The sequence below is a fragment of the Delphinus delphis genome, chromosome 3 (genome assembly GCF_949987515.2).
Source record: "Delphinus delphis chromosome 3, mDelDel1.2, whole genome shotgun sequence".
Classification (NCBI taxonomy): Eukaryota; Metazoa; Chordata; class Mammalia; order Artiodactyla; family Delphinidae; genus Delphinus; species Delphinus delphis.
This window is the reverse complement of record NC_082685.1, coordinates 37728331-37800419: the sequence shown is the minus strand read 5'-3', so window position 1 is coordinate 37800419 and position 72089 is coordinate 37728331.

Below are 72089 nucleotides of genomic sequence, written 5' to 3'. Positions count from 1 at the left end.
AACCATGTGATCGGGAGACGTGTTCAAATATGTCTCACTTTTCCTCCCCTGGTACTCGGGTGCAACATTCCAGACGCTTTACTAACACTCTCCCCACTTGGAGAGTCAGTCCCTTTAACCTCCTGTTTGGCCCAGTTTGTAATTTCTGCGGAAGATGAACAGGAATAGCGAGAACCAATGAGAGACTAGCTGGAGGTTTCTGGACGGGCAAATTGAACTCTCATTTCCCACCAGGAAGAGGAATTAATCAAAGGCTCAGCGTGCCCTGCCGGAACCAGATTAGGGCCTGAAGCCATCCTGCGGTGTTGCGGCCAGCTCAAAAGAAAGCGAGTTCAAGAAAGGAGCTCAGGGGCACTGTAATTCACAAACCTGCAGAGTTATAAATGACAGCTATCGTCCAAAAATATACTGAAGTAAGGCTGCCAAGAGGACTTGAAAGCGGGGCAGAATTGCAGGAAACCGATTTCAGGAGGTAGACTGGAATTGCATTGAAAGCATAGGAAAAGAGGCAGAACGTCCACAATGATGCACGTGGCCAAAAAGGGCGTATGCGTTTTTTCCTGAATATATTCAGGAAAAAACGCATACGCCCTTTTTGGCCAACCAAGCAAACTTGCAAAGGAAATCTGCACTACAATGAAGTCTCACTTCCCCCCGGTAAAAAGGGCCATCTGAAAAAAGTGTAAAATCCAGAAAGGCAGGACAGGCCATGGAGAACTGGGAGCCTTGTTATGCTGATTGGCGGGATGTAAATTGCCAACAGACACTCGGGAGAAGTGTATGGTGTTTCCTGAAACATCTAAAAAACAAAGCAACAGAGCCTAGGGCACTTCCACTTATGGTCCTATAGCTTAGGGAAATTAAAATCAAAAAGACACAGCCACCCCAAAGTTTGGGACGCCTCTGTTTACAAGAACCTCGTTTGCGGTACAAGTTTAATATCGCAGAAAGTGAAAAATGGATAAAGAAGTTGTGGTACTTACGTACAATGCAATATCACTCAGCCATGAAATCAATGTCATCAGGTCCGTAGCAGCATAATGAGTGGATTCAGGTACGACGATTCTAACTGAAATAAGTCACACAGAAAAAGAAACATCATAAGATATCACTAATACACGGAATGTAAACTTGGCTACACAGGAACTGAATTCCAAAACAGAACAGGGTCTCAAATTTAGAAAACCAACTTATGCTTGCTTAAGGGGAAAGGTGAGTTGGGGTGCTGCATAAAACCAGAGATTGAAATGAGCACAGATAAAGTTCCTTAAGCCAAATATGGAATAGACAAGAGCTACTCCTTGCTCAACGAAATGGACTCAACACCGCATAGTAAACGCCTAAGAATGTACCTGACTAGTAAGTATCTTAAAACCTATGGATTGCTATGGCTCCGAAAGAGAATCAAGCATGTGTACAGGGGCATAAACGCAGCAGTGATAGGATTGGAGAGGTTCGGTGAGCAAATGAAGACCCTTTGAAGTCATATTGCATGGTACCCATTCCACGGGTTTCAACTACCCAGGTTTAAGGTATTCTTCCTTCAGCTAAAACATGCATGTGGAACCCAGAGTATGATCAACCGTGTGAACGGGAGACGTGTTCAAATATGTCTCAGTTTTCCTCCCCTGGTACTCGGGTGCAACATTCCAGACTCTTTACTAACACTCTCCCCACTTGGAGAGTCAGCGCCTTTAACCTCCTGTTTGGCCCAGTTTGCAATTTCTGCGGAAGATGAACAGGAATGGGGAGAACAAATGAGAGACTAGCTGGAGGTGTCTGGACGGGCAAATTTAACTCTCATTTCCCACCAGGAAGAGGAATTAACCAAAGGCTCAGCGTGCCGTGCCGGAACCAGATTAGGGCCTGAAGCCATCCTGCGGTGTTGCGGCCAGCTCAAAAGAAAGCGAGTTGAAGAAAGGAGCTCAGGGGCACTGTAATTCACAAACCTGCAGAGTTATAAATGACAGCTATCGTCCAAAAATATACTGAAGTAAGGCTGCCAAGAGGACTTGAAAGCGGGGCAGAATTGCAGGAAACCGGTTTCAGGAGGTAGACTGGAATTGCATTGAAAGCATAGGAAAAGAGGCAGAACGTCCACCATGATGCACTTGGCCAAAAAGGGCGTATGCGTTTTTTCCTGAATATATTCAGGAAAAAACGCATACGCCCTTTTTGGCCAACCAAGCATGCTTGCAAAGGAAATCTGCACTACAATGAAGTCTCACTTCCCCCCGGTCAAAAGGGCCATCTGAAAAAAGTGTAAAATCCAGAAAGGCAGGACAGGCCATGGAGAACTGGGAGCCTTGTTATGCTGATGGGCAGGATGTAAATTGCCAACAGACACTCGGGAGAAGTGTATGGTGTTTCCTGAAACATCTAAAAAACAAAGTAACAGAGCCTAGGGCATTTCCACTTATGGTCCTATAGCTTAGGGAAATTAAAATCAAAGAGACACAACCACCCTAAAGTTTGGGACGCCTCTGTTTACAAGAACCTCGTTTACAATACAAGTTCAACATCACAGAATGTGAAAAATGGATAAAGAACTTGTGGTATTTACTTACAAAGCAATATCACTCAGCAATGAAATCTATGTCATCAGGCCCTTAGCAGCACAATGAGTGGATTCAGGTATGATGATTCTAACTGAAATAAGTCACACAGAAAAAGAAACATCATAAGATATCAGTAATACATGGAATGTAAACTTGGCTACACAGGAACTGAATTCCAAAACAGAACAGGGTCTCAAATTTAGAAAACCAACTTATGCTTGCTTAAGGGGAAAGGTGAGTTGGGGTGCTGCATAAAACCAGAGATTGAAATGAGCACAGATAAAGTTCCTTAAGCCAAATATGGAATAGACAAGAGCTACTCCTTGCTCAACGAAATGGACTCAACACCGCATATTAAACGCCTAAAAATGTACCTGACTAGTAAGTATCTTAAAACCTATGGATTGCTATGTCTCCGAAAGAGAATCAAGCATGTGTACAGGGGCATAAACGCAGCAGTGGTAGGATTGGAGAGGTTCGGTGAGCAAATGAAGACCCTTTGAAGTCATATTGCATGGTACCCATTCCTCGCGTTTCAACTACGCAGGTTTAAGGTATTCTTCCTTCAGCTAAAACATGCATGTGGAACCCAGAGTATGATCAACCATGTGATCGGGAGACGTGTTCAAATATGTCTCAGTTTTCGTACACTGGTACTCGGGTGTAACATTCCAGACGCTTTACTAACACTCTCCCCACTTGGAAAGTCAGCGCCTTTAACCTCCTGTTTGGCCCAGTTTGCAATTTCTGCGGAAGATGAACAGGAATAGGGAGAACCAATGAGAGACTAGCTGGAGGTGTCTGGACGGGCAAATTTAACTCTCATTTCCCACCAGGAAGAGGAATTAACCAAAGGCTCAGCGTGCCGTGCCTGAACCAGATTAGGGCCTGAAACCATCCTGCGGTGTTGCGGCCAGCTCAAAAGAAAGCGAGTTGAAGAAAGGAGCTCAGGGGCACTGTAATTCACAAACCTGCAGAGTTATAAATGACAGCTATCGTCCAAAAATATACTGAAGTAAGGCTGCCAAGTGGACTTAAAAGCGGGGCAGAATTGCAGGAAACCGATTTCAGGAGGTAGACTGGAATTGCATTGAAAGCATAGGAAAAGAGGCAGAACGTCCACAATGATGCACTTGGCCAAAAAGGGCGTATGCGTTTTTTCCTGAATATATTCAGGAAAAAACGCATACGCCCTTTTTGGCCAACCAAGCAAGCTTGCAAAGGAAATCTGCACTACAATGAAGTCTCACTTCCCCCCGGTCAAAAGGGCCATCTGAAAAAAGTGTAAAATCCAGAAAGGCAGGACAGGCCATGGAGAACTGGGAGCCTTGTTATGCTGATGGGCGGGATGTAAATTGCCAACAGACACTCGGGAGAAGTGTATGGTGTTTCCTGAAACATCGAAAAAACAAAGCAACAGAGCCTAGGGCACTTCCACTTATGGTCCTATAGCTTAGGGAAATTAAAATCAAAAAGACACAGCCACCCCAAAGTTTGGGACGCCTCTGTTTACAAGAACCTCGTTTACAGTACAAGTTCAATATCACAGAAAGTGAAAAATGGATAAAGAACTTGTGGTACTTACGTACAATGCAGTATCACTCAGCAATGAAATCTATGTCATCAGGCCCATAGCAGCATAATGAGTGGATTCAGGTACGATGATTCTAACTGAAATAAGTCACACAGAAAAAGAAACATCATAAGATATCACTAATACACGGAATGTAAACTTGGCTACACAGGAACTGAATTACAGAACAGAACAGGGTCTCAAATTTAGAAAACCAACTTATGCTTGCTTAAGGGGAAAGGTGAGTTGGGGTGCTGCATAAAAACAGAGATTGAAATGAGCACAGATAAAGTTCCTTAAGCCAAATATGGAATAGACAAGAGCTACTCCTTGCTCAACGAAATGGACTCAACACCCCATATTAAACGCCTAAGAATGTACCTGACTAGTAAGTATCTTAAAACCTATGGATTGCTATGTCTCCGAAAGAGAATCAAGCGTGTGTACAGGGGCATAAACGCAGCAGTGATAGGATTGGAGAGGTTCGGTGAGCAAATGAAGACCCTTTGCAGTCATATTGCATGGTACCCATTCCACGGGTCTCAACTCTCCAGGTTTAAGGTATTCTTCCTTCAGCTAAAACATGCATGTGGAACCCAGAGTATGATCAACCATGTGAACGGGAGACGTGTTCAAATATGTCTCAGTTTTCCTCCCCTGGTACTCGGGTGCAACATTCCAGACGGTTTACTAACACTCTCCCCACTTGGAGAGTCAGCGCCTTTAACCTCCTGTTTGGCCCAGTTTGCAATTTCTGCGGAAGATGAACAGGAATAGGGAGAACCAATGAGAGACTAGCTGGAGGTGTCTGGACGGGCAAATTTAACTCTCATTTCCCACCAGGAAGAGGAATTAAGCAAAGGCTCAGCGTGCCGTGCCGGAACAAGATTAGGGCCTGAAGCCATCCTGCGGTGTTGCGGCCAGATCAAAAGAAAGTGAGTTGAAGAAAGGAGCTCAGGGGCACTGTAATTCACAAACCTGCAGAGTTATAAATGACAGCTATCGTCCAAAAATATACTGAAGTAAGGCTGCCAAGAGGACTTGAAAGCGGGGCAGAATTGCAGGAAACCGATTTCAGGAGGTAGACTGGAATTGCATTGAAAGCATAGGAAAAGAGGCAGAACGTCCACAATGATGCACTTGGCCAAAAAGGGCGTATGCGTTTTTTCCTGAATATATTCAGGAAAAAACGCATACGCCCTTTTTGGCCAACCAAGCAAGCTTGCAAAGGAAATCTGCACTACAATGAAGTCTCACTTCCCCCCGGTCAAAAGGGCCATCTGAAAAAAGTGTAAAATCCAGAAAGGCAGGACAGGCCATGGAGAACTGGGAGCCTTGTTATGCTGATGGGCGGGATGTAAATTGCCAACAAACACTCGGGAGAAGTGTATGGTGTTTCCTGAAACATCTAAAAAACAAAGCAACAGAGCCTAGGGCACTTCCACTTATGGTCCTATAGCTTAGGGAAATTAAAATCAAAAAGACACAGCCACCTCAAAATTTGGGAAGGCTCTTTTTACAGGAATCTCTTCTGCGGCACAAGTTATATATCCCAGAGAGCAAATAATGGATAAAGAAGTTGCAGTACTTATGTACAACAGAATACCACTCAGCAATGAAATCTATGTCACCAGGCCCGTACCAGCATAATGAGTGGATTGAGGCACGATGATTCTAAGTAAAATAAGTCACACAGAAAAAGAAACATCATAAGGTATCACTAATACACGGAATGTGAACTTGGCTACACATGAACTGAATTACAAAACAGAACAGGGTGTCAAATTTAGAAAACCAACTTATGCTTGCTTAAGGGGGAAGGTGAGTTGGGGTGCTGCATAAAAGCAGAGTTTGAAATTAGCACAGATACCGTTCCATAAGCCAAATATGTAATAGACAAGACCTACTCCTTGCTCAACGAAATGGATTCAACAATGAGGTATCACCTCACACCTGGTAGAATAGGCATCATTGAAAATCTACAAACAAAAAATGCTGGAAAGGGTGTGGAGAAAAGGAACCCTCTTCCACTATTGTTGGGAATATAAATTGATACAGTCATTATGGAGAACAATATGGAATTTCTTAAGAAACTAACAGTAGAATTACCATATGATACAGCAATCCCAGTACTGGACATATACCCAGACAAAACCATAAATCAAAAAGAGTCATTCACCGCAATGTTCATTGCATCACTATTTACAATATCGAGGTAATGGAAGCAACCTAAATGCCCACAGACAGACGAATGCATAAAGCTGTGGTACATATATAAAATGGAATATTACTAAGCCATGAAAAGGAATGAAATTGGGTTATTTGTAGAGACGTCGATGGATCTAGAGACTGTCATACAGAGTGAAGTAAGTCAGAAAGAGAAAAACAAATCTTGTATATTCATGCATATATGTGGAACCTAGAAAAGCTGTACAGATTAACCATTTTGCAAGGCATAAATAGAGCAACAGATGTAGACAACAAACGTATGGACAACAAGGGGGGAAAGCTGTTGGGGGGGTGGTGGTGGGAGGAGTTGAGAGACTGGGATTGGCATGTATACATTTATATGTATAAAATAGATAACCAATAAGAACCTGCTGTATAAAAATATAAAATAAAATTCAAAATTAAAAAGAAATAAAATTTAAAAAATAAAACAGAAAAAACAATTATTCCCTGCACATACATGTATTCATATGAATAAATTATTTCCATGCTTATATCTGTAAATACAAAAAAGAGGAATAAAATCTACCTTGAACCAAAAACGAAAAAGAGAAAAAAACACAGAACCCACCAGTTCCACAGAGGAAAACCGTATCAGGGCACTTGCTCCAGTTGTAAACAATTCTGAAGTTGGTCAGTGGTGGGGAATCGTCTCCCATTCAGCCAGCAGCCCCCACGCAACAAGCGTCCTCATTGCAAAGCTGGGGCACCGTGCCGAGGCATCTGTGAGTAAACGTGAGCTGAGCCCCAGGCCAGTTGCTGCTGAACTATTCCCACCCGTCCCAGGTAAAACACCTGAATATATACAAGGACTTGAAAGCCTAGAGGAAGGGCCATAGAGCCACACGAGTGACAGCATGCCGGCCGACTTGGTGCCTGCAGGCCAGCCAGGATGGTCCTGGCCCTGGGTGCTCTTCTGGAAGATTTCCATTTCCCTGCCTGAGATACCCGTCCTGTCCCTGCCCCCACTGCTTTTTTCCTTCCTCACCTCTGCCCAGGGAGAAATTCCAGCAGCAGGTATGGGTGACACATCCTCTTCTTTAGCAGGTGGCAGCCTGGCAACTGCTGCAGAAAGTCCAGCAGAGCCCCACTCACACTGGGCCACCCACAAAGCCGTGGCCTCTCACTCCCTCCCACCAGCCCAGCCCCGAGACTGCTGACAGGGCAGAGAAAATGGTGTCAGGCACGGCTGCAGGGGCTCTTGCTGCCTGGAGTGGTATTTATATTGATCTCAACCCAGGCACACCTGGGGAGGGCTGGCCGGCATGGTAAGGCTACCCAGGTCAGCCAATCATCACCCCTCAGGGACTCACAGTTGCAGAAAATGGAACTTGCTGAACCGGCCAGGTCCAAGGAACAGGTGTGGGCTCCTGAGAGTCAGGATAGACAAGGGGCTGCAGCTTTGGCTTGTTTTCTAATCATTTTATCTGGCCCATGAGTGGGAGACAACTTCAAGAAAACCCTCTCCTAATGAGAGGAACCCAGGAGTCAGGGAGAGGAGGGGTGGGTGGTGGTTGGAGACAGAGGCCTGGTGCCCCGGGTGCAGTGGAAGTCTCTGGAAGACCAGGTGGAGGGAGGCCTCACGGAGTGATGCCCAGGGTCACAGACCTGTCACAGCTGCTGTTTGTTAGATCAAGTCCTGCTCTGAGGTGCTCTGTGTCAGCTCTGAGCGACAGGTGAGCTGGGGGTGTTCTGCAATGAGGGCTATGTGCACGGTTCCTGTGTGCCCAGCCCTGCCACGGTACCTGCAAGGGTAGCTCTGTATCCTGGGAGGGGCCTGACCACGAGAGCCCCGTGGGCTGGGGTGGGGGTGGGGTACCTGCCCAGGTGAGCTCCATATTCTGGGATTGGTCTGACCACGAGAGCCCCATGGGCTGCTGGGGACCTGGTAAAGGATGTCAGGACAGTCAGTGAAGCCACCGAGGATATACCTCCAGTTGCTCCTAATTCCTACACCCTGCTGGTCATTCTACCAACCACCAGGACATGGTATTCTGTATTAGTCTTCAATGATGCCTTCTTTTGTATTCCATTAGTCCCAGAGTCACAAGAAATTTTGGCTTGTGAGTGGCAGGACTCAACATACAACTAAAACAATACTTCCGGGCCGTCTGGCCCCAAGGGTGCAAAAATTCCCACACCATCTTTGGGGAAAGCTTAGCTAAAGACCTAAAAGTTCTACCTCTGGAAAAGGAAACCCTCCTTCAGTACGCAGACGACATTCTGATCGCCAGCCCTACTAAGGAGGCCTCTGAACTACCAAGCCAATAAAGGATAGAAGTTGTCCAAGAAAAAGCTCAAATATCACAGACTGCGGTGACCTGCCTGGGCTTCGTTCTCACAGAAGGTCGGAGAAGCCCATCCCAGGAAAGGGAAGAAACCATTTTCAGCCTTACCCCTTTCTAAAACTAGAAGACAGCTTAGGGGTTCCTGGGGAGGCCAGGGTTTGCTGCTTCTGGATCCCTAACTACAGTCTACTAGCTGGGCCGCTATATGAAACACTGAAAGGAAAAGATGATGATCCTTTTGAATAGAATCCAGAAGTGGCCTTTCAAGAATGGAAAGAGCAGTCAATTCAGACCCTTGCCCTGGAACTCCCTAATTTAGCTAAACCCTTTGACCTTTACATTCCCGGTGAAAGGTGAATCGCCATTGGAGAATTAGTGCAAAAACTGGGACCACTTGAAATGGAACAATGCAAGAATGCCATCCAGGTAGGATAAACTACGGTCACTATGGGGCTTGGCCCACTGCCACATCTGGCCAAGATACTGGCGGTATCTAAAAACCTGGAAATCAGCAGCCCAAAAGGCCACCTCCCTACTAAGGGAAAAGGACCCCACGTGGTGATCCTAACCACCAACCATGCCCTGAAGTTGCAGGGTTCGCTCCGTGGGCACACCGACCTCGAGTGAGGAGGCCCTCCAACTCCAACATCCAGAGAGATAACCGGGGGCAACAGGGCACCATGACGACTCGTGTGAACATCACTTGACCTGGAGTTTCTCTCATAAAACAACAAGAGTGTGTCCCAAAAGAGTAGACTACTGCTTGCAGGACTTACTGCACCCAGAGGGGAGCTAATAATCTTGGCGGGGGAACCGTATATCACACTGTCACCATAGAAAAGCCTACAGACACCGTGCTGATGGTGGCCAATAAGACCGGCTGGACTCCTGTTTACTTCAAAAGGCTGTTGACTCAGTGGCCATCATGGTCCTTGATCACCACTGACCCTGGACTGTCTGGGAGTTGAGCGGGCAGGGCTCTGACACCTGGTGCTGTTTGTACGTTAATTCAGGGGCCTAATTGAAGAAAGCGCAGACTACTGGTCAGAGCATCTAGGCTGGCAGAAACGGTCAGCCTAAGGTGGCCGAACAAATGTGGGGCGGGGTGAAACCGGCCCCCACAGCGTCTCTGCACATCTCTTTCCTGGACCCTTAAAGGTCATTAGAATCTATAACACTTCCAATGCTGGTGCTCAGGTGGACGAGCAGGGAGGCAGGGGTCCTGGGGACAATCAACGTCACCGGGAGGCTGCTGGGGAGAAGCCTGACCCTCCCCCCCGGGTATGAGGGCTCCCAACTCAGCACTCAGCAGTTACAGAAGAAGGGTCTGCACCCTCAGCACTCCAAGAATGAGGAACGGGACAAAAGGCAGAGGAGGGGTTTGTCCCCAGCAAAGCCCATTAAAAATCCCTGGGAGATAAAAATAGAATCTGGGCAATAAAGTCAAGTCTAACCTTTTTTATCCTTTGTGCTTTGTCTAATTTCATGTGCTCCTAGGGTCCCGCATGCAGAGGTTCCACACCCGGCACTTCAGACCAGATTTCCTAGTGCAGAATGGCTGGGTCGACACCTCAGCTCCTGGGGCCCAGTGCAGACTCCGCGATATAGAGCCTGAGCTGCAGCCAACCCGGCCCTCGAGAGCTCCGCCCCCTCCCTCCCACTGACTCTGACAGGATCTCTACACAGCAGCCCAGCCCACAGCCCACGAGGTAGTGCATGTTCTCACCTCTCCATTCTCTAATCAAAATATAAAGTTTCCTTTGCTTGTGAACCAAACTCAGTCTCGATCTGTTGGCCCCAATGACACTGGGCAGGGAGACACTTGTTGGGGTCCACTCTGGAGGATCAGTAACAGAAATTGAGACTATTGTAACCTCAATGAACAGATGTGTGAGCCAAACTGTAGTTAACATAGAACAGTGTATAAGGCTCGGGTAAAATAAGATGTTTCTAACACTTCCATTTGATATTTCCATCACTTTTTATAAGCAAGTTCAGTGAAAGGGTTTGTCTTATTTGTCAGGTCAATATTAGAGAAACGAAGTGATTTCTTTCCAAGGATGTACATCTAATAATCTTGGTTAAACCTTCAATCTTGTTTTAAATGCTTTTCCATTGAAAATGATACCTCTCTTTCAGCTCCCCCGTTTCTGAGAAGTATAAAATCTTATAATTTATTATTACCAAAGGGGAAAGGTGGGAGGAGGGATAAATTAACAGTTTGGGATTAACACATACACACTGCTATGTATAAAATAGATCATCAACAAGGAACTACTGTATAGCACAGGGAACTACACTCAACATTTTGCAATAACCTATAAGGGGAAATAATCTGAAAAAGAATAGATATTTTTATTGACATCATCTATCAATGACAGTTAAAGTGTAACCTAAGGGAAGCTGGTGGTGAGTGCTTCTGACGCTGAAGACTTCAATCATCTAAAGTTTGGACTCTGCCTACTTCCCAAGGCCCTTAATGAACATATGTGTAGCCGTAGCTTAAAAAATTCCCCGGTTTGGGTTTCGGGGAGACACTGGTTTTGAAAAAGCCCTGGTGTTCTCCTTACATGAATGGGACTCTTCCTACTGCTAAAACATGTCTGTCACACCCAGAGGATGGTATACCGTCTGATCGGGAAGAGTTTGGAAAAGGCATCTCATCTCCTCATCTCCTGGTGCTCGGGTTCACCCCTCCAGCGTCTTTACTAACAGTCTCCCCACTTGGAGATGTCAACACTGTCAACATCCTGTTGCGTACAGTTTGGAATTTGTCCAGAGGATGAAGCGGAAGGATGAGGAACAATGAGAGACAAGTCCTAGGTGTTCAGACAGGCACATGTCACGCTAATTTCCAATCAGGAAGACAAATTGACCAAAGGCTAGGGTTGCCCATGGAAACAGTATAGGGCTTGAGGAAATCCCGCTGCTTTGTGGCCAGTTCCCATAAACACAAGTTGAACAATGGAACTCAGGGGCAGTAAAATTCACGAAACTGCAGAGTTGAAAATATCCATCACTGACAAATGTCTTGAGGAAAGTCAGAGAAAAGGACTTGTAAGCAAGGGAGAATGGCAGGAAAGGGATTTGAGGAGGTAGAAAGGACTCGCCATTAAGCACAAGAAAAGGAGCTGAACATTGCCAACATTGCAGTTGGCCAAAAAGGGTGTATGCGTTTTTTTCTGTATATATTCAAGAAAAGGGCATACACTTTTTTAGCCAACCAAACAGGTGGGCACTGGAAGTCAATACTACAAAAGATATCACTTCGCATCAGTCAGAAGAGCCATCCTCATAAAGCGTAAACAACAGAAATGCAGGACAGGGCAACGAGAAGAGGGAGCCCTGTGAGACTTATAGTGGAAATGTATATTGCCAACGGCCATTCTGGAGAAGTGTATTGTGTTTACTAAAGCATCTAATAAATGAGCTACAGAGCATAGGGCACTTGCACTCATGGGCGTATATCTTGGGAAAAACAAAAATCGAGAGGACACAGGCACCCCAATGTTTACCCCCTCTCTGTTTAAAAGATCCTCGACTAGGATATAACTTAAATGTCTCTGGAGGGAAAAAATGGATAGAGATGTGGTACTTAGGTAGAGTGGAATATTATTCAGCCTGGAAATCAATGAAATATGGCCAGTTGTAACAACTCCGGAGGAGTTACGTATGATCTTTCTAAGTGACATAATTCAAAAAGAAAAAGACACATATCATAAGATATCACTTAAAGGTGGAATCCAAAATGGCTACACATGAAATAAATTACAAAACAAAAACATAGTCAAATATGTAGAAAACACGCATAAGGCTGCTAAACGGGAAAGGTGGGGAGGGGTGAGGCATCATCCAGGAGGTTGAAATTAGCAAAGATACCATTCCAAATACCAAACTGATAATCAACAAGGCCTACACAGTAGCTAAAAGAACTGCACTCAGCACACTCAAGTCACCGGAAAAGAATATATACGACTGGTAAGAATCTGAAAAAGAATTTACTGATGTCTCTCTGTACGTGAATCAAGTGGATGTACAGCAGCAAGAAACAGAGCTTTGAAAATCAGCTGTAACCAATATAGTAATAAATTGAAAAAAATAAATGACAGAGAGACACAGAAAATCTCTTACAACTTTTCCTCAGGGATGGTGATGCAACATGGATTGAACACATCTAGACCCACAGCAGGATGAGACATAAGGCTGGAAACTGTTTGCACTAAGAGAAATGTGAGGTTGGGTGAGGAAATGCACACCCTTTAAAGTAATACTACCTGGTACCCATTCAATGGGTCCCAAATCTGCAGGTTCAAGGGATCTTCCTACAGCTAAAACATGCATGGAAAACCCAGAGGACTGTACACCATGTGATCGGGAGATGTGTCTAAAATGCACCTCATTTATCCTCTCCTGGTGCTCCTGTTCACCATTCCAGCCATGTTACTTAGAATCTCCCCACTTGGAGAATCAGCACATTTAAACTTCTGTTTCACACATTTTGCAAATTGTGAGGAGGATGAACGGGAAGAGGGGGAACCAATGAGAGAATAGTTGTAGGGGTTTGGACGGGCACATATCACTCTAATTTCCCATTAAGAATAAGAATTGAAAAAAGGCTCAGCCCGCCTCGCCAGAGCCAAAATAGGGCCTGAAGCAATCCTGCGGGTTTGAGGCCAGCTCATAAAAGAGCAACTTATAAAATGGAGCTCAGGGTCACTGCAATTCACAAACCTGCAGAGTTATAAATGAAAACTAACGTCCAAAAATATGTTGAGGTAAGGCAAAGAAGAGGATCTGAATGCAAGACAGAATTGCAAGAAACAGATTTCAAGAGATAGATTAGACTCGTCTTTCACGCACATGAAAAGAGGCAGAATTTCGACAATGATGCAGTTGGCCCAAAAGGGCGTATGCGTTTTTTCCTGATTATATCCAGGAAAAAACGCATACGCACTTTATGGGCAACGAAGCAAGCAAGCAATGCAAATGTGCACAACAAAGAAGTCTCATTTCCCACCGGTCAAAAGGGCCATCCTAAAAAATTGTAAAAACCAGAAATGCAGGACAGGCCATGGAGAACAGGGAGCCTTTATACGCTGATGGGCAGTGTGTGAACTGCCGAGAGCCAATCTGGAGAAGTGTATGGTGGTTCCTAAATCATCTAAAAAACAGAGCTACAGAGCACAGGACACTTCAAATCATGGGAGTATATCTAGGGAAGTCTAAAAATCAACAAGACACAAGAACACCACAGTTTAGGGCTACTCTGTTTACAAGAACCTCAACTTCAGTACACCTTAAATATCCCAGGAAAGAGAACAATGGATAAAGAAGATGTGGTACTTATGTACAATGGAATATCTCTTCACCATGAAATCAATGTAATAAGGCTAGTAGAAGGATAAAGAGTGGATTTAGGTCCGATAATACTACTTGAAATAAGTCAAACAGAAAAAGAAACATATCATAAGATATCACTTATAGAGAGAGGGTAAATATGGCTGCACAAGAAATGAATTACAGAACAGAACAGTGTCTCACATTTAGAAAACACACTTATGTCAGCTTAAGGGGAAAGGAGAGGTGGGGTGATGCATAAAACCAGAGTTTGAAATTAGCACAGATACCGTTCAATAAACCAAATAGATATTAGACAAGATCTACACCTTGCTCAATGAACTGGCCTCAACACACCCTATACACCGCAGAGAAATATATCTGAGTAATAAGAATCTTAAAACCCATGTATTGATATATCTCCATAAGGGAATCAAGTGTGTGCAGAGCGGCACAAACACAGCAGTGAAAATGAGCTAAACCCCATTATAGAAATAAATTTTAAAAACAAAACGCAGAAACAATGAAAGAGAGAAAAATTCTTACAAAATTTGCTCAGGGGCTGTGATGCAACCTGGATTGACCACATATAAACCCACAGCTGGATAAGACATAAGGCTGGACACTTGGGGCTGAGAGGATTGGTGAGCTTTGGTGAGCAACTGCCGAAAGTTTAATGCAATACTTCATGCTACTCATTCCAAGGGTCCCAAAACTCCAGGTTGAAGGGAATCTTCCTACACCTAAACCATGCTTGGGAAACCCAGCGACTGGTATACCATATGATCGGGAAAGGTTTCTAAAATGCACCTCATTTTTCCTCTCCTGGGGCTCCAGATCGACATTCCAGCCGCTTTACTAACAATATCCCCACATGGAGAGTCAATGCCTTTAAGTTCTGGTATCACACAGTCTGCAGTTAGTGGGGAGGATGAATGGGAATAAGGGGAACCAGTGAGAAACTAGCTGTAGCAGTTTCAATGGGCACATGTCACTCTAATTTCACATCAGTAAGAAGAATTAACCAAAGGCACAGCAAGGTGCACAAGAAGAAGAATAGGGCCTGAAGGAATCCTGTGGCTATGAGGCAAGATCACAAAAATAAGAGCTGAAAAATGGAGCTAAGGGCCACTGCAAGTCAAAAACTTGCAGAGTTATAAAGGCCAACTATTTTCAAAAAATATATTGAGGTAAGGCTATGAAGAGGCATTGAAAGCAAGGCAGAATTGCAGGAAACTGATTTCAGGAGGTAGACTAGAATTGCATTTAAAGCATAGGAAAAGAGGCAGAACGTCCACAATGATGCACTTGGCCAAAAACGGCGTATGCGTTTTTTCCTGAATATATTCAGGAAAAAACGCATACGCCCTTTTTGGCCAACCAAGCAAGCTTGCAAAGGGAATCTGCACTACAATGAAGTCTCACTTCCCCCCAGTCAAAAGGGCCATCTGAAAAAAGTGTAAAATCCAGAAAGGCAGGACAGGCCATGGAGAACTGGGAGCCTTGTTATGCTGATGGGCGGGATGTAAACTGCCAACAGCCACTCTGGAGAAGTGTATGGTGTTTCCTGAAACATCTAAAAAACAAAGCAACAGAGCCTAGGGCACTTCCACTTATGGTCCTATAGCTTAGGGAAATTAAAACAAACAGACACAGCCACCCCAAATTTGGGACGGCTCTGTTTACAAGAACCTCGTTTACGGTACAAGTTCAATATCGCAGAAACAGAATAATGGATAAAGAAGTTGTGGTACTTACGTACAATGCAATATCACTCAGCCATGAAATCTATGTCATCAGGCCCGTAGCAGCATAATGAGTGGTTTCAGGTATGATGATTCTAACTGAAATAAGTCACACAGAAAATGAAACATCATAAGATATCACTAAAACACGGAATGTAAACTTGGCTACACAGGAACTGGATTACAAAACAGAACAGGGTCTCAAATTTAGAAAACCAACTTATGCTTGCTTAAGGGGAAAGGTGAGTTGGGGTGCTGCATAAAACCAGAGATTGAAATGAGCACCGATACAGTTCCTTAAGCCAAATATGGAATAGAAAAGAGCTACTCCTTGCTCAACGAAATGGACTCAACACCACATATTAAACGCCTAAGAATGTACCTGACTAGTAAGTATCTTAAAACCTATGGATTGCTATGTCTCCGAAAGAGAATCAAGCATGTGTACAGGGGCATAAACGCAGCAGTGATAGGATTGGAGAGTTTCGGTGAGCAAATGAAGACCCTTTGAAGTCATATTGCATGGTACCCATTCCACGGGTCTCAACTCTCCAGGTTTAAGGTATTCTTCCTTCAGCTAAATCATGCATGTGGAACCCAGAGTATGATCAACCGTGTGAACGGGAGACGTGTTCAAATATGTCTCAGTTTTCCTCCCCTGGTACTCGGGTGCAACATTCCAGACGCTGTACTAACACTCTCCCCACTTGGAGAGTCAGTCCCTTTAACCTCCTGTTTGGCCCAGTTTGCAATTTCTGCGGAAGATGAACAGGAATAGGGAGAACCAATGAGAGACTAGCTGGAGGTGTCTGGACGGGCAAATTTAACTCTCATTTCCCACCAGGAAGAGGAAATAACCAAAGGCTCAGCGTGCCGTGCCGGAACAAGATTAGGGCCTGAAGCCAACCTGCGGTGTTGCGGCCAGCTCACAAGAAAGCGAGTTGAAGAAAGGAGCTCAGGGGCACTGTAATTCACAAACCTGCAGAGTTATAAATGACAGCTATCGTCCAAAAATATACTGAAGTAAGGCTGCCAAGAGGATTTGAAAGCGGGGCAGAATTGCGGGAAACCGATTTCAGGAGGTAGACTGGAATTGCATTGAAAGCATAGGAAAAGAGGCAGAACGTCCACAATGATGCACTTGGCCAAAAAGGGCGTATGCGTTTTTTCCTGAATATATTCAGGAAAAAACGCATACGCCCTTTTTGGCCAACCAAGCAAACTTGCAAAGGAAATCTGCACTACAATGAAGTCTCACTTCCCCCCAGTCAAAAGGGCCATCTGAAAAAAGTGTAAAATCCAGAAAGGCAGGACAGGCCATGGAGAACTGGGAGCCTTGTTATGCTGATGGGCGGGATGTAAATTGCCAACAGACACTCAGGAGAAGTGTATGGTGTTTCCTGAAACATCTAAAAAACAAAGCAACAGAACCTAGGGCACTTCCACTTATGGTCCTATAGCTTAGGGAAATTAAAATCAAAAAGACACAGCCACCCCAAAGTTTGGGACGCCTCTGTTTACAAGAACCTCGTTTACAGTACAAGTTCAACATCGCAGAAAGTGAAAAATGGATAAAGAAGTTGTGGTATTTACTTACAAAGCAATATCACTCAGCAATGAAATCTATGTCATCAGGCCCTTAGCAGCACAATGAGTGAATTCAGGTACGATGATTCTAACTGAAATAAGTCACACAGAAAAAGAAACATCATAAGATATCAGTAATACACGGAATGTAAACTTGGCTACACAGGAACTGAATTACAGAACAGAACAGGGTCTCAAATTTAGAAAACCAACTTATGCTTGCTTAAGGGGAAAGGTGAGTTGGGGTGCTGCATAAAACCAGAGATTGAAATGAGCACAGATAAAGTTCCTTAAGCCAAATATGGAATAGACAAGAGCTACTCCTTGCTCAATGAAATGAACTCAACACCCCATATTAAACGCCTAAGAATGTACCTGACTAGTAAGTATCTTAAAACCTATGAATTGCTATGTCTCCAAAAGAGAATCAAGCATGTGTACAGGGGCATAAAAGCAGCAGTGATAGGATTGGAGAGGTTCGGTGAGCAAATGAAGACCCTTTGAAGTCATATTGCATGGTACCCATTACACGGGTCTCAACTCTCCAGGTTTAAGGTATTCTTCCTTCAGCTAAAACATGCATGTGGAACCTAGAGTATGATCAACCGTGTGATCGGGAGACGTGTTCAAATATGCCTCAGTTTTCCTCCCCTGGTACTCGGGTACAATATTCCAGACGCTTTACTAACACTCTCCCCACTTGGAGAGTCAGCGCCTTTAACCTCCTGTTTGGCCCAGTTTGCAATTTCTGCGGAAGATGAACAGGAATAGGGAGAACAAATGAGAGACTAGCTGGAGGTGTCTGGACGGGCAAATTTAACTCTCATTTCCCACCAGGAAGAGGAAATAACCAAAGGCTCAGCATGCCGTGCCGAAACCAGATTAGGTTCTGAAGCCATCCTGCGGTGTTGCGGCCAGCTCAAAAGAAAGCGAGTTGAAGAAAGGAGCTCAGGGGCACTGTAATTCACAAACCTGCAGAGTTATAAATGACAGCTATCGTCCAAAAATATACTGAAGTAAGGCTGCCAAGAGGACTTGAAAGCGGGGCAGAATTGCAGGAAACCGATTTCAGGAGGTAGACTGGAATTGCATTGAAAACATAGGAAAAGAGGCAGAACGTCCACAATGATGCACTTGGCCAAGAAGGGCGTATGCGTTTTTTCCTGAATATATTCAGGAAAAAACGCATACGCCTTTTTGGCCAACCAAGCAAGCTTGCAAAGGAAATCTGCACTACAATGAAGTCTCACTTCCCCCCGGTCAAAAGGGCCATCTGAAAAAAGTGTAAAATCCAGAAAGGCAGGACAGGCCATGGAGAACTGGGAGCCTTGTTATGCTGATGGGCGGGATGTAAATTGCCAACAGACACTAGGGAGAAGTGTATGGTGTTTCCTGAAACATCTAAAAAACAAAGCAACAGAGCCTAGGGCACTTCCACTTACGGTCCTATAGCTTAGGGAAATTAAAACCAAAAAGACATAGCCACCCCAAAGTTTGGAATGGCTCTGTTTACAAAAACCTCGTTTACAATACAAGTTCAACATCACAGAAAGTGAAAAATGCATAAAGCAGTTGTGGTATTTACTTACAAAGCAATATCACTCAGCAATGAAATCTATGTCATCAGGCCCTTAGCAGCACAATGAGTGGATTCAGGTACGATGATTCTAACTGAAATAAGTCACACAGAAAAAGAAACATCATAAGATATCACTAATACACGGAATGTAAACTTGGCTACACAGGAACTGAATTCCAAAACAGAACAGGGTCTCAAATTTAGAAAACCAACTTACGCTTGCTTAAGGGGAAAGGTGAGTTGGGGTGCTGCATAAAACCAGAGATTGAAATGAGCACAGATAAAGTTCCTTAAGCCAAATATGGAATAGACAAGAGCTACTCCTTGCTCAACGAAATGGACTCAACACCGCATAGTAAACGCCTAAGAATGTACCTGACTAGTAAGTATCTTAAAACCTATGGATTGCTATGGCTCCGAAAGAGAATCAAGCATGTGTACAGGGGCATAAACGCAGCAGTGATAGGATTGGAGAGGTTCGGTGAGCAAATGAAGACCCTTTGAAGTCATATTGCATGGTACCCATTCCACGGGTCTCAACTCTCCAGGTTTAAGGTATTCTTCCTTCAGCTAAATCATGCATGTGGAACCCAGAGTATGATCAACCGTGTGAACGGGAGACGTGTTCAAATATGTCTCAGTTTTCCTCCCCTGGTACTCGGGTGCAACATTCCAGACGCTGTACTAACACTCTCCCCACTTGGAGAGTCAGTCCCTTTAACCTCCTGTTTGGCCCAGTTTGCAATTTCTGCGGAAGATGAACAGGAATAGGGAGAACCAATGAGAGACTAGCTGGAGGTGTCTGGACGGGCAAATTTAACTCTCATTTCCCACCAGGAAGAGGAAATAACCAAAGACTCAGCGTGCCGTGCCGGAACAAGATTAGGGCCTGAAGCCAACCTGCGGTGTTGCGGCCAGCTCACAAGAAAGCGAGTTGAAGAAAGGAGCTCAGGGGCACTGTAATTCACAAACCTGCAGAGTTATAAATGACAGCTATCGTCCAAAAATATACTGAAGTAAGGCTGCCAAGAGGATTTGAAAGCGGGGCAGAATTGCGGGAAACCGATTTCAGGAGGTAGACTGGAATTGCATTGAAAGCATAGGAAAAGAGGCAGAACGTCCACAATGATGCACTTGGCCAAAAAGGGCGTATGCGTTTTTTCCTGAATATATTCAGGAAAAAACGCATACGCCCTTTTTGGCCAACCAAGCAAACTTGCAAAGGAAATCTGCACTACAATGAAGTCTCACTTCCCCCCAGTCAAAAGGGCCATCTGAAAAAAGTGTAAAATCCAGAAAGGCAGGACAGGCCATGGAGAACTGGGAGCCTTGTTATGCTGATGGGCGGGATGTAAATTGCCAACAGACACTCAGGAGAAGTGTATGGTGTTTCCTGAAACATCTAAAAAACAAAGCAACAGAACCTAGGGCACTTCCACTTATGGTCCTATAGCTTAGGGAAATTAAAATCAAAAAGACACAGCCACCCCAAAGTTTGGGACGCCTCTGTTTACAAGAACCTCGTTTACAGTACAAGTTCAACATCGCAGAAAGTGAAAAATGGATAAAGAAGTTGTGGTATTTACTTACAAAGCAATATCACTCAGCAATGAAATCTATGTCATCAGGCCCTTAGCAGCACAATGAGTGAATTCAGGTACGATGATTCTAACTGAAATAAGTCACACAGAAAAAGAAACATCATAAGATATCAGTAATACACGGAATGTAAACTTGGCTACACAGGAACTGAATTACAGAACAGAACAGGGTCTCAAATTTAGAAAACCAACTTATGCTTGCTTAAGGGGAAAGGTGAGTTGGGGTGCTGCATAAAACCAGAGATTGAAATGAGCACAGATAAAGTTCCTTAAGCCAAATATGGAATAGACAAGAGCTACTCCTTGCTCAATGAAATGAACTCAACACCCCATATTAAACGCCTAAGAATGTACCTGACTAGTAAGTATCTTAAAACCTATGAATTGCTATGTCTCCAAAAGAGAATCAAGCATGTGTACAGGGGCATAAAAGCAGCAGTGATAGGATTGGAGAGGTTCGGTGAGCAAATGAAGACCCTTTGAAGTCATATTGCATGGTACCCATTACACGGGTCTCAACTCTCCAGGTTTAAGGTATTCTTCCTTCAGCTAAAACATGCATGTGGAACCTAGAGTATTATCAACCGTGTGATCGGGAGACGTGTTCAAATATGCCTCAGTTTTCCTCCCCTGGTACTCGGGTACAATATTCCAGACGCTTTACTAACACTCTCCCCACTTGGAGAGTCAGCGCCTTTAACCTCCTGTTTGGCCCAGTTTGCAATTTCTGCGGAAGATGAACAGGAATAGGGAGAACAAATGAGAGACTAGCTGGAGGTGTCTGGACGGGCAAATTTAACTCTCATTTCCCACCAGGAAGAGGAAATAACCAAAGGCTCAGCATGCCATGCCGGAACCAGATTAGGTTCTGAAGCCATCCTGCGGTGTTGCGGCCAGCTCAAAAGAAAGCGAGTTGAAGAAAGGAGCTCAGGGGCACTGTAATTCACAAACCTGCAGAGTTATAAATGACAGCTATCGTCCAAAAATATACTGAAGTAAGGCTGCCAAGAGGACTTGAAAGCGGGGCAGAATTGCAGGAAACCGATTTCAGGAGGGAGACTGGAATTGCATTGAAAGCATAGGAAAAGAGGCAGAACGTCCACAATGATGCACTTGGCCAAGAAGGGCGTATGCGTTTTTTCCTGAATATATTCAGGAAAAAACGCATACGCCCTTTTGGCCAACCAAGCAAGCTTGCAAAGGAAATCTGCACTACAATGAAGTCTCACTTCCCCCCGGTCAAAAGGGCCATCTGAAAAAAGTGTAAAATCCAGAAAGGCAGGACAGGCCATGGAGAACTGGGAGCCTTGTTATGCTGATGGGCGGGATGTAAATTGCCAACAGACACTAGGGAGAAGTGTATGGTGTTTCCTGAAACATCTAAAAAACAAAGCAACAGAGCCTAGGGCACTTCCACTTACAGTCCTATAGCTTAGGGAAATTAAAACCAAAAAGACATAGCCACCCCAAAGTTTGGAATGGCTCTGTTTACAAAAACCTCGTTTACAATACAAGTTCAACATCACAGAAAGTGAAAAAGGGATAAAGCAGTTGTGGTATTTACTTACAAAGCAATATCACTCAGCAATGAAATCTATGTCATCAGGCCCTTAGCAGCACAATGAGTGGATTCAGGTACGATGATTCTAACTGAAATAAGTCACACAGAAAAAGAAACATCATAAGATATCAGTAATACACGGAATGTAAACTTGGCTACACAGGAACTGAATTCCAAAACAGAACAGGGTCTCAAATTTAGAAAACCAACTTACGCTTGCTTAAGGGGAAAGGTGAGTTGGGGTGCTGCATAAAACCAGAGATTGAAATGAGCACAGATAAAGTTCCTTAAGCCAAATATGGAATAGACAAGAGCTACTCCTTGCTCAACGAAATGGACTCAACACCGCATAGTAAACGCCTAAGAATGTACCTGACTAGTAAGTATCTTAAAACCTATGGATTGCTATGGCTCCGAAAGAGAATCAAGCATGTGTACAGGGGCATAAACGCAGCAGTGATAGGATTGGAGAGGTTCGGTGAGCAAATGAAGACCCTTTGAAGTCATATTGCATGGTACCCATTCCACGGGTCTCAACTCTCCAGGTTTAAGGTATTCTTCCTTCAGCTAAATCATGCATGTGGAACCCAGAGTATGATCAACCGTGTGAACGGGAGACGTGTTCAAATATGTCTCAGTTTTCCTCCCCTGGTACTCGGGTGCAACATTCCAGACGCTGTACTAACACTCTCCCCACTTGGAGAGTCAGTCCCTTTAACCTCCTGTTTGGCCCAGTTTGCAATTTCTGCGGAAGATGAACAGGAATAGCGAGAACCAATGAGAGACTAGCTGGAGGTGTCTGGACGGGCAAATTGAACTCTCATTTCCAACCAGGAAGAGGAAATAACCAAAGGTTCAGCGTGCCGTGCCGGAACCAGATTAGGGCCTGAAGCCATCCTGCGGGATTGCGGCCAGCTCACAAGAAAGCGAGTTGAAGAAAGGAGCTCAGGGGCACTGTAATTCACAAACCTGCAGAGTTATAAATGACAGCTATCGTCCAAAAATATACTGAAGTAAGGCTGCCAAGAGGACTTGAAAGCGGGGCAGAATTGCAGGAAACCGATTTCAGGAGGTAGACTGGAATTGCATTTCAAGCATAGGAAAAGAGGCGGAACGTCCACAATGATGCACTTGGCCAAAAAGGGCGTATGCGTTTTTTCCTGAATATATTCAGGAAAAAACGCATACGCCCTTTTTGGCCAACTAAGCAAGCTTGCAAAGGAAATCTGCACTACAATGAAGTCTCACTTCCCCCCCGTCAAAAGGGCCATCTGATAAAAGTGTAAAATCCAGAAAGGCAGGACAGGCCATGGAGAACTGGGAGCCTTGTTATGCTGATGGGCGGGATGTAAATTACCAACAGACACTGGAGACAAGTGTATGGTGTTTCCTGAGACATCTAAAAAACAAAGCAACAGAGCCTAGGGCACTTCCACTTATGGCCCTATAGCTTAGGGAAATTAAAATCAAAAAGACACAGCCACCCCAAAGTTTGGGACGCCTCTGTTTACAAGAACCTCGTTTACAGTACCAGTTCAACATCGCAGAAAGTGAAAAATGGATAAAGAAGTTGTGGTATTTACTTACAAAGCAATATCACTCAGCAATGAAATCTATGTCATCAGGCCCTTAGCAGCACAATGAGTGGATTCAGGTATGATGATTCTAACTGAAATAAGTCACACAGAAAAAGAAACATCATAAGATATCACTAATACACGGAATGTAAACTTGGCTACACAGGAACTGAATTACAGAACAGAACAGGGTCTCAAATTTAGAAAACCAACTTATGCTTGCTTAAGGGGAAAGGTGAAGTGGGGTGCTGCATAAAACCAGAGATTGAAATGAGCACAGATAAAGTTCCTTAAGCCAAATATGGAATAGACAAGAGCTACTCCTTGCTCAACGAAATGGACTCAACACCCCATATTAAACGCCTAAGAATGTACCTGACTAGTAAGTATCTTAAAACCTATGGATAGCTATCTCTCCAAAAGAGAATCAAGCGTGTGTACAGGGACATAAACACAGCAGTGATAGGATTGGAGAGGTTCGGTGAGCAAATGAAGACCCTTTGAAATCATATTGCATGGTACACATTCCACGGGTCTCAACTCTCCAGGTTTAAGGTATTCTTCCTTGAGCTAAAACATGCATGTGGAACCCAGAGTATGATCAACTGTGTGAACGGGAGACGTGTTCAAATATGTCTCAGTTTTCCTCCCCTGGTACTCGGGTGTGACATTCCAGACGCTTTACTAACACTCTCCCCACTTGGAGAGTCAGTCCCTTTAACCTCCTGTTTGGCCCAGTTTGCAATTTCTGCGGAAGATGAACAGGAATAGGGAGAACCAATGAGAGACTAGCTGGAGGTGTCTGGACGGGCAAATTTAACTCTCATTTCCCACCAGGAAGAGGAAATAACCAAAGGCTCAGCGTGCCATGCCGGAACCAGATTAGGGCCTGAAGCCATCCTGCGGTGTTGCGGCCAGGTCACAAGAAAGCGAGTTAAAGAAAGGAGCTCAGGGGCACTGTAATTCACAGACCTGCAGAGTTATAAATGACAGCTATCGTCCAAAAATATACTGAAGTAAGGCTACCAAGAGGACTTGAAAGCGGGGCAGAATTGCAGGAAACTGATTTCAGGAGGTAGACTGGAATTGCATTGAAAGCATAGGAAAAGAGGCAGCACGTCCACAAGGATGCACTTGGCCAAAAAGGGCGTATGCGTTTTTTCCTGAATATATTCAGGAAAAAACGCATACGCCCTTTTTGGCCAACCAAGCAAGCTTGCAAAGGAAATCTGCACTACAATGTACTCTCACTTCACCCCAGTCAAAAGGGCCATCTGAAAAAAGTGTAAAATCCAGAAAGGCAGGACAGGCCATGGAGAACTGGGAGCCTTGTTATGCTGATGGGCGGGATGTAAATTGCCAACAGACACTCGGGAGAAGTGTATGGTGTTTCCTGAAACATATAAAAAACAAAGCAACAGAGCCTAGGGCACTTCCACTTATGGTCCTATAGCTTAGGGAAATTAAAATCAAAAAGACACAGCCACCCCAAAGTTTGGGACACCTTTGTTTACAAGAACCTCGTTTACCGTACAAGTTCAATATCGCAGAAAGTGAAAAATGGATAAAGAACTTGTGGTACTTCCGTACAATGCAGTATCACTCAGCAATGAAATCTATGTCATCAGGCCCGTAGGATCATAATGAGTGGATTAAGGTACGATGATTCTAACTGAAATAAGTCACACAGAAAAAGAAACATCATAAGATATCACTAATACATGGAATGTAAACATGGCTACACAGGAACTGAATTCCAAAACAGAACAGGGTCTCAAATTTAGAAAACCAACTTATGCTTGCTTAAGGGGAAAGGTGAGTTGGGGTGCTGCATAAAACCAGAGATTGGAATGAGCACAGATAAAGTTCCTTAAGCCAAATATGGAATAGACAAGAGCTACTCCTTGCTCAACGAAATGGACTCAACACCCCATATTAAACGCCTAAGAATGTACCTGACTAGTAAGTATCTTAAAACCTATGGATTGCTATGTCTCCAAAAGAGAATCAAGCATCTGTACAGGGGCATAAACGCAGCAGTGATAGGATTGGAGAGGTTCGGTGAGCAAATGAAGACCCGTTGAAGTCATATTGCATGGTACCCATTCCACGGGTTTCAACTACCCAGGTTTAAGGTATTCTTCCTTCAGCTAAAACATGCATGTGGAACCCAGAGGAGGATCAACCGTGTGAACGGGAGACGTGTTCAAATATGTCTCAGTTTTCCTCCCCTGGTACTCGGTTGCAACATTCCAGACGCTTTACTAACACTCTCCCCACTTGTGGAGTCAGCGCCTTTAACCTCCTGTTTGGCCCAGTTTGCAATTTCTGCGGAAGATGAACAGGAATAGCGAGAACCAATGAGAGACTAGCTGGAGGTGTCTGGACGGGCAAATTTAACTCTCATTTCCCACCAGGAAGAGGAAATAACCAAAGGCTCAGCGTGCCATGCCGGAACCAGATTAGGGCCTGAAGCCATCCTGTGGTGTTTCGGCCAGCTCACAAGAAAGCGAGTTGAAGAAAGGAGCTCAGGGGCACTGTAATTCACAAACCTGCAGAGTTATAAATGACAGTTATCATCCAAAAATATACTGAAGTAAGGCTGCCAAGAGGACTTGAAAGCGGGGCAGAATTGCAGGAAACCGATTTCAGGAGGTAGACTGGAATTGCATTGAAAGCATAGGAAAAGAGGCAGAACGTCCACAATGATGCACTTGGCCAAAAAGGGCGTATGCGTTTTTTCCTGAATATATTCAGGAAAAAACGCATACGCCCTTTTTGCCAACCAAGCAAGCTTGCAAAGGAAATCTGCACTACAATGAAGTCTCACTTCCCCCCGGTCAAAAGGGCCATCTGAAAAAAGTGTAAAATCCAGAAAGGCAGGACAGGCCATGGAGAACTGGGAGCCTTGTTATGCTGATGGGCGGGATGTAAATTGCCAACAGACACTCAGGAGAAGTGTATGGTGTTTCCTGAAACATCTAAAAAACAAAGCAACAGAGCCTAGGGCACTTCCACTTATGGTCCTATAGCTTAGGGAAATTAAAATCAAAAACACACAGCCACCCCAAAGTTTGGGACGCCTCTGTTTACAAGAACCTCGTTTACCGTACAAGTTCAGTATCACAGAAAGTGAAAAATGGATAAAGAACTTGTGGTACTAACGTACAGTGCAGTATCACTCAGCAATGAAATCTATCTCATCAGACCGGTAGCAGCATAATGAGTGGATTCAGGTACGATGATTCTAACTGAAATAAGTCACACAGAAAAAGAAACATCATAAGATATCACTAATACACGGAATGTAAACTTGGCTACACAGGAACTGAATTCCAAAACAGAACAGGGTCTCAAATTTAGAAAACCAACTTATGCTTGCTTAAGGGGAAAGGTGAGTTCGGGTGCTGCATAAAACCAGAGATTGAAATGAGCACAGATAAAGTTCCTTAAGCCAAATATGGAATAGACAAGAGCTACTCCTTGCTCAACGAAATGGACTCAACACCCCATATTAAACGCCTAAGAATGTACCTGACTAGTAAGTATCTTAAAACCTATGGATTGCTATGTCTCTGAAAGAGAATCAAGCGTGTGTACAGGGGCATAAACGCAGCAGTGATAGGATTGGAGAGGTTCCGTGAGCAAATGAAGACCCTTTGAAGTCATATTGCATGGTACCCATTCCACAGGTTTCAACTACCCAGGTTTAAGGTATTCTTCCTTCAGCTAAAACATGCATGTGGAACCTAGAGTATGATCAACCATGTGATCGGGAGACGTGTTCAAATATGTCTCAGTTTTCGTACCCTGGTACTCGGGTGCAACATTCCAGACGCTTTACTAACACTCTCCCGACTTGGAGAGTCAGTCCCTTTAACCTCCTGTTTGGCCCAGTTTGCAATTTCTGCGGAAGATGAACAGGAATAGCGAGAACCAATGAGAGACTGGATGGAGGTGTCTGGCCGGGCAAATTTAACTCTCATTTCCTACCAGGAAGAAGAATTAACCAAAGGCTCAGCGTGCCGTGCCGGAACCAGATTAGGGCCTGAATCCATCCTGCGGTGTTGTGGCCAGCTCACAAGAAAGCGAGTTGAAGAAAGGATCTAAGGGGCACTGTAATTCACAAACCTGCAGAGTTATAAATGACAGCTATCGTCCAAAAATATACTGAAGTAAGGCTGCCAAGAGGACTTGAAAGCGGGGCAGAATTGCAGGAAACCAATTTCAGGAGGTAGACTGGAATTGCATTGAAAGCATAGGAAAAGAGGCAGAACGTCCACAATGATGCACTTGGCCAAAAAGGGCGTATGCGTTTTTTCCTGAATATATTCAGGAAAAAACGCATACGCCCTTTTTGGCCAACCAAGCAAGCTTGCAAAGGAAATCTGCACTACAATGAAGTCTCACTTCTCCCCGGTCAAAAGGGCCATGTGAAAAAAGTGTAAAATCCAGAAAGGCAGGACAGGCCATGGAGAACTGGGAGCCTTGTTATGCTGAAGGGCGGGATGTAAACTGCCAACAGACACTCGGGAGAAGTGTATGGTGTTTCCTGAAACATCTAGAAAACAAAGCAACAGAGCCTAGGGCACTTCCACTTATGGTCCTATAGCTTAGGGAAATTAAAATAAAAAAGACACAGCCACCCCAAAGTTTGGGACGCCTCTGTTTTCAAGAACCTCGTTTACAGTACAAGTTCAACATCGCAGAAAGTGAAAAATGGATAAAGAATTTGTGGTATTTACTTACAAAGCAATATCACTCAGCAATGAAATCTATGTCATCAGGCCCTTAGCAGCACAATGAGTGGATTCAGGTACGATGATTCTAACTGAAATAAGTCACACAGAAAAAGAAACATCATAAGATATCAGTAATACACGGAATGTAAACTTGGCTACACAGGAACTGAATTACAGAACAGAACAGGGTCTCAAATTTAGAAAACCAACTTATGCTTGCTTAAGGGGAAAGGTGAGTTGGGGTGCTGCATAAAACCAGAGATTGAAATGAGCACAGATAAAGTTCCTTAAGCCGAATATGGAATAGACAAGAGCTACTCCTTGCTCAACGAAATGGACTCAACACAGCATATTAAACGTCTAAGAATGTACCTGACTAGTAAGGATCTTAAAACCTATGGATTGCTATGTCTCCGAAAGAGAATCAAGCATGTGTACAGGGGCATAAATGCAGCAGTGATAGGATTGGAGAGGTTCGGTGAGCAAATGAAGACCCTTTGAAGTCATATTGCATGGTACCCATTACACGGGTCTCAACTCTCCCGGTTTAAGGTATTCTTCCTTCAGATAAAACATGCATGTGGAACCTAGAGTATGATCAACCGTGTGATCGGGAGACGTGTTCAAATATGTGTCAGTTTTCATACCCTGGTACTCGGGTGCAACATTCCAGACGCTTTACTAACACTCTCCCGACTTGAAGAGTCAGTCCTTTAACCTCCTGTTTGGCCCAGTTTGCAATTTCTGCGGAAGATGAACAGGAATAGCGAGAACCAATGAGAGACTAACTGGAGGTTTCTGGACGGGCAAATTTAACTCTCATTTCCCACCAGGAAGAGGAATTAACCAAAGGCTCAGCGTGCCGTGCCAGAACCAGATTAGGGCCTGAAGCCAACCTGCGGTGTTGCGGCCAGCTCACAAGAAAGCGAGTTGAAGAAAGGAGCTCAGGGGCACAGTAATTCACAAACCTGCAGAGTTATAAATGACAGCTATCGTCCAAAAATATACTGAAGTAAGGCTGCAAAGAGGACTTGAAAGCGGGGCAGAATTGCAGGAAAGCGATTTCAGGAGGTAGACTGGAATTGCATTGAAAGCATAGGAAAAGAGGCAGAACGTCCACAATGATGCACTTGGCCAAAAAGGGCGTATGCGTTTTTTCCTGAATATATTCAGGAAAAAACGCATACGCCCTTTTTGGCCAACCAAGCAAGCTTGCAAAGGAAATCTGCACTACAATGAAGTCTCACTTCCCCCCGGTCAAAAGGGCCATCTGAAAAAAGTGTAAAATCCAGAAAGGCAGGACAGGCCATGGAGAACTGGGAGCCTTGTTATGCTGATGGGCAGGATGTAAATTACCAACAGACACTCGGGAGAAGTGTATGGTGTTTCCTGAAACATCTAAAAAACAAAGCAACAGAGCCTAGGGCACTTCCACTTATGCTCCTATAGCTTAGGGAAATTAAAATCAAAAAGACACAGCCACCCCAAAGTTTGGAACGCCTCTGTTTACAAGAACCTCGTTTACAGTACAAGTTCAACATCGCAGAAAGTGAAAAATGGATAAAGAAGTTGTGGTATTTACTTACAAAGCAATATCACTCAGCAATGAAATCTATGTCATCAGGCCCTTAGCAGCACAATGAGTGGATTCAGGTATGATGATTCTAACTGAAATAAGTCACACAGAAAAAGAAACATCATAAGATATCAGTAATACACGGAATGTAAACTTGGCTACACAGGAACTGAATTACAGAACAGAACAGGGTCTCAAATTTAGAAAACCAACTTATGCTTGCTTACGGGTAAAGGTGAGTAGGGGTGCTGCATAAAACCAGAGATTGAAATGAGCACAGATAAAGTTCCTTAAGCCAAATATGGAATAGACAAGAGCTACTCCTTGCTCAACGAAATGGACTCAACACCGCATATTAAACGCCTAAGAATGTACCAGACTAGTAAGTATCTTAAAACCTATGGAATGCTATGTCTCCGAAAGAGAATCAAGCATGTGTACAGGGGCATAAACGCAGCAGTGATAGGATTGGAGAGGTTCGGTGAGCAAATGAAGACCCTTTGAAGTCACATTGCATGGTACCCATTACACGGGTCTCAACTCTCCCGGTTTAAGGTATTCTTCCTTCAGCTAAAACATGCATGTGGAACCTAGAGTATGATCAACCATGTGATCGGGAGACGTGTTCAAATATGTCTCAGTTTTCGTACCCTGGTACTCGGGTGCAACATTCCAGACGCTTTACTAACACTCTCCCGACTTGGAGAGTCAGTCCCTTTAACCTCCTGTTTGGCACAGTTTGCAATTTCTGCGGAAGATGAACAGGAATAGCGAGAACCAATGAGAGACTAGCTGGAGGATTCTGGACGGGCAAATTTAACTCTCATTTCCCACCAGGAAGAGGAATTAACCAAAGGCTCAGCGTGCCGTGCCGGAACCAGATTAGGGCCTGAAGCCATCCTGCGGTGTTGCGGCCAGGTCACAAGAAAGCGAGTTGAAGAAAGGAGCTCAGGGGCACTGTAATTCACAAACCTGCAGAGTTATAAATGACAGCTATCGTCCAAAAATATACTGAAGTAAGGCTGCCAAGAGGACTTGAAAGCGGGGCAGAATTGCAGGAAACCGATTTCAGGAGGTAGACTGGAATTGCATTGAAAGCATAGGAAAAGAGGCAGAACGTCCACAATGATGCACTTGGCCAAAAAGGGCGTATGCGTTTTTTCCTGAATATTCAGGAAAAAACGCATACGCCCTTTTTGGCCAACCAAGCAAACTTGCAAAGGAAATCTGCACTACAATGAAGTCTCACTTCCCCCCAGTCAAAAGGGCTATCTGAAAAAAGTGTAAAATCCAGAAAGGCAGGACAGGCCATGGAGAACTGGGCGCCTTGTTATGCTGATGGGCGGGATGTAAATTGCCAACAGACACTCGGGAGAAGTGTATGGTGTTTCCTGAAACATCTAAAAAACAAAGCAACAGAGCCTAGGGCACTTCCACTTATGGTCCTATAGCTTAGGGAAATTAAAATCAAAAAGACACAGCCACCCCAAAGTTTGGAACGCCTCTGTTTACAAGAACCTCGTTTACAGTACAAGTTCAACATCGCAGAAAGTGAAAAATGGATAAAGAAGTTGTGGTATTTACTTACAAAGCAATATCACTCAGCAATGAAATCTATGTCATCAGGCCCTTAGCAGCACAATGAGTGGATTCAGGTACGATGATTCTAACTGAAATAAGTCACACAGAAAAAGAAACATCATAAGATATCAGTAATACACGGAATGTAAACTTGGCTACACAGGAACTGAATTCCAAAACAGAACAGGGTCTCAAATTTAGAAAACCAACTTATGCTTGCTTAAGGCGAAAGGTGAGTTGGGGTGCTGCATAAAACCAGAGATTGAAATGAGCACAGATAAAGTTCCTTAAGCCGAATATGGAATAGAATAGAGCTTCTCCTTGCTCAATGAAATGGACTCAACACCCCATATTAAACGCCTAAGAATGTACCTGACTAGTAAGTATCTTAAAACCTATGGATTGCTATGTCTCCGAAAGAGAATCAAGCATGTGTACAGGGGCATAAATGCAGCAGTGATAGGATTGGAGAGGTTCGGTGAGCAAATGAAGACCCTTTGAAGTCATATTGCATGGTACCCATTACACGGGTCTCAACTCTCCCGGTTTAAGGTATTCTTCCTTCAGATAAAACATGCATGTGGAACCTAGAGTATGATCAACCGTGTGATCGGGAGACGTGTTCAAATATGTGTCAGTTTTCATACCCTGGTACTCGGGTGCAACATTCCAGACGCTTTACTAACACTCTCCCGACTTGAAGAGTCAGTCCTTTAACCTCCTGTTTGGCCCAGTTTGCAATTTCTGCGGAAGATGAACAGGAATAGCGAGAACCAATGAGAGACTAACTGGAGGTTTCTGGACGGGCAAATTTAACTCTCATTTCCCACCAGGAAGAGGAATTAACCAAAGGCTCAGCGTGCCGTGCCAGAACCAGATTAGGGCCTGAAGCCAACCTGCGGTGTTGCGGCCAGCTCACAAGAAAGCGAGTTGAAGAAAGGAGCTCAGGGGCACAGTAATTCACAAACCTGCAGAGTTATAAATGACAGCTATCGTCCAAAAATATACTGAAGTAAGGCTGCAAAGAGGACTTGAAAGCGGGGCAGAATTGCAGGAAAGCGATTTCAGGAGGTAGACTGGAATTGCATTGAAAGCATAGGAAAAGAGGCAGAACGTCCACAATGATGCACTTGGCCAAAAAGGGCGTATGCGTTTTTTCCTGAATATATTCAGGAAAAAACGCATACGCCCTTTTTGGCCAACCAAGCAAGCTTGCAAAGGAAATCTGCACTACAATGAAGTCTCACTTCCCCCCGGTCAAAAGGGCCATCTGAAAAAAGTGTAAAATCCAGAAAGGCAGGACAGGCCATGGAGAACTGGGAGCCTTGTTATGCTGATGGGCAGGATGTAAATTACCAACAGACACTCGGGAGAAGTGTATGGTGTTTCCTGAAACATCTAAAAAACAAAGCAACAGAGCCTAGGGCACTTCCACTTATGCTCCTATAGCTTAGGGAAATTAAAATCAAAAAGACACAGCCACCCCAAAGTTTGGAACGCCTCTGTTTACAAGAACCTCGTTTACAGTACAAGTTCAACATCGCAGAAAGTGAAAAATGGATAAAGAAGTTGTGGTATTTACTTACAAAGCAATATCACTCAGCAATGAAATCTATGTCATCAGGCCCTTAGCAGCACAATGAGTGGATTCAGGTATGATGATTCTAACTGAAATAAGTCACACAGAAAAAGAAACATCATAAGATATCAGTAATACACGGAATGTAAACTTGGCTACACAGGAACTGAATTACAGAACAGAACAGGGTCTCAAATTTAGAAAACCAACTTATGCTTGCTTACGGGTAAAGGTGAGTAGGGGTGCTGCATAAAACCAGAGATTGAAATGAGCACAGATAAAGTTCCTTAAGCCAAATATGGAATAGACAAGAGCTACTCCTTGCTCAACGAAATGGACTCAACACCGCATATTAAACGCCTAAGAATGTACCAGACTAGTAAGTATCTTAAAACCTATGGAATGCTATGTCTCCGAAAGAGAATCAAGCATGTGTACAGGGGCATAAACGCAGCAGTGATAGGATTGGAGAGGTTCGGTGAGCAAATGAAGACCCTTTGAAGTCACATTGCATGGTACCCATTACACGGGTCTCAACTCTCCCGGTTTAAGGTATTCTTCCTTCAGCTAAAACATGCCTGTGGAACCTAGAGTATGATCAACCATGTGATCGGGAGACGTGTTCAAAAATCTCTCAGTTTTCATACCCTGGTACTCGGGTGCAACATTCCAGACGCTTTACGAACACTCTCCCCACTTGGAGAGTCAGTCCTTTAACCTCCTGTTTGGCCCAGTTTGCAATTTCTGTGGAAGATGAACAGGAATAGCGAGAACCAATGAGAGACTAGCTGGATGTTTCTGGACGGGCAAATTTAACTCTCATTTCCCACCAGGAAGAGGAATTAACCAAAGGCTCAGCGTTCCGTGCCGGGACCAGATTAGGGCCTGAAGCCATCCTGCGGTGTTGCGGCCAGCTCACAAGAAAGCGAGTTGAAGAAAGGAGCTCAGGGGCACTGTAATTCACAAACCTGCAGAGTTATAAATGACAGCTATCGTCCAAAAATATACTGAAGTACGGCTGCCAAGAGGACTTGAAAGCGGGGCAGAATTGCAGGAAACTGATTTCAGGAGGTAGACTGGAATTGCATTGAAAGCACAGGAAAAGAGGCAGAATGTCCACAATGATGCACTTGGCCAAAAAGGGCGTATGGGTTTTTTCCTGAATATATTCAGGAAAAAATGCATACGCCCTTTTTGGCCAACCAAGCAAGCTTGCAAAGGAAATCTGCACTACAATGAAGTCTCACTTCTCCCCGGTCAAAAGGGCCATCTGAAAAAAGTGTAAAATCCAGAAAGGCAGGACAGGCCATGGAGAACTGGGAGCCTTGTTATGCTGATGGGCGGGATGTAAATTGCCAACAGACACTCCGGAGAAGTGTATGGTGTTTCCTGAAACATCTAAAAAACACAGCAACAGAGCCTAGGGCACTTCCACTTATGGTCCTATAGCTTAGGGAAATTAAAATCAAAAAGACACAGCCACCCCAAAGTTTGGGACGCCTCTGTTTACAAGAACCTCGTTTACAGTACAAGTTCAACATCGCAGAAAGTGAAAAATGGATAAAGAATTTGTGGTATTTACTTACAAAGCAATATCACTCAGCAATGAAATCTATGTCATCAGGCACTTAGCAGCACAAGGAGTGGATTCAGGTATGATGATTCTAACTGCAATAAGTCACACAGAAAAAGAAACATCATAAGATATCAGTAATACACGGAATGTAAACTTGGCTACACAGGAACTGAATTACAGAACAGAACAGAGTCTCAAATTTAGAAAAGCAACTTCTGCTTGCTTAAGGGGAAAGGTGAGTTGGGGTGTTGCATAAAACCAGAGATTGAAATGAGCACAGATAAAGTTCCTTAAGCCAAATATGGAATAGACAAGAGCTACTCCTTGCTCAACGAAATGGACTCAACACCGCATATTAAACGCCTAAGAATGTACCTGACTAGTAAGTATCTTAAAACCTATGGATTGCTATGTCTCCAAAAGAGAATCAAGCATGTGTACAGGGGCATAAACGCAGCAGTGATAGGATTGGAGAGGTTCGGTGAGCAAATGAAGACCCTTTGAAGTCATATTGCATGGTACCCATTACACGGGTCTCAACTCTCCAGGTTTAAGGTATTCTTCCTTCAGCTAAAACATGCATGTGGAACCTAGAGTATGATCAACCATGTGATCGGGAGACGTGTTCAAATATGTCTCAGTTTTCGTACCCTGGTACTCGGGTGCAACATTCCAGACGCTTTACTAACACTCTCCCCACTTGGAGAGTCAGTCCCTTTAACCTCCTGTTTGGCCCAGTTTGCAATTTCTGCGGAAGATGAACAGGAATACCGAGAACCAATGAGAGACTAGCTGGAGGTGTCTGGACGGGCAAATTTAACTCTCATTTCCCACCAGGAAGAGGAATTAACCAAAGGCTCAGCATGCCGTGCCGGAACCAGATTAGGGCCTGAAGCCATCCTGCGGTGTTGCGGCCAGGTCACAAGAAAGCGAGTTGAAGAAAGGAGCTCAGGGGCACTGTAATTCACAAACCTGCAGAGTTATAAATGACAGCTATCGTCCAAAAATATACTGAAGTAAGGCTGCCAAGAGGACTTGAAAACGGGGCAGAATTGCAGGAAAGCGATTTCAGGAGGTAGACTGGAATTGCATTGAAAGCATAGGAAAAGAGGCAGAACGTCCACAATGATGCACTTGGCCAAAAAGGGCGTATGCGTTTTTTCCTGAATATATTCAGGAAAAAACGCATACGCCCGTTTTGGCCAACCAAGCAAGCTTGCAAAGGAAATCTGCACTACAATGAAGTCTCACTTCCCCCCGGTCAAAAGGGCCATCAGAAAAAAGTGTAAAATCCAGAAAGGCAGGACAGGCCATGGAGAACTGGGAGCCTTGTTATGCTGATGGGCGGGATGTAAATTGCCAACAGACACTCGGGAGAAGTGTATGGTGTTTCCTGAAACATCTAAAAAACAAAGCAACAGAGCCTAGGGCACTTCCACTTATGGTCCTATAGCTTAGGGAAATTAAAATCAAAAAGACACAGCCACCCCAAAGTTTGGGACGTCTCTGTTTACAAGAACCTCGTTTACAGTACAAGTTCAACATCGCAGAAAGTGAAAAATGGATAAAGAAGTTGTGGTATTTACTTACAAAGCAATATCACTCAGCAATGAAATCTATGTCATCAGGCCCTTAGCAGCACAATGAGTGGATTAAGGTATGATGATTCTAACTGAAATAAGTCACACAGAAAAAGAAACATCATAAGATATCACTAATACACGGAATGTAAACTTGGCTACACAGGAACTGAATTCCAAAACAGAACAGGGTCTCAAATTTAGAAAACCTACTTATGCTTGCTTAAGGGTAAAGGTGAGTTGGGGTGCTGCATAAAACCAGAGATTGAAATGAGCACAGATAAAGTTCCTTAAGCCAAATATGGAATAGTCAAGAGCTACTCCTTGCTCAACGAAATGGACTCAACACCGCATATTAAACGCCTAAGAATGAACCTGACTAGTAAGTATCTTAAAACCTATGGATTGCCATGTCTCTGAAAGAGACTCAAGCATGTGTACAGGGGCATAAACGCAGCAGTGATAGGATTGGAGAGTTTCGGTGAGCAAATGAAGACCCTTTGAAGTCATATTGCATGGTACCCATTCCACGGGTTTCAACTACCCAAGTTTAAGGTATTCTTCCTTCAGCTAAAACATGCATGTGGAACCTAGAGTATGATCAACCATGTGATCGGGAGACGTGTTCAAATATGTCTCAGTTTTCGTACCCTAGTACTCGGGTGCAACATTCCAGATGCTTTACTAACACTCTCCCCACTTGGAGAGTCAGCGCCTTTAACCTCCTGTTTGGCCCAGTTTGCAATTTCTGCGGAAGATGAACAGGAATAGCGAGAACCAATGAGAGACTAGCTGGAGGATTCTGGACGGGCAAATTTAACTCTCATTTCCCACCAGGAAGAGGAATTAACCAAAGGCTCAGCGTGCCGTGCCGGAACCAGATTAGGGCCTGAAGCCATCCTGCGGTGTTGCAGCCAGCTCACAAGAAAGCGAGTTGAAGAAAGGAGCTCAGGAGCACTGTAATTCACAAACCTGCAGAGTTATAAATGACAGCTATCGTCCAAAAATATACTGAAGTAAGGATGCCAAGAGGACTTGAAAGTGGGGCAGAATTGCAGGAAAGCGATTTCAGGAGGTAGACTGGAATTGCACTGAAAGCACAGGAAAAGAGGCAGAACGTCCACAATGATGCACTTGGCCAAAAAGGGCGTATGCGTTTTTTCCTGAATATATTCAGGAAAAAACGCATACGCCCTTTTTGGCCAACCAAGCAAGCTTGCAAAGGAAATCTGCACTACAATGAAGTCTCACTTCCCCCCGGTCAAAAGGGCCATTTGAAAAAAGTGTGAAATCCAGAAAGTCAGGACAGGCCATGGAGAACTGGGAGCCCTGTTATGCTGATGGGCAGGATGTAAATTACCAACAGACACTCGGGAGAAGTGTATGGTGTTTCCTGAAACATCTAAAAAACAAAGCAACAGAGCCTAGGGCACTTCCACTTATGCTCCTATAGCTTAGGGAAATTAAAATCAAAAAGACACAGCCACCCCAAAGTTTGGAACGCCTCTGTTTACAAGAACCTCGTTTACAGTACAAGTTCAACATCGCAGAAAGTGAAAAATGGATAAAGAAGTTGTGGTATTTACTTACAAAGCAATATCACTCAGCAATGAAATCTATGTCATCAGGCCCTTAGCAGCACAATGAGTGGATTAAGGTATGATGATTCTAACTGAAATAAGTCACACAGAAAAAGAAACATCATAAGATATCAGTAATACACGGAATGTAAACTTGGCTACACAGGAACTGAATTACAGAACAGAACAGGGTCTCAAATTTAGAAAACCAACTTATGCTTGCTTACGGGTAAAGGTGAGTAGGGGTGCTGCATAAAACCAGAGATTGAAATGAGCACAGATAAAGTTCCTTAAGCCAAATATGGAATAGACAAGAGCTACTCCTTGCTCAACGAAATGGACTCAACACCGCATATTAAACGCCTAAGAATGTACCAGACTAGTAAGTATCTTAAAACCTATCCATTGCTATGTCTCCGAAAGAGAATCAAGCATGTGTACAGGGGCATAAACGCAGCAGTGATAGGATTGGAGAGGTTCGGTGAGCAAATGAAGACCCTTTGAAATCACATTGCATGGTACCCATTACACGGGTCTCAACTCTCCCAGTTTAAGGTATTCTTCCTTTAGCTAAAACATGCATGTGGAACCTAGAGTATGATCAACCATGTGATCGGGAGACGTGTTCAAAAATGTCTCAGTTTTCGTACCCTGGTACTCGGGTGCAACATTCCAGACGCTTTACGAACACTCTCCCAACTTGGAGAGTCAGTCCATTAACCTCCTGTTTGGCCCAGTTTGCAATTTCTGTGGAAGATGAACAGGAATAGCGAGAACCAATGAGAGACTAGCTGGAGGTTTCTGGACGGGCAAATTTAACTCTCATTTCCCACCAGGAAGAGGAATTAACCAAAGGCTCAGCGTTCCGTGCCGGGACCAGATTAGGGCCTGAAGCCATCCTGCGGTGTTGCGGCCAGCTCACAAGAAAGCGAGTTGAAGAAAGGAGCTCAGGGGCACTGTAATTCACAAACCTGCAGAGTTATAAATGACAGCTATCGTCCAAAAATATACTGAAGTACGGCTGCCAAGAGGACTTGAAAGCGGGGCAGAATTGCAGGAAACCGATTTCAGGAGGTAGACTGGAATTGCATTGAAAGCATAGGAAAAGAGGCAGAATGTCCACAATGATGCACTTGGCCAAAAAGGGCGTATGGGTTTTTTCCTGAATATATTCAGGAAAAAATGCATACGCCCTTTTTGGCCAACCAAGCAAGCTTGCAAAGGAAATCTGCACTACAATGAAGTCTCACTTCTCCCCGGTCAAAAGGGCCATATGAAAAACGTGTAAAATCCAGAAAGGCAGGACAGGCCATGGAGAACTGGGAGCCTTGTTATGCTGATGGGCGGGATGTAAATTGCCAACAGACACTCCGGAGAAGTGTATGGTGTTTCCTGAAACATCTAAAAAACACAGCAACAGAGCCTAGGGCACTTCCACTTATGGTCCTATAGCTTAGGGAAATTAAAATCAAAAAGACACAGCCACCCCAAAGTTTGGGACGCCTCTGTTTACAAGAACCTCGTTTACAGTACAAGTTCAACATCGCAGAAAGTGAAAAATGGATAAAGAATTTGTGGTATTTACTTACAAAGCAATATCACTCAGCAATGAAATCTATGTCATCAGGCACTTAGCAGCACAAGGAGTGGATTCAGGTATGATGATTCTAACTGCAATAAGTCACACAGTAAAAGAAACATCATAAGATATCAGGAATACACGGAATGTAAACTTGGCTACACAGGAACTGAATTACAGAACAGAACAGAGTCTCAAATTTAGAAAAGCAACTTCTGCTTGCTTAAGGGGAAAGGTGAGTTGGGGTGTTGCATAAAACCAGAGATTGAAATAAGCACAGATAAAGTTCCTTAAGCCAAATATGGAATAGACAAGAGCTACTCCTTGCTCAACGAAATGGACTCAACACCGCATATTAAACGCCTAAGAATGTACCTGACTAGTAAGTATCTTAAAACCTATGGATTGCTATGTCTCCGAAAGAGAATCAAGCATGTGTACAGGGGCATAAACGCAGCAGTGATAGGATTGGAGAGGTTCGGTGAGCAAATGAAGACCCTTTGAAGTCATATTGCATGGTACCCATTACACGGGTCTCAACTCTCCAGGTTTAAGGTATTCTTCCTTCAGCTAAAACATGCATGTGGAACCTAGAGTATGATCAACCATGTGATCGGGAGACGTGTTCAAATATGTCTCAGTTTTCGTACCCTGGTACTCGGGTGCAACATTCCAGACGCTTTACTAACACTCTCCCCACTTGGAGAGTCAGTCCCTTTAACCTCCTGTTTGGCACAGTTTGCAATTTCTGCGGAAGATGAACAGGAATAGCGAGAACCAATGAGAGACTAGCTGGAGGATTCTGGACGGGCAAATTTAACTCTCATTTCCCACCAGGAAGAGGAATTAACCAAAGGCTCAGCGTGCTGTGCCGGAACCAGATTAGGGCCTGAAGCCATCCTGCGGTGTTGCAGCCAGCTCACAAGAAAGCGAGTTGAAGAAAGGAGCTCAGGGGCACTGTAATTCACAAACCTGCAGAGTTATAAATGACAGCTATCGTCCAAAAATATACTGAAGTAAGGCTGCCAAGGGGACTTGAAAGCGGGGCAGAATTGCAGGAAACCGATTTCAGGAGGTAGACTGGAATTGCATTGAAAGCATAGGAAAAGAGGCAGAACGTCCACAATGATGCACTTGGCCAAAAAGGGCGTATGCGTTTTTTCCTGAATATATTCAGGAAAAAACGCATACGCCCTTTTTGGCCAACCAAGCAAACTTGCAAAGGAAATCTGCACTACAATGAAGTCTCACTTCCCCCCAGTCAAAAGGGCCATCTGAAAAAAGTGTAAAATCCAGAAAGGCAGGACAGGCCATGGAGAACTGGGCGCCTTGTTATGCTGATGGGCGGGATGTAAATTGCCAACAGACACTCGGGAGAAGTGTATGGTGTTTCCTGAAACATCTAAAAAACAAAGCAACAGAGCCTAGGGCACTTCCACTTATGGTCCTATAGCTTAGGGAAATTAAAATCAAAAAGACACAGCCACCCCAAAGTTTGGACCGCCTCTGTTTACAAGAACCTCGTTTACAGTACAAGTTCAACATCGCAGAAAGTGAAAAATGGATAAAGAAGTTGTGGTATTTACTTACAAAGCAATATCACTCAGCAATGAAATCTATGTCATCAGGCCCTTAGCAGCACAATGAGTGGATTCAGGTACGATGATTCTAACTGAAATAAGTCACACAGAAAAAGAAACATCATAAGATATCAGTAATACACGGAATGTAAACTTGGCTACACAGGAACTGAATTCCAAAACAGAACAGGGTCTCAAATTTAGAAAAGCAACTTCTGCTTGCTTAAGGGGAAAGGTGAGTTGGGGTGCTGCATAAAACCAGAGATTGAAATGAGCACAGATAAAGTTCCTTAAGCCGAATATGGAATAGAAAAGAGCTTCTCCTTGCTCGATGAAATGGACTCAACACCCCATATTAAACGCCTAAGAATGTACCTGACTAGTAAGTATCTTAAAACCTATGGATTGCTATGTCTCCGAAAGAGAATCAAGCATGTGTACAGGGGCATAAACGCAGCAGTGATAGGATTGGAGACGTTCGGTGAGCAAATGAAGACCCTTTGAAGTCATATTGCATGGTACCCATTACACGGGTCTCAACTCTCCAGGTTTAAGGTATTCTTCCTTCAGCTAAAACATGCATGTGGAACCTAGAGTATGATCAACCATGTGATCGGGAGACGTGTTCAAATATGTCTCAGTTTTCGTACCCTGGTACTCGGGTGCAACATTCCAGACGCTTTACTAACACTCTCCCCACTTGGAGAGTCAGTCCCTTTAACCTCCTGTTTGGCCCAGTTTGCAATTTCTGCGGAAGATGAACAGGAATACCGAGAACCAATGAGAGACTAGCTGGAGGTGTCTGGACGGGCAAATTTAACTCTCATTTCCCACCAGGAAGAGGAATTAACCAAAGGCTCAGCATGCCGTGCCGGAACCAGATTAGGGCCTGAAGCCATCCTGCGGTGTTGCGGCCAGGTCACAAGAAAGCGAGTTGAAGAAAGGAGCTCAGGGGCACTGTAATTCACAAACCTGCAGAGTTATAAATGACAGCTATCGTCCAAAAATATACTGAAGTAAGGCTGCCAAGAGGACTTGAAAGCGGGGCAGAACTGCAGGAAAGCGATTTCAGGAGGTAGACTGGAATTGCATTGAAAGCATAGGAAAAGAGGCAGAACGTCCACAATGATGCACTTGGCCAAAAAGGGCGTATGCGTTTTTTCCTGAATATATTCAGGAAAAAACGCATACGCCCGTTTCGGCCAACCAAGCAAGCTTGCAAAGGAAATCTGCACTACAATGAAGTCTCACTTCCCCCCGGTCAAAAGGGCCATCAGAAAAAAGTGTAAAATCCAGAAAGGCAGGACAGGCCATGGAGAACTGGGAGCCTTGTTATGCTGATGGGCGGGATGTAAATTGCCAACAGACACTCGGGAGAAGTGTATGGTGTTTCCTGAAACATCTAAAAAACAAAGCAACAGAGCCTAGGGCACTTCCACTTATGGTCCTATAGCTTAGGGAAATTAAAATCAAAAAGACACAGCCACCCCAAAGTTTGGGACGTCTCTGTTTACAAGAACCTCATTTACAGTACAAGTTCAACATCGCAGAAAGTGAAAAATGGATAAAGAATTTGTGGTACTTACGTACAATGCAGTATCACTCAGCAATGAAATCTATGTCATCAGGCCCGTAGCAGCATAATGAGTGGATTCAGGTACGATGATTCTAACTGAAATAAGTCACACAGAAAAAGAAACATCATAAGATATCACTAATACACGGAATGTAAACTTGGCTACACAGGAACTGAATTCCAAAACAGAACAGGGTCTCAAATTTAGAAAACCAACTTATGCTTGCTTAAGGGGAAAGGTGAGTTGGGGTGCTGCATAAAACCAGAGATTGAAATGAGCACAGATAATGTTCCTTAAGCCAAATATGGAATAGACAAGAGCTACTCCTTGCTCAACGAAATGGACTCAACACCCCATATTAAACGCCTAAGAATGTACCTGACTAGTAAGTATCTTAAAACCTATGGATTGCTATGTCTCCAAAAGAGAATCAAGCGTGTGTACAGGGGCATAAACGCAGCAGTGATAGGATTGGAGAGGTTCGGTGAGCAAATGAAGACCCTTTGAAGTCATATTGCATGGTACCCATTCCATGGGTCTCAACTCTCCAGGTTTAAGGTATTCTTCCTTCAGCTAAAACATGCATGTGGAACCCAGAGTATGATCAACCGTGTGAACGGGAGACGTGTTCAAATATGTCTCAGTTTTCCTCCCCTGGTACTCGGGTGCAACATTCCAGACACTTTACTAACACTCTCCCGACTTGGAGAGTCAGCGCCTTTAACCTCCTGTTTGGCCCAGTTTGCAATTTCTGCGGAAGATGAACAGGAATAGCGAGAACCAATGAGAGACTAGCTGGAGGTGTCTGGACGGGCAAATTTAACTCTCATTTCCCACCAGGAAGAGGAAATAACCAAAGGCTCAGCGTGCCGTGCCGGAACCAGATTAAGGCCTGAAGCCATCCTGCGGTGTTGCGGCCAGGTCACAAGAAAGCGAGTTGAAGAAAGGAGCTCAGGGGCACTGTAATTCACAAACCTGCAGAGTTATAAATGACAGCTATCGTCCAAAAATATACTGAAGTAAAGCTGCCAAGAGGACTTGAAAGCGGGGCAGAATTGCAGGAAACCGATTTCAGGAGGTAGACTGGAATTGCATTGAAAGCATAGGAAAAGAGGCAGAACGTCCACAATGATGCACTTGGCCAAAAAGGGCGTATGAGTTTTTTCCTGAATATATTCAGGAAAAAACGCATACGCCCTTTTTGGCCAACCAAGCAAGCTTGCAAAGGAAATCTGCACTACAATGAAGTCTCACTTCCCCCCGGTCAAAAGGGCCATCTGAAAAAAGTGTAAAATCCAGAAAGGCAGGACAGGCCATGGAGAACTGGGAGCCTTGTTATGCTGATGGGAGGGATGTAAATTGCCAACAGACACTCGGGAGAAGTGTATGGTGTTTCCTTAAACATCTAAAAAACAAAGCAACAGAGCCTAGGGCACTTCCACTTATGGTCCTATAGCTTAGGGAAATTAAAATCAAAAAGACACAGCCACCCCAAAGTTTGGGACGCCTCTGTTTACAAGAACCTCATTTACAGTACAAGTTCAACATCGCAGAAAGTGAAAAATGGATAAAGAAGTTGTGAGATTTACTTACAAAGCAATATCACTCAGCAATGAAATCTATGTCATCAGGCCCTTAGCAGCACAATGAGTGGATTCAGGTATGATGATTCTAACTGAAATAAGTCACACAGAAAAAGATACATCATAAGATATCAGTAATACACGGAATGTAAACTTGGCTACACAGGAACTGAATTCCAAAACAGAACAGGGTCTCAAATTTAGAAAACCAACTTATGCTTGCTTAAGGGGAAAGGTGAGTTCGGGTGCTGCATAAAACCAGAGATTGAAATGAGCACAGATAAAGTTCCTTAAGCCAAATATGGAATAGACAAGAGCTACTCCTTGCTCAACGAAATGGACTCAACACCCCATATTAAACGCCTAAGAATGTACCTGACTAGTAAGTGTCTTAAAACCTATGGATTGCTATGTCTCCAAAAGAGAATCAAGCGTGTGTACAGGGGCATAAACGCAGCAGTGATAGGATTGGAGAGGTTCGGTGAGCAAATGAAGACCCTTTGAAGTCATATTGCATGGTACCCATTCCACGGGTTTCAACTACCCAGGTTTAAGGTATTCTTCCTTCAGCTAAAACATGCATGTGGAACCTAGAGTATGATCAACCGTGTGATCGGGAGACGTGTTCAAATATGTCTCAGTTTTCCTCCCCTGGTACTCGGGTGCAACATTCCAGACGCTTTACTAACACTCTCCCCACTTGGAGAGTCAGCGCCTTTAACCTCCTGTTTGGCCCAGTTTGCAATTTCTGCGGAAGATGAACAGGAATAGGGAGAACCAATGAGAGACTAGCTGGAGGTGTCTGGACGGGCAAATTTAACTCTCATTTCCCACCAGGAAGAGGAAATAACCAAAGGCTCAGCGTGCCGTGCCGGAACCAGATTAGGGCCTGAAGCCAACCTGCGGTGTTGCGGCCAGCTCACAAGAAAGCGAGTTGAAGAAAGGAGCTCAGGGGCACTGTAATTCACAAACCTGCAGAGTTATAAATGACAGCTATCGTCCAAAAATATACTGAAGTAAGGCTGCCAAGAGGACTTGAAAGCGGGGCAGAATTGCAGGAAACCGATTTCAGGAGGTAGACTGGAATTGCATTGAAAGCATAGGAAAAGAGGCAGAACGTCCACAATGATGCACTTGGCCAAAAAGGGCGTATGCGTTTTTTCCTGAATATATTCAGGAAAAAACGCATACGCCCTTTTTGGCCAACCAAGCAAACTTGCAAAGGAAATCTGCACTACAATGAAGTCTCACTTCCCCCCGGTCAAAAGGGCCATCTGAAAAAAGTGTAAAATCCAGAAAGGCAGGACAGGCCATGGAGAACTGGGAGCCTTGTTATGCTGATGGGCGGGATGTAAATTGCTAACAGACACTCCGGAGAAGTGTATGGTGTTTCCTGAAACATCTAAGAAACAAAGCAACAGAGCCTAGGGCACTTCCACTTATGGTCCTATAGCTTAGGGAAATTAAAATCAAAAAGACACAGCCACCCCAAAGTTTGGGACGCCTCTGTTTACAAGAACCTCGTTTACCGTACAAGTTCAATATCACAGAAAGTGAAAAATGGATAAAGAACTTGTGGTACTTACGTACAATGCAGTATCACTCAGCAATGAAATCTATGTCATCAGGCCCGTAGCAGCATAATGAGTGGATTCAGGTACGATGATTCTAACTGAAATAAGTCACACAGAAAAAGAAACATCATAAGATATCACTAATACACGGAATGTAAACTTGGCTACACAGGAACTGAATTCCAAAACAGAACAGGGTCTCAAATTTAGAAAACCAACTTATGCTTGCTTAAGGGGAAAGGTGAGTTGGGGTGCTGCATAAAACCAGAGATTGAAATGAGCACAGATAAAGTTCCTTAAGCCAAATATGGAATAGACAAGAGCTACTCCTTGCTCAACGAAATGGACTCAACACCCCATATTAAACGCCTAAGAATGTACCTGACTAGTAAGTATCTTAAAACCTATGGATTGCTATGTCTCCGAAAGAGAATCAAGCGTGTGTACAGGGGCATAAACGCAGCAGTGATAGGATTGGAGAGGTTCGGTGAGCAAATGAAGACCCTTTGAAGTCATATTGCATGGTACCCATTCCACGGGTCTCAACTCTCCAGGTTTAAGGTATTCTTCCTTCAGCTAAAACATGCATGTGGAACCTAGAGTATGATCAACCATGTGATCGGGAGACGTGTTCAAATATGTCTCAGTTTTCCTCCCCTGGTACTCGGGTGCAACATTCCAGACGCTTTACTAACACTCTCCCCACTTGGAGAGTCAGCGCCTTTAACCTCCTGTTTGGCCCAGTTTGCAATTTCTGCGGAAGATGAACAGGAATAGGGAGAACCAATGAGAGACTAGCTGGAGGTGTCTGGACGGGCAAATTTAACTCTCATTTCCCACCAGGAAGAGGAAATAACCAAAGGCTCAGCGTGCCGTGCCGGAACCAGATTAGGGCCTGAAGCCAACCTGCGGTGTTGTGGCCAGCTCACAAGAAAGCGAGTTGAAGAAAGGAGCTCAGGGGCACTGTAATTCACAAACCTGCAGAGTTATAAATGACAGCTATCGTCCAAAAATATACTGAAGTAAGGCTGCCAAGAGGACTTGAAAGCGGGGCAGAATTGGAGGAAACCGATTTCAGGAGGTAGACTGGAATTGCATTGAAAGCATAGGAAAAGAGGCAGAACGTCCACAATGATGCACTTGGCCAAAAAGGGCGTATGCGTTTTTTCCTGAATATATTCAGGAAAAAACGCATACGCTCTTTTTGGCCAACCAAGCAAACTTGCAAAGGAAATCTGCACTACAATGAAGTCTCACTTCCCCCCCGGTCAAAAGGGCCATCTGAAAAAAGTGTAAAATCCAGAAAGGCAGGACAGGCCATGGAGAACTGGGAGCCTTGTTATGCTGATGGGCGGGATGTAAATTGCTAACAGACACTCCGGAGAAGTGTATGGTGTTTCCTGAAACATCTAAGAAACAAAGCAACAGAGCCTAGGGCACTTCCACTTATGGTCCTATAGCTTAGGGAAATTAAAATCAAAAAGACACAGCCACCCCAAAGTTTGGGACGCCTCTGTTTACAAGAACCTCGTTTACCGTACAAGTTCAATATCACAGAAAGTGAAAAATGGATAAAGAACTTGTGGTACTTACGTACAATGCAGTATCACTCAGCAATGAAATCTATGTCATCAGGCCCGTAGCAGCATAATGAGTGGATTCAGGTACGATGATTCTAACTGAAATAAGTCACACAGAAAAAGAAACATCATAAGATATCACTAATACACGGAATGTAAACTTGGCTACACAGGAACTGAATTCCAAAACAGAACAGGGTCTCAAATTTAGAAAACCAACTTATGCTTGCTTAAGGGGAAAGGTGAGTTGGGGTGCTGCATAAAACCAGAGATTGAAATGAGCACAGATAAAGTTCCTTAAGCCAAATATGGAATAGACAAGAGCTACTCCTTGCTCAACGAAATGGACTCAACACCCCATATTAAACGCCTAAGAATGTACCTGACTAGTAAGTATCTTAAAACCTATGGATTGCTATGCCTCCGAAAGAGAATCAAGCGTGTGTACAGGGGCATAAACGCAGCAGTGATAGGATTGGAGAGGTTCGGTGAGCAAATGAAGACCCTTTGAAGTCATATTGCATGGTACCCATTCCACGGGTTTCAACTACCCAGGTTTAAGGTATTCTTCCTTCAGCTAAAACATGCATGTGGAACCTAGAGTATGATCAACCGTGTGATCGGGAGACGTGTTCAAATATGTCTCAGTTTTCCTCCCCTGGTACTCGGGTGCAACATTCCAGACGCTTTACTAACACTCTCCCCACTTGGAGAGTCAGCGCCTTTAACCTCCTGTTTGGCCCAGTTTGCAATTTCTGCGGAAGATGAACAGGAATAGGGAGAACCAATGAGAGACTAGCTGGAGGTGTCTGGACGGGCAAATTTAACTCTCATTTCCCACCAGGAAGAGGAAATAACCAAAGGCTCAGCGTGCCGTGCCGGAACCAGATTAGGGCCTGAAGCCAACCTGCGGTGTTGCGGCCAGCTCACAAGAAAGCGAGTTGAAGAAAGGAGCTCAGGGGCACTGTAATTCACAAACCTGCAGAGTTATAAATGACAGCTATCGTCCAAAAATATACTGAAGTAAGGCTGCCAAGAGGACTTGAAAGCGGGGCAGAATTGCAGGAAACCGATTTCAGGAGGTAGACTGGAATTGCATTGAAAGCATAGGAAAAGAGGCAGAACGTCCACAATGATGCACTTGGCCAAAAAGCGCGTATGCGTTTTTTCCTGAATATATTCAGGAAAAAACGCATACGCTCTTTTTGGCCAACCAAGCAAACTTGCAAAGGAAATCTGCACTACAATGAAGTCTCACTTCCCCCCGGTCAAAAGGGCCATCTGAAAAAAGTGTAAAATCCAGAAAGGCAGGACAGGCCATGGAGAACTGGGAGCCTTGTTATGCTGATGGGCGGGATGTAAATTGCTAACAGACACTCCGGAGAAGTGTATGGTGTTTCCTGAAACATCTAAGAAACAAAGCAACAGAGCCTAGGGCACTTCCACTTATGGTCCTATAGCTTAGGGAAATTAAAATCAAAAAGACACAGCCACCCCAAAGTTTGGGACGCCTCTGTTTACAAGAACCTCGTTTACCGTACAAGTTCAATATCACAGAAAGTGAAAAATGGATAAAGAACTTGTGGTACTTACGTACAATGCAGTATCACTCAGCAATGAAATCTATGTCATCAGGCCCGTAGCAGCATAATGAGTGGATTCAGGTACGATGATTCTAACTGAAATAAGTCACACAGAAAAAGAAACATCATAAGATATCACTAATACACGGAATGTAAACTTGGCTACACAGGAACTGAATTCCAAAACAGAACAGGGTCTCAAATTTAGAAAACCAACTTATGCTTGCTTAAGGGGAAAGGTGAGTTGGGGTGCTGCATAAAACCAGAGATTGAAATGAGCACAGATAAAGTTCCTTAAGCCAAATATGGAATAGACAAGAGCTACTCCTTGCTCAACGAAATGGACTCAACACCCCATATTAAACGCCTAAGAATGTACCTGACTAGTAAGTATCTTAAAACCTATGGATTGCTATGTCTCCGAAAGAGAATCAAGCGTGTGTACAGGGGCATAAACGCAGCAGTGATAGGATTGGAGAGGTTCGGTGAGCAAATGAAGACCCTTTGAAGTCATATTGCATGGTACCCATTCCACGGGTCTCAACTCTCCAGGTTTAAGGTATTCTTCCTTCAGCTAAAACATGCATGTGGAACCTAGAGTATGATCAACCGTGTGATCGGGAGACGTGTTCAAATATGTCTCAGTTTTCCTCCCCTGGTACTCGGGTGCAACATTCCAGACGCTTTACTAACACTCTCCCCACTTGGAGAGTCAGCGCCTTTAACCTCCTGTTTGGCCCAGTTTGCAATTTCTGCGGAAGATGAACAGGAATAGGGAGAACCAATGAGAGACTAGCTGGAGGTGTCTGGACGGGCAAATTTAACTCTCATTTCCCACCAGGAAGAGGAAATAACCAAAGGCTCAGCGTGCCGTGCCGGAACCAGATTAGGGCCTGAAGCCAACCTGCGGTGTTGCGGCCAGCTCACAAGAAAGCGAGTTGAAGAAAGGAGCTCAGGGGCACTGTAATTCACAAACCTGCAGAGTTATAAATGACAGCTATCGTCCAAAAATATACTGAAGTAAGGCTGCCAAGAGGACTTGAAAGCGGGGCAGAATTGCAGGAAACCGATTTCAGGAGGTAGACTGGAATTGCATTGAAAGCATAGGAAAAGAGGCAGAACGTCCACAATGATGCACTTGGCCAAAAAGGGCGTATGCGTTTTTTCCTGAATATATTCAGGAAAAAACGCATACGCTCTTTTTGGCCAACCAAGCAAACTTGCAAAGGAAATCTGCACTACAATGAAGTCTCACTTCCCCCCGGTCAAAAGGGCCATCTGAAAAAAGTGTAAAATCCAGAAAGGCAGGACAGGCCATGGAGAACTGGGAGCCTTGTTATGCTGATGGGCGGGATGTAAATTGCTAACAGACACTCCGGAGAAGTGTATGGTGTTTCCTGAAACATCTAAGAAACAAAGCAACAGAGCCTAGGGCACTTCCACTTATGGTCCTATAGCTTAGGGAAATTAAAATCAAAAAGACACAGCCACCCCAAAGTTTGGGACGCCTCTGTTTACAAGAACCTCGTTTACCGTACAAGTTCAATATCACAGAAAGTGAAAAATGGATAAAGAACTTGTGGTACTTACGTACAATGCAGTATCACTCAGCAATGAAATCTATGTCATCAGGCCCGTAGCAGCATAATGAGTGGATTCAGGTACGATGATTCTAACTGAAATAAGTCACACAGAAAAAGAAACATCATAAGATATCACTAATACACGGAATGTAAACTTGGCTACACAGGAACTGAATTCCAAAACAGAACAGGGTCTCAAATTTAGAAAACCAACTTATGCTTGCTTAAGGGGAAAGGTGAGTTGGGGTGCTGCATAAAACCAGAGATTGAAATGAGCACAGATAAAGTTCCTTAAGCCAAATATGGAATAGACAAGAGCTACTCCTTGCTCAACGAAATGGACTCAACACCCCATATTAAACGCCTAAGAATGTACCTGACTAGTAAGTATCTTAAAACCTATGGATTGCTATGTCTCCGAAAGAGAATCAAGCGTGTGTACAGGGGCATAAACGCAGCAGTGATAGGATTGGAGAGGTTCGGTGAGCAAATGAAGACCCTTTGAAGTCATATTGCATGGTACCCATTCCACGGGTCTCAACTCTCCAGGTTTAAGGTATTCTTCCTTCAGCTAAAACATGCATGTGGAACCTAGAGTATGATCAACCGTGTGATCGGGAGACGTGTTCAAATATGTCTCAGTTTTCCTCCCCTGGTACTCGGGTGCAACATTCCAGACGCTTTACTAACACTCTCCCCACTTGGAGAGTCAGCGCCTTTAACCTCCTGTTTGGCCCAGTTTGCAATTTCTGCGGAAGATGAACAGGAATAGGGAGAACCAATGAGAGACTAGCTGGAGGTGTCTGGACGGGCAAATTTAACTCTCATTTCCCACCAGGAAGAGGAAATAACCAAAGGCTCAGCGTGCCGTGCCGGAACCAGATTAGGGCCTGAAGCCAACCTGCGGTGTTGCGGCCAGCTCACAAGAAAGCGAGTTGAAGAAAGGAGCTCAGGGGCACTGTAATTCACAAACCTGCAGAGTTATAAATGACAGCTATCGTCCAAAAATATACTGAAGTAAGGCTGCCAAGAGGACTTGAAAGCGGGGCAGAATTGGAGGAAACCGATTTCAGGAGGTAGACTGGAATTGCATTGAAAGCATAGGAAAAGAGGCAGAACGTCCACAATGATGCACTTGGCCAAAAAGGGCGTATGCGTTTTTTCCTGAATATATTCAGGAAAAAACGCATACGCTCTTTTTGGCCAACCAAGCAAACTTGCAAAGGAAATCTGCACTACAATGAAGTCTCACTTCCCCCCGGTCAAAAGGGCCATCTGAAAAAAGTGTAAAATCCAGAAAGGCAGGACAGGCCATGGAGAACTGGGAGCCTTGTTATGCTGATGGGCGGGATGTAAATTGCTAACAGACACTCCGGAGAAGTGTATGGTGTTTCCTGAAACATCTAAGAAACAAAGCAACAGAGCCTAGGGCACTTCCACTTATGGTCCTATAGCTTAGGGAAATTAAAATCAAAAAGACACAGCCACCCCAAAGTTTGGGACGCCTCTGTTTACAAGAACCTCGTTTACTGTACAAGTTCAATATCACAGAAAGTGAAAAATGGATAAAGAACTTGTGGTACTTACGTACAATGCAGTATCACTCAGCAATGAAATCTATGTCATCAGGCCCGTAGCAGCATAATGAGTGGATTCAGGTACGATGATTCTAACTGAAATAAGTCACACAGAAAAAGAAACATCATAAGATATCACTAATACATGGAATGTAAACTTGGCTACACAGGAACTGAATTCCAAAACAGAACAGGGTCTCAAATTTAGAAAACCAACTTATGCTTGCTTAAGGGGAAAGGTGAGTTGGGGTGCTGCATAAAACCAGAGATTGAAATGAGCACAGATAAAGTTCCTTAAGCCAAATATGGAATAGACAAGAGCTACTCCTTGCTCAACGAAATGGACTCAACACCCCATATTAAACGCCTAAGAATGTACCTGACTAGTAAGTATCTTAAAACCTATGGATTGCTATGTCTCCGAAAGAGAATCAAGCGTGTGTACAGGGGCATAAACGCAGCAGTGATAGGATTGGAGAGGTTCGGTGAGCAAATGAAGACCCTTTGAAGTCATATTGCATGGTACCCATTCCACGGGTTTCAACTACCCAGGTTTAAGGTATTCTTCCTTCAGCTAAAACATGCATGTGGAACCTAGAGTATGATCAACCGTGTGATCGGGAGACGTGTTCAAATATGTCTCAGTTTTCCTCCCCTGGTACTCGGGTGCAACATTCCAGACGCTTTACTAACACTCTCCCCACTTGGAGAGTCAGCGCCTTTAACCTCCTGTTTGGCCCAGTTTGCAATTTCTGCGGAAGATGAACAGGAATAGGGAGAACCAATGAGAGACTAGCTGGAGGTGTCTGGACGGGCAAATTTAACTCTCATTTCCCACCAGGAAGAGGAAATAACCAAAGGCTCAGCGTGCCGTGCCGGAACCAGATTAGGGCCTGAAGCCAACCTGCGGTGTTGTGGCCAGCTCACAAGAAAGCGAGTTGAAGAAAGGAGCTCAGGGGCACTGTAATTCACAAACCTGCAGAGTTATAAATGACAGCTATCGTCCAAAAATATACTGAAGTAAGGCTGCCAAGAGGACTTGAAAGCGGGGCAGAATTGGAGGAAACCGATTTCAGGAGGTAGACTGGAATTGCATTGAAAGCATAGGAAAAGAGGCAGAACGTCCACAATGATGCACTTGGCCAAAAAGGGCGTATGCGTTTTTTCCTGAATATATTCAGGAAAAAACGCATACGCTCTTTTTGGCCAACCAAGCAAACTTGCAAAGGAAATCTGCACTACAATGAAGTCTCACTTCCCCCCGGTCAAAAGGGCCATCTGAAAAAAGTGTAAAATCCAGAAAGGCAGGACAGGCCATGGAGAACTGGGAGCCTTGTTATGCTGATGGGCGGGATGTAAATTGCTAACAGACACTCCGGAGAAGTGTATGGTGTTTCCTGAAACATCTAAGAAACAAAGCAACAGAGCCTAGGGCACTTCCACTTATGGTCCTATAGCTTAGGGAAATTAAAATCAAAAAGACACAGCCACCCCAAAGTTTGGGACGCCTCTGTTTACAAGAACCTCGTTTACCGTACAAGTTCAATATCACAGAAAGTGAAAAATGGATAAAGAACTTGTGGTACTTACGTACAATGCAGTATCACTCAGCAATGAAATCTATGTCATCAGGCCCATAGCAGCATAATGAGTGGATTCAGGTACGATGATTCTAACTGAAATAAGTCACACAGAAAAAGAAACATCATAAGATATCACTAATACACGGAATGTAAACTTGGCTACACAGGAACTGAATTCCAAAACAGAACAGGGTCTCAAATTTAGAAAACCAACTTATGCTTGCTTAAGGGGAAAGGTGAGTTGGGGTGCTGCATAAAACCAGAGATTGAAATGAGCACAGATAAAGTTCCTTAAGCCAAATATGGAATAGACAAGAGCTACTCCTTGCTCAACGAAATGGACTCAACACCCCATATTAAACGCCTAAGAATGTACCTGACTAGTAAGTATCTTAAAACCTATGGATTGCTATGTCTCCGAAAGAGAATCAAGCGTGTGTACAGGGGCATAAACGCAGCAGTGATAGGATTGGAGAGGTTCGGTGAGCAAATGAAGACCCTTTGAAGTCATATTGCATGGTACCCATTCCACGGGTCTCAACTCTCCAGGTTTAAGGTATTCTTCCTTCAGCTAAAACATGCATGTGGAACCTAGAGTATGATCAACCGTGTGATCGGGAGACGTGTTCAAATATGTCTCAGTTTTCCTCCCCTGGTACTCGGGTGCAACATTCCAGACGCTTTACTAACACTCTCCCCACTTGGAGAGTCAGCGCCTTTAACCTCCTGTTTGGCCCAGTTTGCAATTTCTGCGGAAGATGAACAGGAATAGGGAGAACCAATGAGAGACTAGCTGGAGGTGTCTGGACGGGCAAATTTAACTCTCATTTCCCACCAGGAAGAGGAAATAACCAAAGGCTCAGCGTGCCGTGCCGGAACCAGATTAGGGCCTGAAGCCAACCTGCGGTGTTGCGGCCAGCTCACAAGAAAGCGAGTTGAAGAAAGGAGCTCAGGGGCACTGTAATTCACAAACCTGCAGAGTTATAAATGACAGCTATCGTCCAAAAATATACTGAAGTAAGGCTGCCAAGAGGACTTGAAAGCGGGGCAGAATTGCAGGAAACCGATTTCAGGAGGTAGACTGGAATTGCATTGAAAGCATAGGAAAAGAGGCAGAACGTCCACAATGATGCACTTGGCCAAAAAGGGCGTATGCGTTTTTTCCTGAATATATTCAGGAAAAAACGCATACGCCCTTTTTGGCCAACCAAGCAAACTTGCAAAGGAAATCTGCACTACAATGAAGTCTCACTTCCCCCCGGTCAAAAGGGCCATCTGAAAAAAGTGTAAAATCCAGAAAGGCAGGACAGGCCATGGAGAACTGGGAGCCTTGTTATGCTGATGGGCGGGATGTAAATTGCTAACAGACACTCCGGAGAAGTGTATGGTGTTTCCTGAAACATCTAAGAAACAAAGCAACAGAGCCTAGGGCACTTCCACTTATGGTCCTATAGCTTAGGGAAATTAAAATCAAAAAGACACAGCCACCCCAAAGTTTGGGACGCCTCTGTTTACAAGAACCTCGTTTACCGTACAAGTTCAATATCACAGAAAGTGAAAAATGGATAAAGAACTTGTGGTACTTACGTACAATGCAGTATCACTCAGCAATGAAATCTATGTCATCAGGCCCGTAGCAGCATAATGAGTGGATTCAGGTACGATGATTCTAACTGAAATAAGTCACACAGAAAAAGAAACATCATAAGATATCACTAATACACGGAATGTAAACTTGGCTACACAGGAACTGAATTCCAAAACAGAACAGGGTCTCAAATTTAGAAAACCAACTTATGCTTGCTTAAGGGGAAAGGTGAGTTGGGGTGCTGCATAAAACCAGAGATTGAAATGAGCACAGATAAAGTTCCTTAAGCCAAATATGGAATAGACAAGAGCTACTCCTTGCTCAACGAAATGGACTCAACACCCCATATTAAACGCCTAAGAATGTACCTGACTAGTAAGTATCTTAAAACCTATGGATTGCTATGTCTCCGAAAGAGAATCAAGCGTGTGTACAGGGGCATAAACGCAGCAGTGATAGGATTGGAGAGGTTCGGTGAGCAAATGAAGACCCTTTGAAGTCATATTGCATGGTACCCATTCCACGGGTCTCAACTCTCCAGGTTTAAGGTATTCTTCCTTCAGCTAAAACATGCATGTGGAACCTAGAGTATGATCAACCGTGTGATCGGGAGACGTGTTCAAATATGTCTCAGTTTTCCTCCCCTGGTACTCGGGTGCAACATTCCAGACGCTTTACTAACACTCTCCCCACTTGGAGAGTCAGCGCCTTTAACCTCCTGTTTGGCCCAGTTTGCAATTTCTGCGGAAGATGAACAGGAATAGGGAGAACCAATGAGAGACTAGCTGGAGGTGTCTGGACGGGCAAATTTAACTCTCATTTCCCACCAGGAAGAGGAAATAACCAAAGGCTCAGCGTGCCGTGCCGGAACCAGATTAGGGCCTGAAGCCAACCTGCGGTGTTGCGGCCAGCTCACAAGAAAGCGAGTTGAAGAAAGGAGCTCAGGGGCACTGTAATTCACAAACCTGCAGAGTTATAAATGACAGCTATCGTCCAAAAATATACTGAAGTAAGGCTGCCAAGAGGACTTGAAAGCGGGGCAGAATTGCAGGAAACCGATTTCAGGAGGTAGACTGGAATTGCATTGAAAGCATAGGAAAAGAGGCAGAACGTCCACAATGATGCACTTGGCCAAAAAGGGCGTATGCGTTTTTTCCTGAATATATTCAGGAAAAAACGCATACGCTCTTTTTGGCCAACCAAGCAAACTTGCAAAGGAAATCTGCACTACAATGAAGTCTCACTTCCCCCCGGTCAAAAGGGCCATCTGAAAAAAGTGTAAAATCCAGAAAGGCAGGACAGGCCATGGAGAACTGGGAGCCTTGTTATGCTGATGGGCGGGATGTAAATTGCTAACAGACACTCCGGAGAAGTGTATGGTGTTTCCTGAAACATCTAAGAAACAAAGCAACAGAGCCTAGGGCACTTCCACTTATGGTCCTATAGCTTAGGGAAATTAAAATCAAAAAGACACAGCCACCCCAAAGTTTGGGACGCCTCTGTTTACAAGAACCTCGTTTACCGTACAAGTTCAATATCACAGAAAGTGAAAAATGGATAAAGAACTTGTGGTACTTACGTACAATGCAGTATCACTCAGCAATGAAATCTATGTCATCAGGCCCGTAGCAGCATAATGAGTGGATTCAGGTACGATGATTCTAACTGAAATAAGTCACACAGAAAAAGAAACATCATAAGATATCACTAATACACGGAATGTAAACTTGGCTACACAGGAACTGAATTCCAAAACAGAACAGGGTCTCAAATTTAGAAAACCAACTTATGCTTGCTTAAGGGGAAAGGTGAGTTGGGGTGCTGCATAAAACCAGAGATTGAAATGAGCACAGATAAAGTTCCTTAAGCCAAATATGGAATAGACAAGAGCTACTCCTTGCTCAACGAAATGGACTCAACACCCCATATTAAACGCCTAAGAATGTACCTGACTAGTAAGTATCTTAAAACCTATGGATTGCTATGTCTCCGAAAGAGAATCAAGCGTGTGTACAGGGGCATAAACGCAGCAGTGATAGGATTGGAGAGGTTCGGTGAGCAAATGAAGACCCTTTGAAGTCATATTGCATGGTACCCATTCCACGGGTCTCAACTCTCCAGGTTTAAGGTATTCTTCCTTCAGCTAAAACATGCATGTGGAACCTAGAGTATGATCAACCGTGTGATCGGGAGACGTGTTCAAATATGTCTCAGTTTTCCTCCCCTGGTACTCGGGTGCAACATTCCAGACGCTTTACTAACACTCTCCTCACTTGGAGAGTCAGCGCCTTTAACCTCCTGTTTGGCCCAGTTTGCAATTTCTGCGGAAGATGAACAGGAATAGGGAGAACCAATGAGAGACTAGCTGGAGGTGTCTGGACGGGCAAATTTAACTCTCATTTCCCACCAGGAAGAGGAAATAACCAAAGGCTCAGCGTGCCGTGCCGGAACCAGATTAGGGCCTGAAGCCAACCTGCGGTGTTGTGGCCAGCTCACAAGAAAGCGAGTTGAAGAAAGGAGCTCAGGGGCACTGTAATTCACAAACCTGCAGAGTTATAAATGACAGCTATCGTCCAAAAATATACTGAAGTAAGGCTGCCAAGAGGACTTGAAAGCGGGGCAGAATTGCAGGAAACCGATTTCAGGAGGTAGACTGGAATTGCATTGAAAGCATAGGAAAAGAGGCAGAACGTCCACAATGATGCACTTGGCCAAAAAGGGCGTATGCGTTTTTTCCTGAATATATTCAGGAAAAAACGCATACGCTCTTTTTGGCCAACCAAGCAAACTTGCAAAGGAAATCTGCACTACAATGAAGTCTCACTTCCCCCCGGTCAAAAGGGCCATCTGAAAAAAGTGTAAAATCCAGAAAGGCAGGACAGGCCATGGAGAACTGGGAGCCTTGTTATGCTGATGGGCGGGATGTAAATTGCTAACAGACACTCCGGAGAAGTGTATGGTGTTTCCTGAAACATCTAAGAAACAAAGCAACAGAGCCTAGGGCACTTCCACTTATGGTCCTATAGCTTAGGGAAATTAAAATCAAAAAGACACAGCCACCCCAAAGTTTGGGACGCCTCTGTTTACAAGAACCTCGTTTACCGTACAAGTTCAATATCACAGAAAGTGAAAAATGGATAAAGAACTTGTGGTACTTACGTACAATGCAGTATCACTCAGCAATGAAATCTATGTCATCAGGCCCGTAGCAGCATAATGAGTGGATTCAGGTACGATGATTCTAACTGAAATAAGTCACACAGAAAAAGAAACATCATAAGATATCACTAATACACGGAATGTAAACTTGGCTACACAGGAACTGAATTCCAAAACAGAACAGGGTCTCAAATTTAGAAAACCAACTTATGCTTGCTTAAGGGGAAAGGTGAGTTGGGGTGCTGCATAAAACCAGAGATTGAAATGAGCACAGATAAAGTTCCTTAAGCCAAATATGGAATAGACAAGAGCTACTCCTTGCTCAACGAAATGGACTCAACACCCCATATTAAACGCCTAAGAATGTACCTGACTAGTAAGTATCTTAAAACCTATGGATTGCTATGTCTCCGAAAGAGAATCAAGCGTGTGTACAGGGGCATAAACGCAGCAGTGATAGGATTGGAGAGGTTCGGTGAGCAAATGAAGACCCTTTGAAGTCATATTGCATGGTACCCATTCCACGGGTTTCAACTCTCCAGGTTTAAGGTATTCTTCCTTCAGCTAAAACATGCATGTGGAACCTAGAGTATGATCAACCGTGTGATCGGGAGACGTGTTCAAATATGTCTCAGTTTTCCTCCCCTGGTACTCGGGTGCAACATTCCAGACGCTTTACTAACACTCTCCCCACTTGGAGAGTCAGCGCCTTTAACCTCCTGTTTGGCCCAGTTTGCAATTTCTGCGGAAGATGAACAGGAATAGGGAGAACCAATGAGAGACTAGCTGGAGGTGTCTGGACGGGCAAATTTAACTCTCATTTCCCACCAGGAAGAGGAAATAACCAAAGGCTCAGCGTGCCATGCCGGAACCAGATTAGGGCCTGAAGCCAACCTGCGGTGTTGCGGCCAGCTCACAAGAAAGCGAGTTGAAGAAAGGAGCTCAGGGGCACTGTAATTCACAAACCTGCAGAGTTATAAATGACAGCTATCGTCCAAAAATATACTGAAGTAAGGCTGCCAAGAGGACTTGAAAGCGGGGCAGAATTGCAGGAAACCGATTTCAGGAGGTAGACTGGAATTGCATTGAAAGCATAGGAAAAGAGGCAGAACGTCCACAATGATGCACTTGGCCAAAAAGGGCGTATGCGTTTTTTCCTGAATATATTCAGGAAAAAACGCATACGCTCTTTTTGGCCAACCAAGCAAACTTGCAAAGGAAATCTGCACTACAATGAAGTCTCACTTCCCCCCGGTCAAAAGGGCCATGTGAAAAAAGTGTAAAATCCAGAAAGGCAGGACAGGCCATGGAGAACTGGGAGCCTTGTTATGCTGATGGGCGGGATGTAAATTGCTAACAGACACTCCGGAGAAGTGTATGGTGTTTCCTGAAACATCTAAGAAACAAAGCAACAGAGCCTAGGGCACTTCCACTTATGGTCCTATAGCTTAGGGAAATTAAAATCAAAAAGACACAGCCACCCCAAAGTTTGGGACGCCTCTGTTTACAAGAACCTCGTTTACCGTACAAGTTCAATATCACAGAAAGTGAAAAATGGATAAAGAACTTGTGGTACTTACGTACAATGCAGTATCACTCAGCAATGAAATCTATGTCATCAGGCCCGTAGCAGCATAATGAGTGGATTCAGGTACGATGATTCTAACTGAAATAAGTCACACAGAAAAAGAAACATCATAAGATATCACTAATACACGGAATGTAAACTTGGCTACACAGGAACTGAATTCCAAAACAGAACAGGGTCTCAAATTTAGAAAACCAACTTATGCTTGCTTAAGGGGAAAGGTGAGTTGGGGTGCTGCATAAAACCAGAGATTGAAATGAGCACAGATAAAGTTCCTTAAGCCAAATATGGAATAGACAAGAGCTACTCCTTGCTCAACGAAATGGACTCAACACCCCATATTAAACGCCTAAGAATGTACCTGACTAGTAAGTGTCTTAAAACCTATGGATTGCTATGTCTCCGAAAGAGAATCAAGCGTGTGTACAGGGGCATAAACGCAGCAGTGATAGGATTGGAGAGGTTCGGTGAGCAAATGAAGACCCTTTGAAGTCATATTGCATGGTACCCATTCCACGGGTTTCAACTACCCAGGTTTAAGGTATTCTTCCTTCAGCTAAAACATGCATGTGGAACCTAGAGTATGATCAACCGTGTGATCGGGAGACGTGTTCAAATATGTCTCAGTTTTCCTCCCCTGGTACTCGGGTGCAACATTCCAGACGCTTTACTAACACTCTCCCCACTTGGAGAGTCAGCGCCTTTAACCTCCTGTTTGGCCCAGTTTGCAATTTCTGTGGAAGATGAACAGGAATAGGGAGAACCAATGAGAGACTAGCTGGAGGTGTCTGGACGGGCAAATTTAACTCTCATTTCCCACCAGGAAGAGGAAATAACCAAAGGCTCAGCGTGCCGTGCCGGAACCAGATTAGGGCCTGAAGCCAACCTGTGGTGTTGCGGCCAGCTCACAAGAAAGCGAGTTGAAGAAAGGAGCTCAGGGGCACTGTAATTCACAAACCTGCAGAGTTATAAATGACAGCTATCGTCCAAAAATATACTGAAGTAAGGCTGCCAAGAGGACTTGAAAGCGGGGCAGAATTGCAGGAAACCGATTTCAGGAGGTAGACTGGAATTGCATTGAAAGCATAGGAAAAGAGGCAGAACGTCCACAATGATGCACTTGGCCAAAAAGGGCGTATGCGTTTTTTCCTGAATATATTCAGGAAAAAACGCATACGCTCTTTTTGGCCAACCAAGCAAACTTGCAAAGGAAATCTGCACTACAATGAAGTCTCACTTCCCCCCGGTCAAAAGGGCCATCTGAAAAAAGTGTAAAATCCAGAAAGGCAGGACAGGCCATGGAGAACTGGGAGCCTTGTTATGCTGATGGGCGGGATGTAAATTGCTAACAGACACTCCGGAGAAGTGTATGGTGTTTCCTGAAACATCTAAGAAACAAAGCAACAGAGCCTAGGGCACTTCCACTTATGGTCCTATAGCTTAGGGAAATTAAAATCAAAAAGACACAGCCACCCCAAAGTTTGGGACGCCTCTGTTTACAAGAACCTCGTTTACCGTACAAGTTCAATATCACAGAAAGTGAAAAATGGATAAAGAACTTGTGGTACTTACGTACAATGCAGTATCACTCAGCAATGAAATCTATGTCATCAGGCCCGTAGCAGCATAATGAGTGGATTCAGGTACGATGATTCTAACTGAAATAAGTCACACAGAAAAAGAAACATCATAAGATATCACTAATACACGGAATGTAAACTTGGCTACACAGGAACTGAATTCCAAAACAGAACAGGGTCTCAAATTTAGAAAACCAACTTATGCTTGCTTAAGGGGAAAGGTGAGTTGGGGTGCTGCATAAAACCAGAGATTGAAATGAGCACAGATAAAGTTCCTTAAGCCAAATATGGAATAGACAAGAGCTACTCCTTGCTCAACGAAATGGACTCAACACCCCATATTAAACGCCTAAGAATGTACCTGACTAGTAAGTATCTTAAAACCTATGGATTGCTATGTCTCCGAAAGAGAATCAAGCGTGTGTACAGGGGCATAAACGCAGCAGTGATAGGATTGGAGAGGTTCGGTGAGCAAATGAAGACCCTTTGAAGTCATATTGCATGGTACCCATTCCACGGGTCTCAACTCTCCAGGTTTAAAGTATTCTTCCTTCAGCTAAAACATGCATGTGGAACCTAGAGTATGATCAACCGTGTGATCGGGAGACGTGTTCAAATATGTCTCAGTTTTCCTCCCCTGGTACTCGGGTGCAACATTCCAGACGCTTTACTAACACTCTCCCCACTTGGAGAGTCAGCGCCTTTAACCTCCTGTTTGGCCCAGTTTGCAATTTCTGCGGAAGATGAACAGGAATAGGGAGAACCAATGAGAGACTAGCTGGAGGTGTCTGGACGGGCAAATTTAACTCTCATTTCCCACCAGGAAGAGGAAATAACCAAAGGCTCAGCGTGCCGTGCCGGAACCAGATTAGGGCCTGAAGCCAACCTGCGGTGTTGTGGCCAGCTCACAAGAAAGCGAGTTGAAGAAAGGAGCTCAGGGGCACTGTAATTCACAAACCTGCAGAGTTATAAATGACAGCTATCGTCCAAAAATATACTGAAGTAAGGCTGCCAAGAGGACTTGAAAGCGGGGCAGAATTGGAGGAAACCGATTTCAGGAGGTAGACTGGAATTGCATTGAAAGCATAGGAAAAGAGGCAGAACGTCCACAATGATGCACTTGGCCAAAAAGGGCATATGCGTTTTTTCCTGAATATATTCAGGAAAAAACGCATACGCTCTTTTTGGCCAACCAAGCAAACTTGCAAAGGAAATCTGCACTACAATGAAGTCTCACTTCCCCCCGGTCAAAAGGGCCATCTGAAAAAAGTGTAAAATCCAGAAAGGCAGGACAGGCCATGGAGAACTGGGAGCCTTGTTATGCTGATGGGCGGGATGTAAATTGCTAACAGACACTCCGGAGAAGTGTATGGTGTTTCCTGAAACATCTAAGAAACAAAGCAACAGAGCCTAGGGCACTTCCACTTATGGTCCTATAGCTTAGGGAAATTAAAATCAAAAAGACACAGCCACCCCAAAGTTTGGGACGCCTCTGTTTACAAGAACCTCGTTTACCGTACAAGTTCAATATCACAGAAAGTGAAAAATGGATAAAGAACTTGTGGTACTTACGTACAATGCAGTATCACTCAGCAATGAAATCTATGTCATCAGGCCCGTAGCAGCATAATGAGTGGATTCAGGTACGATGATTCTAACTGAAATAAGTCACACAGAAAAAGAAACATCATAAGATATCACTAATACACGGAATGTAAACTTGGCTACACAGGAACTGAATTCCAAAACAGAACAGGGTCTCAAATTTAGAAAACCAACTTATGCTTGCTTAAGGGGAAAGGTGAGTTGGGGTGCTGCATAAAACCAGAGATTGAAATGAGCACAGATAAAGTTCCTTAAGCCAAATATGGAATAGACAAGAGCTACTCCTTGCTCAACGAAATGGACTCAACACCCCATATTAAACGCCTAAGAATGTACCTGACTAGTAAGTATCTTAAAACCTATGGATTGCTATGTCTCCGAAAGAGAATCAAGCGTGTGTACAGGGGCATAAACGCAGCAGTGATAGGATTGGAGAGGTTCGGTGAGCAAATGAAGACCCTTTGAAGTCATATTGCATGGTACCCATTCCACGGGTTTCAACTACCCAGGTTTAAGGTATTCTTCCTTCAGCTAAAACATGCATGTGGAACCTAGAGTATGATCAACCGTGTGATCGGGAGACGTGTTCAAATATGTCTCAGTTTTCCTCCCCTGGTACTCGGGTGCAACATTCCAGACGCTTTACTAACACTCTCCCCACTTGGAGAGTCAGCGCCTTTAACCTCCTGTTTGGCCCAGTTTGCAATTTCTGCGGAAGATGAACAGGAATAGGGAGAACCAATGAGAGACTAGCTGGAGGTGTCTGGACGGGCAAATTTAACTCTCATTTCCCACCAGGAAGAGGAAATAACCAAAGGCTCAGCGTGCCGTGCCGGAACCAGATTAGGGCCTGAAGCCAACCTGCGGTGTTGCGGCCAGCTCACAAGAAAGCGAGTTGAAGAAAGGAGCTCAGGGGCACTGTAATTCACAAACCTGCAGAGTTATAAATGACAGCTATCGTCCAAAAATATACTGAAGTAAGGCTGCCAAGAGGACTTGAAAGCGGGGCAGAATTGCAGGAAACCGATTTCAGGAGGTAGACTGGAATTGCATTGAAAGCATAGGAAAAGAGGCAGAACGTCCACAATGATGCACTTGGCCAAAAAGGGCGTATGCGTTTTTTCCTGAATATATTCAGGAAAAAACGCATACGCTCTTTTTGGCCAACCAAGCAAACTTGCAAAGGAAATCTGCACTACAATGAAGTCTCACTTCCCCCCGGTCAAAAGGGCCATCTGAAAAAAGTGTAAAATCCAGAAAGGCAGGACAGGCCATGGAGAACTGGGAGCCTTGTTATGCTGATGGGCGGGATGTAAATTGCTAACAGACACTCCGGAGAAGTGTATGGTGTTTCCTGAAACATCTAAGAAACAAAGCAACAGAGCCTAGGGCACTTCCACTTATGGTCCTATAGCTTAGGGAAATTAAAATCAAAAAGACACAGCCACCCCAAAGTTTGGGACGCCTCTGTTTACAAGAACCTCGTTTACCGTACAAGTTCAATATCACAGAAAGTGAAAAATGGATAAAGAACTTGTGGTACTTACGTACAATGCAGTATCACTCAGCAATGAAATCTATGTCATCAGGCCCGTAGCAGCATAATGAGTGGATTCAGGTACGATGATTCTAACTGAAATAAGTCACACAGAAAAAGAAACATCATAAGATATCACTAATACACGGAATGTAAACTTGGCTACACAGGAACTGAATTCCAAAACAGAACAGGGTCTCAAATTTAGAAAACCAACTTATGCTTGCTTAAGGGGAAAGGTGAGTTGGGGTGCTGCATAAAACCAGAGATTGAAATGAGCACAGATAAAGTTCCTTAAGCCAAATATGGAATAGACAAGAGCTACTCCTTGCTCAACGAAATGGACTCAACACCCCATATTAAACGCCTAAGAATGTACCTGACTAGTAAGTATCTTAAAACCTATGGATTGCTATGTCTCCGAAAGAGAATCAAGCGTGTGTACAGGGGCATAAACGCAGCAGTGATAGGATTGGAGAGGTTCGGTGAGCAAATGAAGACCCTTTGAAGTCATATTGTGTGGGACTCGAGGGACATTGTTCCAGCTAATGTTTAAGAACTCGCCAGACAATAAGGGCTTCTTAGACAATGGGTAAATTTCCAGGATGTCCGGCCCCCTTCCGAGAAGGAGGGAGATAACAAGATGTAAAAAAGGTGTCTGTCAAAGACCAATCAGGCAGCTGGGGAGAAGGAGGGAGATAAACAAAATAGGTGTCTGTCAAAGACCAATCAGACAGCTGGGGATAAGTTCCCTCTCTGGTCCGAGCCTAAGCCGGGACCAATCAGCAGGAGAACACAACCGAATCTATAATTTACATACGGGGAAGTGGGAACCTATAAAACTGACATATTCCCGCCCAAAAGGGTTCCTTCTTCGACCTCCTGCGTGAGGACCAAGGAACCCCGGTGCACCGGCCTTCAATAAACCTCATGCGTTTTGCATCGACTTCCGACTCTTGTTGTTTCCTGGGCGAGTCGAAACTCCTAGGAGACCGCGCAGGTCTAACATTTGGGGGCTCGTCCGGGATTCCACTCGCCCCGGACCACAAGAACATCGGGAGTTGGAGGTACCAGGTAAGCTCGAGCTTGATTGTCTGTTTGTCCCTTGTTCTCTGTGGGCCATTATCGGAGGAAAGCCGTAAGAATCGGCTTATTATGGAATCTGTATCGGACCTCTGGCTAGGCAGACGTGCTAATAGCCAGCGTCCATGAGCCCTAGGGGACGCCCTGGTGGCTCGTCTGGAAGGAGAGGCAAACTCTGTCTCCCCTTCACTCGGTTTCGGCAGTTCCCTTGGTGGTAACTGCCATCTGAAGAAGTTTCGGGTTTTGGCAGTTCCCTTGGTGGTAACTGCCATCTGAAGAAGTTTCGGTTTTGAAGCGAGCTCGCGGTGGCCCATACGTATATGTGTTTTGTGGAGTTTTAAGTGTTTCTGATTTGTGGTCTATTTCTTCTTCTTCTTTGACGGACGACAATGGGACAAACTGTGACGACTCCTCTTTCCCTTACCCTAAGCCATTGGACCGAAGTTCGGGCCAGAGCCCATAATTTTTCGGTAGAGGTGAAAAAAAGAAAGTGGCAGACTTTGTGTGCCTCTGAATGGCCAACATTCCAGATAGGATGGCCCCCCGAAGGATCCTTTTTATTAGACAAGATTAAGCTGCTGAAGTCTAAGATATTTAATATAGATCCCCACGGACATCCAGACCAAGTACCATATGTCTTGGTCTGGGAAGATTTAATTCTCTCCCCACCTCCGTGGGTCCGGCCCTTTGTTTCCTCAACAGGTACGTCCGCGCATACATCAGCAGCGTCGGAGATATTAGCCTTAAAGAAACACCCCAACACGGAAAAGCTACCCGACGCCCTGGATCCACCGAAGGCGATTTATCCTGACCCGCAGTCTGATTTGCTTCTTTTGGATTCCCCACCCCCTTATCCTCCGGCCCCAAATCCACTACCACCTAGAGGACCCCCAGCTCCACTGCCCTCGGCACCGAGGGAACCATCCATGATGGAAGAAGAAAGGGGTCCCTCAGCAGGCACTAGAAGCCGGAGGGCCATTTCCCCGGACTCCACTGCTCTGCCCCTTAGAGAATATGGCCCCCCCGACGGCCAAGGGAATAGACCTCTCCAATATTGGCCCTTTTCTTCTGCAGATCTTTATAATTGGAAAATGCATAACCCAACTTTTTCCGAAAATCCTCAGGCCCTTACCGCTTTAATAGAATCTCTTGTTTTCTCCCACCAGCCCACATGGGATGATTGTCAGCAGCTGCTTCAGACTCTCCTAACGACTGAGGAGAGGCAACGGGTTCTTTTAGAAGCCAGAAAAAATGTATTAGGCGCCAATGGGCAACCTACCCAGCTGCCTAACGAGATTGATGCTGGTTTCCCGCTCGTCAGGCCAAACTGGGATTTCAATGCCCCGGAAGGTAGGGAGCGCCTGAAAGTGTATCGCCAGGCTCTGGTGGCGGGTCTCCATGGAGCGGCCAGACGGCCCACTAATTTGGCTAAGGTAAGAGAAGTAACTCAGGGGCCCCAGGAATCGCCAACTGTGTTCCTGGAACGTTTGATGGAAGCTTTTAGACGCTTTACCCCTTATGATCCAACTTCGGAGGAACATAGGGCTACTGTAGCAATGGCTTTCATAGATCAAGCGGCCCCTGATATTAAGAAGAAATTACAGAGGCTAGATGGCTTGCAGGGATTTTCGCTTCAAGAGTTAGTAAAAGAGGCAGATAAAGTATATAACAAAAGAGAGACAGAGGAAGAGAAGGAAGAAAGAAAGCAGAAAGAGCAGGAAGCCCGTGAAATAAGACGGGATAAGAGACAGGAGAGGAATTTAAGTAAGATACTGGCCACTGTGGTTGGAGGAAGAAATGTAGGGGATAGAAATAGGCAGGAAGGGCGAACGGCAGACAGAAGGCGGCCATTAGATAAGGACCAATGTGCCTACTGTAAAGAAAAAGGACATTGGGCGAGAGAATGCCCTAAGAAAAAGAATGGAGGAAGGCCAACCAAAAACAAAATCTTAACATTGGAAGAAGAAGACTAGGAAAGTCAGGGCTCGAACCCTCTCCCCGAGCCCCGGGTAACTCTTAAAGTGGAGGGGGAACCTGTTCAATTTTTGGTAGATACCGGAGCCCAGCACTCCGTCCTTCTCCACTCAAAAGGTCCTATCTCCGCTAAAAGGTCGTGGGTACAAGGAGCCACTGGGAATAAACAATATTCATGGACCACACGAAGGACAGTAGATCTTGGGATTGGACGAGTGACCCATTCATTTTTGATTATTCCGGAATGCCCCTATCCTTTGCTGGGAAGAGATTTACTCTCCAAAGTAGGGGCTCAAATCCACTTTCAGCCAGAAGGTCCCACCATAACTGATAATAAGGGAAGGTTACTTCAAATATTGACTATGAAATTAGAAGATGAATATAAATTATACGAGCAGCCTTCATCCTCACGAGTTAATGTTACTGACTGGGTAACTCGGTTCCCTCAAGCCTGGGCAGAAACTGCCGGAATGGGGATGGCCAAAAATCGGCCCCCGGTGCTAGTGGAACTCAAGGCAACTGCCACCCCAATAACGGTTCGTCAATACCCCATGAGTAGAGAAGCCAAAGACGGTATCCGTCCCCATATACAGAGGCTACTAGACTTGGGCATCTTAATAAGATGTCAATCAGCATGGAACACCCCTCTCCTGCCGGTAAAGAAACCAGGAACAAATGATTATCGGCCGGTGCAGGATCTACGAGAGGTAAACAAACGGGTGGCAGACCTCCACCCCACAGTTCCAAACCCTTACAACCTCCTGAGCACCCTTCCACCTCAACATACGTGGTATACTGTTTTGGACCTTAAAGATGCTTTTTTCTGTTTAAAACTCTCTCCCCTGAGCCAACCCTACTTTGCCTTCGAATGGAAAGATCCAACATCGGGAATGTCTGGTCAGCTGACATGGACACGACTACCTCAAGGATTCAAAAACTCCCCGACCATCTTTGATGAAGCCCTCCATCAGGATTTGGCATTATATAGAGAATCAAATCCTCAGGTAACATTACTCCAATACGTTGATGATATTTTATTAGCTGCTGAGACCCAAGAAGATTGTATCAAGGGTACTGAAAAACTGTTAACGGAACTTGGAACCCTGGGATATAGAGCCTCAGCCAAGAAAGCACAAATATGCCAACAACAGGTCAGTTACCTGGGGTATCTATTAAAGGGGGGGCAAAGATGGCTCACAGAGAGCAGAAAGGATACGGTGGCCCAAATTCCGGCTCCCAAAAACGCCAGGCAGGTTAGAGAATTTTTGGGGACGGCCGGATTCTGTAGACTATGGATTCCAGGGTTTGCTGAGCTGGCAGCCCCATTGTACCCCCTAACCAAAAACAGCACTCCTTTCGTTTGGGGCGATAAGGAACAACGGGCTTTTGACCAAATCAAACGAGCTTTACTTTCAGCTCCAGCCCTAGGACTGCCAGATGTAACCAAACCTTTTCATTTATATGTGGCCGAAAATAAGGGCATTGCAAAAGGAGTATTGACTCAGAAATTGGGTCCCTGGAATCGCCCAGTTGCTTATTTGTCAAAAAAATTGGACCCTGTGGCATCAGGATGGCCCACCTGTTTAAAGATAATCGCTGCAGTGGCCGTTCTAGTCAAAGATGCTGACAAACTAACTTTAGGACAAAATCTAACGATAACAGCTCCTCATGCCCTGGAAAATGTAGTCCGTCAACCACCGGATAGGTGGCTAACTAATGCCAGGATGACCCATTACCAAACCCTGTTGCTAAACTCAGATCGCATCAAGTTTGCTCCAGCCACAGGACTCAATCCAGCCACCTTGCTACCTGATCCTGACTTGGAAGGCTCCACCATCATACATGATTGTCAGGAAGTACTGGCCGCAGCACACGGCAGTAGGCCAGATCTGATGGACCTGCCCCTCCCTGATGCTGATTTCACCTGGTTCACGGATGGGAGCAGTTTCCTGGAGGAAGGTAAGCGTCGAACTGGGGCAGCCGTGGTAGACGGAAAACAAGTCATATGGGCAGCGGCGCTACCACAAGGGACCTCAGCCCAACGAGCTGAATTAATTGCCCTGACGAGGGCATTAGAGATGGCAGAGAATAAAAAAGTAAACATCTACACAGACAGTAGATATGCGTTTGCTACCGCTCATATCCACGGTGCCATTTACCAACAGAGAGGGCTACTAACTTCAGGTGGCAAAGAAATTAAAAACAAGGACGAAATCGTGGCTTTGTTGACTGCACTCATGCTTCCTACTAAAGTCAGTATCATCCACTGCCTTGGACATCAAAAAGGAAATACCCCAATAATTAGGGGAAATAATATGGCTGATCAAGTGGCCCGAGAAATAGCATCGGGAGAAGTCATTTTAGGACTGTCAGATAAAGTTCCTGAAAAACCAGGCCGCGACGAGGAAGTCCTCCCGGCCACAACAAAAGGAACTTTGTCCCCTCAGCAAGCAGAATCCATGTTACAACAGATGCACAGATGGACACATTTGGGGACTAAAAAGATGATAGCCTTGTTACAAAAAGCCGGATACGAGACCCCTGGAATAACAAAATTAGCTGAACAAATTGTGCAGGAATGCGTCCCATGTCAACAGGTAAACGTTCACAAAGGGAAACTTGAAACTGGAAAGAGACTCAGGGGGGACCGCCCAGGAACTTACTGGGAAGTGGACTTTACCGAAGTGCGTCCTGGAAGGTACGGTAATAAATACCTTTTAGTTTTTATAGACACTTTTTCAGGATGGATAGAGGCTTTCCCAACAAAGAAAGAAACAGCTGCTGTAGTAGCCAAGAAGATTTTAGAAGAAATTTTTCCTCGATTTGGAGCACCAAAGGTAATAGGGTCTGATAATGGTCCAGCCTTCGTCGCCCAGGTAAGTCAGGATGTGGCCAGATATTTGGGGACTGATTGGAAATTACATTGTGCGTATAGACCCCAGAGTTCAGGTCAGGTAGAAAGAATGAATAGAACTCTAAAAGAGACCCTAACTAAATTGTCCTTGGAGACTGGCGGTACAGATTGGACGGTGCTCCTTCCTTTAGCCCTGTTTCGAGTTAGGAACACACCTTCCCGATACCATCTTACTCCTTTTGAGGTACTATACGGGGCCCCACCTCCTCTTCTCACTTTAGGAAAAGAAATAAAACCAGACTGTCAAAATAACACTGACTTGTATGCTAGGCTATTGGGACTCCAACTGGTCCAAAAGGAGATATGGTCCCAACTCGCCGAGGCCTACCAACCGGGAACACCGGGAGAAACTCATCCTTTCCAAGTCGGAGACTCCGTGTACGTCCGTCGGCATCGGACCCAGACGTTGGAACCCCGATGGAAAGGACCATACACCGTCCTCCTCACCACCCCAACGGCCATAAAAGTGGACGGCATCGCTGCCTGGATTCATGCTTCACACGTGAAAGCTGCACCAGCGACGGCATCATCAGGATGGCGGGCCCAAAGAACCAACAACCCGCTCAAACTCAAGCTTCTACGAACCTAAGACTTATAATTTTGATTTTACTGCCTTTACTGACTGTAAGTGATTTTAGCCCTCACCTGCCCCAACGTCTAACTTGGCAGGTAATTTCTCAAACTGGAGATGTAACCTGGTCCATTAGCCATACTGCACCTCCCTGGACCTGGTGGCCAGACCTTTTTCCTGATGTCTGTAAACTGGCCATAGGAGGTCCCCATTGGGATCTAGAGAGTTATTATGATCAGCATAATGCTCCGTCCCAACTTCTAACTAAAGCTGATTACTCCGGAGAGGGTTGTAAAAACCAGGTCCGAAGAAGTTGGCTCAGAACCCTCTCCTTCTATGTATGCCCCGGGTTCCATCGCCCCCGATCCCTGAATTATAAATGTGGGGGAACCGAAAATTTTTATTGCCAAAACTGGGGATGTGAAACCACAGGAGATACTTATTGGAGACCCACCTCAACTTGGGATTTTATTACAGTAACAGCCAACTACACTCATACTTCTTATAGGGGTCCCCGACCCGTCGCCCCCGAATGTTCAGAATGGTGCCACCCCCTCAAAATTTCCTTTAGTAATCCTGGAAAAAGAGATAAAAAATGGGTAAATGGCCACTCATGGGGCATTAGATTTTACAAGAATGGATATAATTTGGGAATATTAATGACCCTTAAGCTAAAGATTGAGACCCCTGCTCCTATATCAATAGGCCCAAATCCCATACTTGGCCCCCCTTTGCTTCCCCCGGCCCCTTCAACTACGTCAACAAAGAATGAGACTAATGAAACCTCTGGATCCAAAGAACCCACAGTTAAGCCTTGGACTCCTCAGGATAGGATGCTTTCT